Source organism: Littorina saxatilis, linkage group LG16, assembly GCF_037325665.1.
Source record: "Littorina saxatilis isolate snail1 linkage group LG16, US_GU_Lsax_2.0, whole genome shotgun sequence".
In the NCBI taxonomy this organism is placed as follows: domain Eukaryota; kingdom Metazoa; phylum Mollusca; class Gastropoda; order Littorinimorpha; family Littorinidae; genus Littorina; species Littorina saxatilis.
Genome location: NC_090260.1, coordinates 23409936 through 23482024, shown reverse-complemented (window position 1 = coordinate 23482024; position 72089 = coordinate 23409936). Strand labels below are relative to the sequence as shown.

Sequence of the window (72089 nt, the reverse complement as noted above, 5' to 3'; positions counted from 1 at the left end):
AGTATGTAAAGTACTTTCCAAGAGGCTTTACTTGTTGTCCAGAATAAAACACTTCTTGAACAGGCATGCCAGGCAACTTTTCTTTAACGCTCACATTCAATCAATCATTGATTATGCGTCAACACTTTGGGATTGTGCGAGTGCAAAAACTCTGAAACCTTTATTTAGTATACATAAAAGAGCAATCAAAGTTATTTTATTACAAGTCTCGGTTTCCAACGAAGACTATAAACTTCTAAACATCCTTCCTCCTAAATCAAGACTCATGTACAATAAAGGCGTTTTGATGCATAAACTCATAATTGGAAGAGCGCCTGCACCTCTTTCTTCTCAATTCACTTCCCACAATTTAAGAGACCCTTCAAAAATGTATGCTCCTCGGCCTCGTATAGATCTTTTTAAGTCCAGCCTACTCTTTTCGGGGACTAATCTTTGGAATTCACTTCCAAGCGGTATCAGACATTCCGTCAATGCCAAGACTTTTAAAGACAGATATTTCTCATTCCTTATACATGGCACATTTGTTCTCACTTAGCCTGAACATGTTTATATTGTTGATGCCTTATTTTTACCTTTTACACGTTTCAGTAGATACATGTACTTAATTAATTTCATAACATGACTTATGTAACAATGCTACATTGTTATTATTTGCAACGTAGTTGTTCCATTGATTCCTCAGTTCACAGAATTTTTCTTTCCTCGAAGTTGCACACGTTTTTGCTTGATTGATACAGTTTTCATTATGCCGTTGACAATAATATGTCATGTTCGCTTGTATGTATATTTTTATTTGGGTTTTTAGTCTGTTAATCGTTTGCTTGTTCATTGTTTGTTTTTATTACTTCTTTAATTGATATTCCAACATTTTTTAAACGTATTATCATTAGATTAAACCCTCCCATGGGCGAGGGCTGGATGTAAAAAAGCACCTGTTTGCTTATGCCACTACCCTCGTAAATAAAGAATTTGTTGTCATTGTCATTGTCTCTCTCTCTCTCTCCCTCTCTCTCTCTGCTCTGGCTGTCTTTCTGTCTCGGTCTGCCTTTCTGTGTGTCTGTATCCCTATCTCACTGTCGCTCTTTTTATCTGCCTGCTTGTCTGCTAGCGTGGCTGGCTGGGTGTCTTTCTGTCTCTGTCTGTCTGTCTGTCTGCCTCTGTCTGCCTTTCTGCCTCTCTCTCTATCTCTATATCACTGTCGCTCTTTTTATCTGCCTGCTTGTCTGCTAGCTTGGCTGGCTGGGTGGATTTCTGTCTGTCTGTGTCTGTCTGTCACTGTCACTCTGAAAAAGAAAACAGGCTTTCATCTATATATATGTACGACTTGTGTCTGTGTGTGTGTCTGTGTATCTGTGTATCTGTGTATTCGCCATGCACGGCCAAAGTTCTCGATGGATCTGCTTCAAATTTGGTGGGCTTATTCAGAGAGACCCCGGACACAACCTCATCGATGAGATATTTCAACACGTGCTCTCAGCGCGCAGTGCTGAACCGATTTTGGTTCCACCTCAGCTACCCGGGCCCCCATACCGACACACCAAAGCCGCTACACCACATCACAACGCCAAAGTTCTCGCTGGATCTTTTTCAAATTTGGACACCGTATTCAGCTACACCCCGGACACAACCTCATCGATGAGATATTTCAACACGTGCTCTCAGCGCGCAGCGCTGAACTGATTTTGGTTTTTGTGTTCATTTCACCATTATAAGTAACTCTTCCTTATCTTCTCCAGTGTTTGGCGTTTATCTCCCTTCCTTCGTGTGGCTTTCCCGTTTGTAAGTTACTATTACTATTATTAGAATGTCACTGCGCTGTCCACTGCGCTGTCCACAACGCTTCCCTTGCACCCGTAAGTTGTTCTTACTGTCAAAGTGAAAAGGTCGAATCAATTTATAGCCACGCGAAAAATACACTCTCACCTATCTCTATATATTTATAGATACAGATATGCATATATATATATCCGGCTTCTCTGTGTGTGTGTGTGTTTGTGTGTGTGTGTTTGGGCAAAAACCTGTGTATTGTAGAGTTCTGTTTGTGATGTGGTCTAGCGGCTTTTGTCTGTCTGTATGTTCTGGCATTTGAGAAGCCACAACAGATAATATAGGGCTAAGAAAAAAGCTCTAAAATTCTCAATCCCGTTGACAGGACTTCGCCTTCAAAGGTGATTGTGGTGAACCGCCACGCTGTCTGTCTCTGTCTCGCGATTCACCCCGGCAAAGCCGGGTATTCCTCTAGTACGCAATACATCTTTTACCAATGCATGGATCGAGTGCCCTACCACACATTTTGTATTTGTGTTTTCAGGTATGACGTTCTCCAGTGTGGTCCTGTAGAAAAGCTCATTAGGAAGAGGAGTTGTGCTGAACAAACCCGAGCATGTGTGCACGTTGCCAAAAATGGCGCCATTACATGTGTGCCAAGTTTCATGATCGTTTTAAAAGAGGGTAAAATACTGTCCCTGGTGTCTTTTCGCGCAACTTTTTTTAAGCACACTTTCTATAGTTGTGTTTCCCGTTCTCCGATAGGATGCGCATAGCCTTCACGGATGATGCGAACAACTTGCTCAGTAGCAGTTGCAGAAAAGAACTGTTTACGTGTTTTGAACACAGCTGTGCTGCATAAGAAAGAAGTAAAGAAGACAAAGAATCAAAAATGTAGAAGAATGCAAAAAATAAGACGTCAGATGGAGGCAACACTGGGATATTTTTTTTCATCGTCGTCTTGATAACGGCGAGTCACAATCTGGCATTTGCTGTGACGAGTCAGACAGATGGAATGCTACAAAATGGAGCTATGGAGATGGACATCGCCAGATTTATAAGAGTCTGTAAGAGCATTGTCTCGAGGTCATAACGGCCTGCTACACAGAGAACCGTTATTTGTGACCCTCCACCACGAAATGAGTCGCATGTCACCTCGCGCGGTTCTGCGCTAGGCTTAATATAAGTCCGGGGAGTGTCTGGTAACAGTGTGAGGGTCACCTTAGTCACAGGCTTATAACTCACACAGTTTTCGCTCTTTTCTAAAACGGTCTTCACCACTGGGTAGAGCATAAAAAAACTCTTTAGGAAAATGCGAAAATATGAAAATCATGCAAAGGTGACATACGACTCCTTCCGTTGTGGAGGGTCACATTTGTCCGATATGACACAGAGAGAACGCCTGTTTGGTTGCCCCTTAATTCGTACATCGTGAACATCAAGCTACGGGAACAGTCAAACGAGCTCAAAAAGTATAATTATTTGGAGGTCTTCTGATTTGTTTTTAATCATCCACACATGTATACAAACACACACGTAGTCACAGACAGACAGAAGCATAAACTCACGCGCTCGCACACCATAACACCGTGCCAAAGGCACATTTAAAAAACAACACACCTAATAGCAGATCTTAACTAAGAAAAACTTTCAATTGCTGAGCTTTGTGCAATTAACCTAAATAGTGGAAATTGTGTGTCCCGACCACTCAGCCACCTTGATATGAGTTTTGCAGAGGTCATCGACTAAACATAGAACAGCGCAGTAGAGTGAGATTTTACTTTTTATTTCTTCAAAGTCATGAGGCTATAACCTTTGAGCCCGTGAAAGAATGTTTCTGAAACTTGGCACACATGTAATGGCACCATTTCGTGCAAAGTATACAAAGTTGCGTACATGTCACATTTGTTTCTGGGACGTTACGGACGTTTACAAATGTTATCGGAAAACCGTTACAACGTCCATTCTGGGGCTCTGTTTGCTCTAAATACTAGCGCGAATACAGATGAGGGTCTTTGTCATCGTTTTGTGAAATTTGGAGAGGCTCCTATTTGTAGTTATAGATTTATTGCATATCAACTGCAGCTACCCAGCAAAAACACCACAAAAACCCTGGATTTTTTGATTTTTTATGATTGTGGTTGCTCTCTTTAACACGTTAGATCAGCCTGACTGCGCGACTGATTTGAACGAAACGTATATGGACTTTTAGGTAAGACACCAAACAAACTTTCGGATGTAAAAAATGTAACAGATCATTCAGTTTAAGTGACCGTTTCGACGGTTGAAAGTGAATCATGCTGCCAAAACACGCCATTTGAGAGGGTAGGCGTGGTCACGGACCTGTGACGTCATACAAAATATTGCTCAGATCCAAGAAACACATTTTTTAGCAAAAGAAAGACTGATCTTCATATACACGCATATTTCTGACCCAAAAGGTGTTGTTTAACATCTGGGCTATACCGCTGAAAAAAATATCCTTAACTTTTTGTGCTCAGTGTATCATTAAAAAAAAAAAAAAAAAAAACTGCTGCAGAATCTTTTGCAGCCAAATTGTGAGATGCCATGGGTTACCAGAAGCAGAGAAAATGCCAATTTTAGCTGCCAACTTTCAGTTCAAAATCATGACAGGACCACAACAATTCCCAAAATTACCAAAAAAAGTATATTTATGCGAACTATCTTGGCCCTTATTGCAAGGATTTGTCATTCATTTATGTTTTGCTGTCCCAACTCATACCCAGAGCTGATATAGGTTAGTTATATGACGATAATCATAATGCTATGCACAAATGAATAAGGATAAAGCACACGCACACTCACACGCACACACCACCACACACGCACGCGCGCGCAAACACACACACACACACACACACACACACACACACACACACACACACACTCAGATACCAACAGAAACTAACACAAACACCCACACAAACGCACACATGTACGCACACACACACACACACACACACACACACACACGCACACACACACACACACACACTCACACAGACACACACTCTCTCTCTCTCTCTCTCTCTCTCTCTCTCTCTCTCTCTCTCTCTCCACCAGCTGAAACACGCCTAGCCCAAAGACACGTTTCTCAAGACAGAAGGGTTTCACTAGCTGAAACGAGCCTTGCCCATAGACCCGGTTCTCCACACAGTAGGGTTCCACCAGCTGAAACACGCCTAGCCCATAGACCCGGTTCTCCATACAGTAGGGTTCCACCAGCTGAAACACGCCTAGCCCATAGACCCGGTTCTCCATACAGTAGGGTTCCACTAGCTGAAACACGCCTAGCCCATAGACCCGGTTCTCCATACAGTAGGGTTCCACCAGCTGAAACACGCCTAGCCCATAGACCCGGTTCTCCATACAGTAGGGTTCCACTAGCTGAAACACGCCTTGCCCATAGACCCGGTTCTCCATACAGTAGGGTTCCACTAGCTGAAACGCGCCTTGCCCAAAGACCCGGTTCTCCAGACAGTAGGGTTCCACTAGTTAAAATACGCCTAGCCCAAAGACCCGGTTCTCCAGACAGTAGGGTTGCACTAGCTGAAACACGCCTAGCCCAAAGACCCGGTTCTCCAGACAGTAGGGTTCCACTAGTTGAACAAGAGGCGAAGCCTTCAAGGCTCACGTAAGAAATAGACAAACAGTAACACAAACTCAATCACTCCGTCACACATATACACACCCACACACACAGTAAGCTTAGGTGACACTGTGCAAGAAAGAGAGACACTAGATCTAGATCTGTCTGTGTCTGCATGTAGCCTACTTACAGGGACACGACTGCCAAATAGTCTCGGCCCGCTCAAAATAACAATGACCGAGACCACACACACCACGCGAGAGAGAAAGACTACAGGGAGGCATGCCGTCATGATGCATTAATTGACGTCAAACACTTTTGACCGTGACGTAATCTTATGCGAGCTTTATCCATAGTCTTGGATAACCACTCACACATAGACTCGGAAATGTTAAAGTTTCTACCACAGACATACACACACACGCACACACGCACAGACAGACAAAGTTACGATCGCATAGGCTACACTTACGTGAGCCAAAAACGCCTTGCCCGAAGACCCGGTTCTCCAGACAGTAGGGTTCCACTAGCTGAAACACGCCTAGCCCATAGACCCGGTTCTCAAGACAGTTGGGTTCCACCAGGAAAACGTTCTGCCCAAAGACCCGGTTCTCAAGACGACAGGGTTACCATCGTGAGAAAAACTATGAACCGCCTCGGGTCTGCATCGAAAACAACTCGTTACGCACGTAACAACAACCCTGTTGACTTTGATGATCCTGACCCATGCTTTGTCGATAACGAAAATGTATTCGATCACTATCGTTTCAATTTTTTTAGGTACTGTTTTTCGTTATTTATGCAATTGTAGACCCAGAAAGTCTTCTTTTCTCTCTCATTCTGGCTTTATCTCGCCAAACGTGTTTCACTTTTCACGTTTTTGTTGTTGCTTGACTTAGGTCATCTACCACATTATTTTAGACCTGCATTATGTTTTAACCTTTACTGCTTGCTGAAACTGGTAATACAATATTTGCAGGATATTTGCTATGGGCAAGGTATTCTGTTGATTGCCTGTTCCAACACAGATAACTACACACATTCGAACACACCCACACACTTGCAACATTCACCCATGCAAGTATTCATTCAAGCACTAACACACTATTGCACATACACACACACACAGTCATACATTCAGACACACACACACACACACATACACACACACACATACAGACACAGACACAGACACACGCTCAGCACAGACACACGCACACAAGGAAAAACACCATTTTTACAGCCAAAAGCCAGCGAAAGGTATTTCGAAAACCGTTATTGTTGTTAATCGCCCCCGATCTACGTTTTATTTTGCGGGACATTTACGCAATTCTACGTGTAATTTATCTCTCAAATAGCAGGTCGGCTCATCGACGGAAACCTCACTTTCAAAATATAATTACACCGGGTTTTTTCTTCTGCTAGCCGCATGAGATACGCTGCGTAGTTACATGGAATAATTCTTTGGTAAACCAATTTGATGTTTAAGTCTCTTTTATACAGAAACCAGCATGCATATATTTTTTTAGCTTGCATATCATTTTCTTCATTATAATTGCCATGGTTGGATCTCTTTAAACTTTGTTTCTAAGGCGGCAGATTAGATGCGTAGAGATTAATTGAGGCTTCTTTGTCGGGTAGGGGGAGTGAAATGTGTGTGTGTGTTAGTGTATATGTCACGGTAGAACCAGCGATCTGGTAGGATCGGCTATCGTACCGGTACAATTGCCGATCGGACTTTGTCCCGGTACAACTGCCGATCCGAGTTTCTACCAGCTTATTTTGGTAGAACACCCGATTTTCATTGTAAAAACATTGATCGACAGTTGTACCGGGACAAAGTCCGATCGGCAATTGTACCGGTATGATAGCCGATCCTACCAGTACAACTGCCGATCGGACTTTGTCCCGGTACAACTGTCGATCAATGTTTCAACAAATGTTCAGCCGTTCAGCGTATGAGAATAGTTCACGACGAGCTAAAATGTCTTGTCACTGTCAACAAATGTTCAGCCGTTCAGCGTATGAGAATAGTTCACGACGAGCTAAAATGTCTTGTCACTGTCAAAAGGAAGCGCATACTTGACTTTTCACTTCTGCAAATGACAACGATGGAAGAGGAACAGAAGAGGAAGTTTTACGAACTGTATGACGAATATGTTGCGCGGTTATCTGAAAAGAACCGCCTTACATTTAGTATTGACCAAGCAAAGTACCAGAAAATTCTCTCAGCTCTTAGTTTGGAGAAGGGTGAGCGCTGTGAACTTGGTGGCCATTTCAAAGCATGGTGCCATAAGACTTTTAAACTCCATAAAATCGGCAGCCAGAGCGTGTTGTACTGCTTGAGGAATTCTCGTCCAGTGGTCTGCAAAGAAGACCTCTACGACACCATTAAACGGTTAGTCTCTCTGTGTGTGTGTGTGTGTGTGTGTGTGTGTGTGTGTGTGTGTGTGTGTGTGTGTGTGTGTGATAATGGGAATGTTTTTATATTGGGATAATAAAGGATTTAGATTTTGTTGCAAATGGTGAAATTTGACTGAATGCCCCTCTAAGTACCACTTGGTCAAAATAACTCATCTTTCTAATTTTGTATCCTTACTCAAGATTCATATCCATAATACCATCATAATAGTTCCACTTCACATATGTCACTGCCTCTCGTCAAATGATTCAAAACAACGCTGGGACTGGTGTACTTTTATTTGTCAATAGCACCGTAAAACTGCAAGAGAATAAAAAGGTCATCAATACAAGACCCATGTTCACCAAAGATAAAAGTTAGAGGAACAAGAAGCATGGTCACAAATCTTCCGACAAGACAATCATTTATAATGCTAAAACCATAAGAAAATAAAAGAAACATCGAAGCGCTATTACATAATTACTCATACCTCGTTGTCCAAGGAATCTAGAGGCAGAGAGAGTTCCATGAGTTCAGTGGCTTTCAGTGGGAGCGACCCAGTGTCGCTTTCATGAGGTTCTCTTGAGCGAAAGAACCCAAGATGGCTTACATTTACCGCTCAGCCGGAAAACCGCGCATGAATACAGAAAACTGTTACTTGAAACAATCCACCGAAAAACCATCGAAAAATCCCGAACCACAGCTACTCATCCATCAAAGGGCAGGTACACACATCAGTAAAAAATGTCCATAAAAGGTGGCAAATTAAGAGAAAGAACCCGGAAAGATGGAACTATATCGCGTTATAACTTAGGAGTAAAAAAAGGGTTTCCCGAAAGTGGTCAAGGGGAAAGAATCCATGCAAAGTTATAAAAAGTTAGTTACATTTAAGGGGTCGCTTCCCTTTAACTGCATGGCAGTTACACTCCCACCTGAATCATCTACTTTAACTTTAAGATGATTTAAAAGTCCAGGAATATCAAACAGGTAATAAAAGTTCGAGTTAGAACTATCGCTAGAGAACTTAAAAAAGGCTATTCACGTTCACTGGGTTAACTACCGAATGTTCAAGCAAAAAAGCTGTCCGTAAAAAGCTTAAGAAGGATATACAAGTCCAGCGGTTTGGCTAATCATTGTTCGAAATGTTCTTTGGGAGAAGAACAATAAGTTTGTGAACTGGTCTTTCCAGGTAGGACCTCTGGCGCAGAGGTTTTCCATGTTTATCAAGTTCAGAGGTTGCCATGAGTAGTTTCACCCTTCTGACACGTCCGTCATCGCCGGGAAAGGTTTTCACAACCCTGGCTGTTTTCCAGTCTGTCCTGCAGATCCCATCTTCTTGGAGTAGGACAATGTCACCTTCCCGGATGTTGTCCTGCGTTTGTTGCCAGATGCTTCTGGTTTGCAGAGTTTGCAGGTATTCCTTCTTCCATCTGGTCCAGAAAGTGTCTGCAAGGTACTGCACTCGCCGCCATCGCTTCTTCAGGTACAGGTCTTCCTTCTCGAAGACTCCAGGAGGAGGAGGCATGACAATGCCAGGCTTCATGGTTAGGACATGGTTAGGCGTCAAGGGCAGTGGGCCGTCTGCTCTTTCAAGGTTTTCCACAGTCAATGGTCTGCTATTGACGATAGCCATCGCCTCGTACATCAGTGTTCTTAGGCAGGATGTGTCGAGTCTAGCAGCACAGTTGTCCAGAATGCCTGTAAGGACGTTGCGTATCTGTCTTTCCCAAATTCCACCCATGTGGCTGGATGATGGGGGGTTGAACTTGAATTCGCAGTCCAGCTCAAGCAATCGAAGTGCGACTGTTTTGTGGTCCAGCTTCTTCAGTTCTTCTTTTAGCTCATGTTTCGCCCCAATGAAGTTTGAGCCTTGGTCACAGCGTATCATTCGGACCTTGCCTCTGAGAGCAATGAAACATCTGAGGCCATTCAGAAATGCATCGGTTGTCATGTCATCGAGTACCTCAATGTGTACTGCTCTCATGGCCAAACATGTGATCAAAAGTCCGTATCGCTTGACTTCCTTACGGCCTTCCTTCACAGTGAAGGGTCCAAAACAGTCTATTCCACAGTAGGTGAATGGCGGAGATGGCTCTACTCTTTCCTTTGGGAGGTCAGCCATCTTTTGGCCTTTCGCCTTTCCACGATGTCTGATGCAGGCTGTGCACTTGTTGATAAGTGACGAGACAACTCTTCTGCATCCCAGGATCCAATATCCGGCAGAGCGGATTGCGTTTATTGTCAGGCTCCGACCTTGGTGGGCTGTCTTTTCATGTTGATGTGCAGTGATGAGGTGAGACACGTGGCTGTTTTTCGGCAGGATCAAGGGGTGTTTTACGCCATAGAGTTCTGAAGTCTTCTTGATTCTGCCTCCAACTCGCAGCAGGCCGTCTTCGTCAAGAAATGGGTCAAGCTGGCTGAGCGGGCTCGACTTCGACTTCAGATCACTGACGTCAAAGCTCTCTCTTTGGATACATTTGACAATGTTCTGTTCAGCTCTCTTCTTGGCTTCGACATCCGAGATCTCCTTTCCCCGTTTGCGTGCACAGCACATGACGATTCTGGCAACAGCTGTGACTGCGCGTCTGAGGCTGGAGAATCTCCTGATTCTCTCTTCAAAGGTAGTGAACTTTGCCCCTTGTGTAGTGTGGACTGTTGCGCTCTTGATTTCTTTGTCCTGAGGGTCCACTTCAATGTCCGCGTCATTTATTGTGATTTCCCTTTGCCAGAGAAAATCTGGTCCTTTTAGCCAGTTTGATGTGGACAACTCATCCACTGACAATCCACGAGAGGCATGGTCTGCTGGATTCTCTGATGTTGCAATGTAGTGCCACTGGTCAGGATTGGACCTTTGGCAAATCTGTTCCACTCTGTTCGCGACATACATGTGGAATCTTGTTGTCTTGTTTTTGATGTATCCCAAAACCACCTTTGAATCAGTCCAGAAGAAGTTAGTGATGTTTGGGTAGTCAAGTTCAGCATCCAGAAAGGCTGCCGTCTTCGCTGATAGTACAGCTGCCTGAAGTTCCAATCTTGGAACTGTTGTTGCCTTCAGTGGAGCTACTCGGGCCTTTGCCATGACAAGAGTGCAGTGTGCTTGGCCGTCGTCACTTCTCAGGCGCAAGTATGAGCACTGCCCGTAACCTTGCAGCGAGGCATCGGAGAAGTGGTGAAGTTCAACTCCGACTGGCGAGCTGATGTTCCCCAGGTAACATCTTGGGACTTTGAAGTCTGTGAGCTTTTGCAGGTCACTCATCCATTTCTCCCATTGTGGGCGGAGGTCTTCAGGGATAGGGTGGTCCCAACCAGCTCCGCCTCCACACATTTCTTGGAGAATCATCCTTCCCACTAGGACTACAGGTGCAATGAGGCCCAAGGGGTCGTAGATTGATGCTACAGTGGCCAAAATTCCACGTCGTGTCAGTGGGTTGTCTTTTGGGTTCAGCTTGAAGCAGAAGCTGTCTGATTCCATACACCACTGCAGCCCCAGGACGCTCTCAAGTGCGGTGGTACCAAGGTCCGTGTTTTTGTTGGCTTGAGCAGCACCCCCGCGCTCAGACTCTGGAACGCTGTTCACGACCTCATTGCTGTTTGAAACAATCTTGTGTAGCCTCAGACCGCCTTTTGAACAGATGAGCCTGGCCTTTTTGAGCAGATCAATGGCTGCTTCAGCTGTGGACTCTCCCTTCAGGCCATCGTCCACGTAGAAATCGTTCATGAGAAAATTTGCAGCCCTTTCTCCCAGGTGTTCGTGGTCTTTGGCAAGTCGCTTCAGTGCGAAATTGGCGCATCCAGGTGAGGACGATGCACCAAACAAGTGGACTTTCATGCGATAATCGACTGGAGCCTTGGAGAGGTCTCCATCCTCCCACCACAGAAACCGTAGATAGTCTTGGTGTCGTCTTTCCACCCGGAACTGGTGGTACATTTTCTCCACATCGCATGTGAAGGCGATGGGGCCTTGTCTGAATCTGCAAAGGACTCCCACCAGTGAGTTGACGAGGTCAGGGCCCTGAAGCAGATGATCGTTGATACAAGTCCCTTGGTATCGAGCGCTGCAGTCGAAGACTACTCTGACCTTTTCTGGCTTTTTGGGGTGGTATACTCCATGATGGGGGATATACCACTGAGTGTCGTTCATTTCATCACTTGGGACCTTCTCCGCATCCCCTCTGTCAATGATTTCCTTCATAAAGGCTGTGTAGTGTTGTAGGTACTGAGGTTTTCTTTCAAACTGCCGTTTTAGAGCCATGACTCTATGATAGGCTGCTTGTCGATTGTTGGGCAGCTTTGGCTCGCCATTTCTGAAGGGAAGTGGCATTTCATAATGTCCATCCTCTGTTTGATGAATGCCTTCTTCAAGTGTCTTCAGAAATTGTTTGTCTTCTTGGGACATCGTTTGGTCAGGTGGGCTCAGTTCCTGGAAGTCTTGCTCCATAATTTTCACGAGATCTGCCGTCGTGACCTCTTTAATGTGAGTCTTCTGCACATAGGTCACTGATCTCTCTGGGTGGTAAGCTGAGTGAGCAACTTCCCCTGTGATCACTCTATGTGAGGTTCCGATAGCATCGAAGCTTTCTGTGATGCCGCCGACGATGCTCCAACCAAGCTCTGTCTCAACTGCATATGGCTGATCATCGTCTCCAGTGACACAGTTCAATGGTGCCAGTGCTCTCGGGCAGTTATATCCAATCAACAGCCCAACGGCGCAGTCTTGTTTGGGAACCAAGACGTTCTCCAATCTGCTCAAATGTGGCCATCTGCCTGCCGTTTCTGGTGATGGAATGTGCTCATCGTCAAGCGGGATGTGATCTCTTGAGTAGGTGACAGGCAGGTGTATCGTCTTCTCCGAGTTGAAGCCTCTGACCCTCAAGTTTGAGTACTTCTGACATGCCACTGTGACGCTAGTGTCTGTCATCGTTGTCAGCTTCAAAGCAGCTGGTGTGGAGGAAGCCTGCAAGTCCCTTGCCACGGACTCCAGAACAAATGTAGAATCAGACATCGTATCTAGGAGTGCGTAGACCAGTATCTCCTGGTGTGGGTTTTCGTCTGTCGACAGAAACACTGGGACGGCCATTGACGTCAAGCTGCTCTCTGTATTTGAGAGAACCTTCCTGCATGATCCATTCTTTAGATCAGTTTGTTGAGTATCCTTCTGATCATCCCTTTTCATTTCCTTTGGAGGACGCTGGTGATTTGACGACCAGTTGTCGTCATGAAGGCTCGTAGGATGTTTCTTGCTGCACTTCTTGCAGTCACACCGTTTCGTGCAGTCCTTTGACGTGTGCCCGGGTCTTAGGCACCCAAAGCACAGGCCTTCCTTTCTGACGAAATCCTTTCTTTCTGACATCTGCTTTCTCATAAAGTCTCTGCACTCATTCATTGAGTGATGTTGCCTTTTACAAAACAGGCAACTTGTCGAGGATGCAGACGTCTGGGTGTTCTCATTGTGGTTGTTGGAAACCATGTTGCCGTTCGTATTCAAGACTGTCTTCGGAGGCCGAGGTTGTTCATGATGCCTTTGGCTTTGTGGCCTTGGACCCGCTGGTAGAGGCTCAGCGGAGAGGACTGGGTCATTCACAATCTCAGATTCTTCGACAACAAATTGCGTGAATTCCTGGAACGTCGGGTATCTGGCCTTGTCTCGCTTGGTTGTTGCCGTTGTCCGATTCCATCTGTGGGCTATCCAATCTGGAAGCTTGGCTGTGATCTTTCTGATCTCACGCACGTCGTCGAGAATTTTCAGGTCAGGTACTTCGGCAGCTGCAGCTTGACACTGGAGAAGGAAGTCAGACAAGTTGCGAAGGCCCGCTTTATCCTTGTTAGCCACCTTAGGCCAGGCGTCCAGTTTGGTGCGGAAAGCTTCAGAAACGGCAAAGGGGTTGCCAAACCTCTTTTCCAGAATATCCCGTGCTTGCCTGTATGCATCGTCACTTCTGAGCATGAAAAAGCCACTGACGGCCTCCCTGGCCGGCCCACCTAGGTAGCGTTTCAAGTAGTGGATTTTGTCTGACGGTGCGATACCTCTATTCTCAATCAGTGAGGTGAATGAGAAAATCCAGTCAGGATAGTGAAGTGGATCGCCAGTGAAGATGGGTGGCTCTGGAATAGGCAATCGACTTGTGGTTATTGCCCTTGCTAGCGCATCTGCAAATTGTTCGGTAGTTTGGCTCCAAGGAGTAAACACTGGAGCATCGTAGTTCAGGTTTGTTCTTTGTGCGTGAGTATCAGACTGATGCGAGGCCTGAGCTTCATGACGCAGGTTCGTTCCTTGTGAGCGATCACCAATCTGACGCAAAGCCTGAGCGTCGTGGCGCAGGTTTGTCTTTTGCGATCGGCCATCAAACTGATGCAAATCCTGAGTGTCATGGCGCAGGTTTGTCTTTTGAGCACAATCATAAGTCTGATGAGAGGCCTGTCTATGCGGCATGATGTTGTTCCAATCATCAATTTGATGCAAGGCCCGTCTGTGTGGCATAATGTCTTGTCTCTGTGGTGCAGTGTGGCTCCCTTGGCTTGATTGTGAACCACTGTTAGGCTCGTCAAGCACTTTCAGTCTTGCTTCCTCCATTTTCAACTGAGCCACAATTTTTTCTTCTTCTATTTCTCTTTTCATCTTTGCCATCGTTCTTTCTGTTTCCATTCTGCGTAGATTTTCTTCAAATTCAAGCTGTTCCAATTTTTCTTGTCTTTCTTTCTCAAGACGCTGTGACTGTAGCTTGGCTTGTAGAGCGGCAGCTTCAGCTGCGGCCAGAAGTCTCTGTGATGAAGTAGAAGAGGCCTTAGATCGCTTTGACGCATGAGAAACTACTGAGCGTACAGGATCATTCATGTGCTTTGTTGCAGTAACAATCTTGTTCATGGTTGAGACTGCCATATTTGCCACGTCGTTGAGCAAACCATCAGTGCTTTCTTCACCATCATCCAATTCATTTATCTTCTCAGCAGTTTCTCTCAGTAGGCTGATTCGGGATGTAATCGCTTGGCGCCTTGAAATCATATCTTCACAGTCCACAGTGCTCTGTTGTAGCAGACTGTCAGTGTCAGTAAGAAAGTCCAGCAACCCACAATGTTCAGAGTGAAAGGCTTGTAAAAGTAGTTCTTTCTTGTAGCTTCTGCCCTTTTCTGTCAGTTTTTGTTCCCTTGCAGAACGTCTGACGCTTTCTGAGTTCTCTTGTCCTTCGTTCATTTCAAGAGGGTTCAGATTTTCCTTTTCCATAATTTTGCCAGTCGATGTCTTCCAAGTTCTGGCCGGTTGTTGACCTATGTCGAAGGTCAATGGTTGAAAGGTCGCCTTTCTCTTCAGGCGCGTTTTCCTTTACTCTGGTAGCGAGTTCGTTTTACTCTGGGAACGAGTTTTACTGTCACTGCCTCTCGTCAAATGATTCAAAACAACGCTGGGACTGGTGTACTTTTATTTGTCAATAGCACCGTAAAACTGCAAGAGAATAAAAAGGTCATCAATACAAGACCCATGTTACCAATGATAAAAGTTAGAGGAACAAGAAGCATGGTCACAAATCTTCCGACAAGACAATCATTTATAATGCTAAAACCATGAGAAAATAAAAGAAACATCGAAGCGCTATTACATAATTACTCATACCTCGTTGTCCAAGGAATCTAGAGGCAGAGAGAGTTCCATGAGTTCAGTGGCTTTCAGTGGGAGCGACCCAGTGTCGCTTTCATGAGGTTCTCTTGAGCGAAAGAACCCAAGATGGCTTACATTTACCGCTCAGCCGGAAAACCGCGCATGAATACAGAAAACTGTTACTTGAAACAATCCACCGAAAAACCATCGAAAAATCCCGAACCACAGCTACTCATCCATCAAAGGGCAGGTACACACATCAGTAAAAAATGTCCATAAAAGGTGGCAAATTAAGAGAAAGAACCCGGAAAGATGGAACTATATCGCGTTATAACTTAGGAGTAAAAAAAGGGTTTCCCGAAAGTGGTCAAGGGGAAAGAATCCATGCAAAGTTATAAAAAGTTAGTTACATTTAAGGGGTCGCTTCCCTTTAACTGCATGGCAGTTACAACATATGTGACGGTACAACCAGCGATCTGGTAGGATCGACTATCGTACCGGTACAAATGAAACATTAATCGACAGTTGTACCGGGACAAAGTCCGATCGGCAGTTGTACTGTTAGGATCGGCTATCGTACCGGTACAATTGCCGATCGGACTTTGTCCCGGTACAACTGCCGATCCGAGTTTCTACCAGCCTATTTTGGTAGAACACCCGATTTTCATTGTAAAAACATTGATCGGCAGTTGTACCGGGACAAAGTCCGATCGGCAATTGTACCGGTACGATAGCCGATCCTACCAGATCGCTGGTTCTACCGTGATATATATGTGTGTGGGTGTGTATATGTGTGTGAACGTGTGTGTGTGTACGTATGTGTGTGTGTTAGTGTATATGTGTGTGTGTGTGTGTGAATGTGTGTATGTATGTGTGTGGGTGTGTGTGGGTGTGTGCATGTGTGTGAGTGTGTATGTGTCACAGTGAATGCATTTATGCGCGCGTACGTGTGTCTAGTCTGTGTGTATGTATATGTGTATTTTGTGTGTGTGTGTATGCATGTATGTGTATATATGTGTGTGTGTAACAATGAATGCATTTATGTGCGCGCGCGTGTGTGTGCGTGCGTGCGCGCGTATTTGTGTTTGTATGTGTGTTTTAGAGAGAAAGAGAGAGGGACTTCTGGTTATTGGCTCACGTAAGTGTAGCCTATGCGATCGTAACTTTGTCTGTCTGTGCGTGCGTGTGTATGTCTGTGGTAGAAACTCTAACATTTGAAGACGTCACATTACATTGACGTCACATTATGACGTAAGAGGGTTAGACGTCACGCGAAGGAAGTACTGAAAGTCTCGGTCATTATTATTTTGAGCGGGCCGAGACTAGTTGGCAGTCGTGTCCCTGTAAGTAGGCTACATGCAGACAGACAGATCTAGATCTAGTGTCTCGCTTTCTTGCACAGTTTCACCTATGCTCTTTCTCTGTGTGTGTGTGTGTGTGTGTGTGTGTGTGTGTGTGTGTGTGTGTGTGTGTGTGTGTGTGTGTGTGTGTGTGTGTGTGTGTGTGTGTATGTGTGACGGAGTGATTGAGTTTGTGTTACTGTTTGTCGATTTCTTACGTGAGCCTTGATGGCTTCGCCTCTTGTTCAAATAAGCTTAACCTTAAATATTTAACGTAAACCTTGATTATTTAGATGTATGTTCTGAACAGCCAATCAGCTGCCTCGGTTTGCCAGTTCGACCAACCAAAGCAGACACCTAATTCGAAAAAGACACACCCACATGCATTCGCTTGTGACTTCCCGGCAAGCGGCCGAACATTCCGTCAAGCTAAGTTCTTGTTACTAATTGTTTGTCTGTGTACTTAAAAGACCGTTGGGTCGATATATTTGTGACTGTAACGTATTGTTTTGTCAATAACAAACGTTCCAACAGCTTACCTTTCTTGGTTTTTTTATTCTATTTGGAACGTTGGCAGTCTCTTTGTTTGTTGGATATGCACCTAAATAATTATGGTTAAGCTTAATTTATTTTGTGCATGATCCGTTGGGCGTGTCGTAGACCACTGCAACATGGTGAGTAACCCCTTCTCACTCCGCACTCACACTCTCCGCCCTCCCCAACACAAGAACAGGGTGGCAAGGTTTACTTCTTTTATTGTCCATCTTTTACATCACATCACATACGCGTCCATAGTACTAGTTAATCGGAGTTGCTCCCAAAAGTATAATTTGATGTCAAATGTAACGGGATTTATGGCGAGAGAGACAAATACTCAAAGTATGAATATGTCACAGTGGAATTGAGAATCCAGTGAGATTCCGAATCGCACTAGTGGAGATTGGAATTCCTCTCTCTCTCTCTCTCTCTCTCTCTCTCTCTCTCTCTCTCTCTCTCTCTCTCTCCTCTCCCCCATACTCTGTCGGTCTCTCTCTCCCCCTCTCTCCCACAGTCTGCCAATCTATATCTCTCTCTCTCTCTCTCTCTCTCTCTCTCTCTCTCTCTCTCTCACTGTCTCCTCTCGTTCTATCTTCTCTCTCTCCACCTATTTTTTTATTTTTATACTTTTTGTCCTATATTTTCTTCCGTCATCATTTCTCCTTTTGTTACCTAACGTTTCTTTATTTCAATTTCACAGATAGCAACATATATGCGAGTCACAAGTCAATTAATTTTCTTAAACTTAACTCTTTTTCAAAAATACATCCGATCTCTAAAGGGGTACCGTATCTATAAATACCTATGCACATTTTTGCAATCAAGATCAGCAAATTGACATAGTTTGCTTCAGCGGATGAAATAGAATTCCTTTTAACTAGGCCAAATAGGGCATCCCGCACATCAACATGCATTCTTTTTGAACAAGCGGTGAAGAAGGCTTCTTCAACAAGATTCCACAGTTTGCTTATTTTTATATTTAGTCAAGTTTTGACTAAATATTTTAACATCGAGGGGGAATCGAAACGAGGGTATGGTGTATGTGCGTGCGTGTGTGTGTGTGTGTGTGTGTAGAGCGATTCAGACTAAACTACTGGACCGATCTTTATGAAATTTGACATGAGAGTTCCTGGATATGAAATCCCCGAACGTTTTTTTTCATTTTTTTGATAAATGTCTTTGATGACGTCATATCCGGCTTTTCGTGAAAGTTGAGGCGGCACTGTCACGCCCTCATTTTTCAACCAAATTGGTTGAAATTTTGGTCAAGTAATCTTCGACAAAGCCCGGGGTTCGGTATTGCATTTCAGCTTGGTGGCTTAAAAATTAATTAATGACTTTGGTCATTAAAAATCGGAAAATTGTAAAAAAAAATAAAAATTTATAAAACGATTCAAATTTACGTTTATCTTATTCTCCATCATTTGCTGATTCCAAAAACATATAAATATGTTATATTTGGATTAAAAACAAGCTCTGAAAATTAAATATATAAAAATTATTATCAAAATTAAATTGTCCAAATCAATTTAAAAACACTTTCATCTTATTCCTTGTCGGTTCCTGATTCCAAAAACATATAGATATGATATGTTTGGATTAAAAACACGCTCAGAAAGTTAAAACAAAGAGAGGTACAGAAAAGCGTGCTATCCTTCTTAGCGCAACTACTACCCCGCTCTTCTTGTCAATTTCACTGCCTTTGCCATGAGCGGTGGACTGACGATGCTACGAGTATACGGTCTTGCTGAAAAATGGCAGCTACTTGACTAAATATTGTATTTTCGCCTTACGCGACTTGTTCTACAATAATAAAAGAAATGTTCGATATAATCTGTCTCTTCTGTACAATGTATACAACTAATATTCTCAGCAATGCCCATTTCTTCTTCTTCTTCGTCGTTCGCTCAGACAGCAACTCCGGAGGCCCTGATGAAGGCTGCTGTACGCCGGAGGCTCAATGCCCATTTTATACAATATAATGTTCGTTGGATAAATGTTATGAGTTATTTTCCAGTGTAGCAGTCTCAATCTTACTTCTTTTGATGCGTTGCTTGCTATCTGCCAAATGTCCTTGTTTATTTCAATTCCCATCTTTCTTTTCCAGAAACTGACTGCAATAGTCTCAGTTTGATAAGCGTCTACCATTAATTTACGAAACTGCCTGGGTTTAAATGTACTTATTTTTTGATAATCCATTACCTTCATAGCTTATATTCCATTATCATTCATCTTCAAAAAAAGGGATGCTATTGCTGTGCGAATTGCCCCATATTCAAATAGTCTTGTTGGTTTGTGCCCAACTCTTTCACAAATCCTGTGAAATGGTAAAAACATATTATTCTCGTATAAATCCTTCACATAGCATATATCAGATGTAACCCAATCACGTAGAAACATTGTCTTGCCACGATAAGCAATTAGAGAGTTATTCCATAGGCATAAATTCTCCAGCTGGGTCATTTTTTGCACGCATGGTAATATCTTTTCATGGTTGTCAAGCCAACATTCTAAAACGCTTTTCCAGAACTTGTTTGTAATCAACCCCAACCCTTTAAATAAGGCTGGTTTGACGTTTGCTTGAAAGCAGCATAGATTTTTTCCGAGTTTGGAGAACATACTGAGTGGAATACTTTTCCAAGCTTCTTCGTTTGGTTGCAGTAATTTCGAAAACCATCCAAGTACAAAGGATATTTGAAAGTCACCCAAATCAATCATATTTAGGCCACCTTTACTTGTTTCCTGGCACATAACTTTTCGTTTGACCTTTTCATAGGCTTTTGTGTTTGAAAATCTTTTTTTCCAAATGAATCTGAAAAACATTGAGTTCAGTTTACATATGATCTTTTCGGGTATAATCAAAGCTTGCAAAGCATGTGTTGATTGAGGAATCAAAAGTGATTTTACAAGGCAAATCTTTCCCATTATACTGCAGTTTCTCTTAGACCACTTAATCATTGTGCTCTGAATATGATTGATTTTTTCTGTCCAGTTTTCTTCGATTTCCGAGGCTTCTAAATTATTACAAAAATATATACCAAGAATTTTGACTTTAGATTTCCATCTGAAGCCACATCCTCAGAGTACTTCTGTGAACCCAACCACATGGCCTCCAATTTCAGTCTGTTCACAGCCAGTCCTGAGAACTTGGAGAAATATGACACCAATGTCAGAGCATTTTGCACATCATCAGTGCCTTTCAGAAAAAGCGTAATATCATCAGCGTACAAGATCATTTTCAATAGTATTTCTTGATTAGTACTATTGGCTGATGGCAAGAATACCCCTTTAACTGACTGATCTGCCCTCATCTTGCCCTCAAACTAGAATTCTCATCTCCACTGGATATTTGTTAGTGAAGATTGGAATTCCAGTTTGCCCTAGTGGAAACGGGAATCCAGTTTCAGTGGAGGTGGGAATTCCAGTTTTCACTAGGGGAAATAGGAATTGGGGGAAATAATGTGTTCAAAGGTTTATAATTGTTGTTTAAACCATTTCATCTTGAGTCATTCGTGACTTTAAGGCTTACTCATTTCAGGTATTGAAATGCAGAAATAAAAATAAATATTATTGAATTGATATAATCGAACAACACAGAGTAATTGCGCACAATATTTTTTTTTTATCAATATCATTAAATCATATCACAAAGTTAAAAGTTTATATAAGATGAAGCATGAGAGAGAGAGAGAGAGAGAGAGAGAGAGAGAGAGAGAGAGAGAGAGAGAGAGAGAGAGAGAGAGAGAGAGAGAGAAAGAGAGATAGATAGAGAGAGAGAGAGAGAGGGAGAGAGAGAGGAGAGAGAGAGACAGACAGACAGAGAGAGAGAGAGAGAGAGAGAGAGAGAGAGAGAGAGAGAGAGAGAGAGAGAGAGAGAGAGAGAGAGAGAGAGAGAGAGAGAGAGAGAAACAAACTGAAACTGAACTTTATTACCAAAGGATAGAGGTTTTAGGCAAAGCCTAATTTTACAACCTGTTCCTTATACAAACACTTAATACAGACGCACATAATATAGATTGTAAAATTGACAAGGTTATTGTTACTTACAGACGTACATAATGTAAATAGTAATAAGAAAAGGGTTATGGTTTTGTATACACATTCAAAAATGGGAAAAACAATATAGTGTGGAAATTGCAGCATAGTTGCAATAATGCATTGCATATAAACATCCAAAACAACTAATAACAAAAGGGAGAAAACAAATGTGGGGAGGAAAGAGAGAGAGAGAGAGAGGGCCTCGGCCATCAGAGCCGACAGTATTATTGTATTGTATTGTATTGTAAAACCACGACTACTGAACTGAACAAATCGCGTAAGGCGAAATTACTACATTTAGTCAAGCTGTCGAATTCACGGAATGAAACTGAACGCACTGTAATATTTCACCAAGACCAGCTTCGTCAATCCCCGCGAGAAGGAAATCGCTCACCTCCCACTTGCAAAACGCAGTAAAATTAACACGTCAGAATAGCGCGGTAACGTATTGTGCTAAGCAGGAAAGCGCGCTTTTCTGTATTCTTGTTAACTTTCTGAGCTTGTTTTGAATACAACCTATCATATCTATATATTTTTGGAATCAGGAAATGATAAAGAATAAGATGAAATCATTTTTGGATCGATTTCTTAAATTTTAATCGTAAGACTAATTAATCTATTTTCGTTAATTGTGATCACATTTTAAGAGTAAACATGACATATGTATATATTTTTAGATTCAGAATGTGATGAAGAATACGATGCAATCAATTTTGAATCTGTTTGCAAACATTTGATTTGAATGACAATTTTAATGAGCAAACTCATTAACTAATTTTTAATCCTCCAAGCTAAAATGCAATGCCAAAGTCCGGGCTTCGTCGAAGATTCCTTGACCAAAATTTCAAACAATTTGGTTGAAAAATGAGAGCGTGACAGTGCTGCCTTAACTTTCACGAAAAGCCGGATATGACGTCATCAAAGACATTTATCAAAAATATGTCTGGAGATACCATTATCAGGATCTCTCATGTCAAGTTTCATGAAGATCGGTCCAGTAGTTTTCTCTGAATCGCTCTACACACACACACACACACCACGACCCTCGTCTCGATTCCCCCCTCTATGTTAAAACATTTAGTCAAAACTTGACTAAATGTAAAAAGCAAAAAATGCATGTTTGTGTGAGTGCGTGAGTGCATGCATGTGTGGGAGTGTGTGATAAGGCATATAGCATAGATAGGCCTACCTTTCATACTTTATCTTTAATAAACTTTTAACTTTGTGATATTATTTAATGATACTGATAATAAAACCTTATTGTGCGCAATTACTCTGTGCTGTTCGATTATATCAATTCAATAATATTTTTTATTTTTTATTTCTGTATTTCAATACCTGATATGAGTAAGCCCTAAAGTCATGAGTGACTCAAGATGAAATGGTTTTAACAACAATTATAAACCTTTGAACACATTATTTCCCCCAATTCCTATTTCCCCTAGTGAAAACTGGAATTCTCACCTCCACTGAAGCTGGATTCCCGTTTGCACTAGGGCAAACTGGAATTCCGATCTTCACTAACAAATATCCAGTGGAGATGAGAATTCTAGTTTGCCCTAGTGCAAACTGGAATTCCAATCTCCACTAGTGCGATTCGGAATCTCACTGGATTCTCATTTCCACTGTGACAAATACATTATCACTGTAAATACCAATATACTTACGGGCCTATGGACGTACAGGTTTATTTCAACAGCAGCATAAGCAGGCTTTGTATTAATGTACATATGAATCCATGACATGTTTTATGTTCTCTCCGCGTAGCAAATTGTAACTCATGTCAGCTCAACTATCAACAAGAACAAATTTGTTTACATTATAAAATATGTAAATATTCTTAAACGGGTTAATTCTTTTAAAGTCTTTAAAAGTAAAAGGGAAAAGCTCAATGGAGATTTTGGATGGAGGAGGATGGGTGGGGTGAGTGGGGGTACAAAAGATGTGATTAGCTAAAACTTCTTGTTTTTTCTTTGTTTAAAAAACCCGCAAACAAAAGAGCTTGCACACAGACAAACACAGATAACAATTAATTTAAAAGGGATAGGGAGAGGGAGGAGAGAACAAGGTGGTTTGGGGGAGGGGGGAGTGGGACGCCTGTCTCTCCTCCAACACGCTGACGAAGACGCCTCATCCTCAAAACGTGACCTCTCCTAGAGCTTCCCGAGACATGCCTAGCATAAAAAAGTCTATTTAGTATTCAATGGCTTGCTTTCAGTATTTTGAACTTGTAGATAGTATTGCCAAAACGTTGCGAGGTGTCATATCGCCGGAGCTTAGCGCAAAGTGAACTTTGTTTTTTTATGATTTGTTCTTGTATGGAAGAGGGGTGGGGGGTGAGGATGGGGGGGTGGGGGTGCAAATGGCAACAATGTGTTTTGAAAGCCAATGGTGCGATCTAAGTTTGTTAACAGCAAGCTGAAATTTAGAAACACGCATTTAAATGAAAGGGCATAAAACTTACCATGCCAATCATGCTAATGTCAACTTAGGTCTATAATTTGTAAACATACAAGACAGGAACCCCCCCCTCCCCCCTCAGCCTGTTTCAAACACAACAATATATTGCGAGGCTGGCGAGTCTTGTTACTCGTTGCCGACGTCCGGTGACTCCAGGCCAAGTTGTTGGTCAGGCGGTTGTTGTGGAGCGGTGAAGTCGGGCAATACCTCGCCCACATTCTGTCCGCCATCGCTGGGCACGGTCCCTTCCTCGCCCAGATTCATCTCGACATTGCTGGGCACGGCCCCTTCCTCGCCCAGATTCATCTCGACATTGCTGGGCACGGCCCCTTCCTCGCCCAGATTCAATGCGACATTGCTGGTCTCGTTCCCTCCCTCCTTCAGAATCGACTCGGTAGCGATGGGCTTCTTTGACGTCCCCGCCACGCTCGTTTCCACAGTGAGTGCTAGTGCCTTCAGCTCCTTAAAGTTGACGAGTCTGTGGATAAGAAACCTTTTCTGTGAATATGGTACCTTGTTTGTAATATGACCCAAATATCACATTTTACCTAATGTGTCTGTGGATATGACACCTTGTTTGTAATCCTACCTAGATATCACATTTCATACAGTGTGTCTGTGGATAGGGTACCTTGTTTGTAATCTGACCCAAATATCACAGTGTGTCTGAGGATATGGTATCTTAATTAGTTGTTTGAAATCCGACCCAAATATTATATTTCACACAATGTGTCTATGGATATAGTACTTTGTTCTTTGTCTGACCCAAATATCACATTTCACACAGTGTGTCTGTGGATATGGTACCTTGTTTGTAATCCGACCCAAATATCACATTTCACATAGTGTGTCTGTGGATATGGTACCTTGTTCGTTTGCAATCTGCCCCAAATATCACATTTAATACAGTGTGTCTGTAAATATGGTTCCTTGTTTGTTATCCGACCCAACTATAACTTTTGACACAGTGTTGTTAGTTGATATAATACCTGCTATTCAGACTTGGTCGTGTGACTGACGTTTTCTTCCGCACGAGATTACGTTGATTGTCTAACGAAGCCGTCACATAAGTTAATCGTGTGTGGAAGAAAACTCTGTCACACAACCAAGTCTGAATAGCATTCATGTCTCACAGCTTCAACAGAGAACAAACACGTTTTGCGTATTCATGCTTTGACAAGGCTAACCACATCAGCCATGACTGTGGACAGATCTACTTCTTTGGCGGAAGTGACCGAACAACTCTGAATGACGTCTCGGTATGTGTGAATGACGTCACAGTCTCTATCTTTTGAAGCATCACATTCTTTCTGTGTCTGCGTGCGCAGTTAGTTTTTCCCCCGTTTTGTCTGTCTTGTCTGTACACAACTCTGTCCTTTTATTTCAGACTCACAAGCCTCATGAGTGAGCCACTTACCAATGGCAGCTAAATTCGCGTATTAAAACTGTACTGTCGTCATGATTGTATTGATTGTATTTATTGTTCAAAATGCCCCCATGGGTTATGGACCAATAAAAACTTGAACTTGAACTTGTCTGGGATGCCGTTTGCAGTATTCTCAGGGTTTACATATTTGTGAAGAGAACAAACAATAACAGCGGGAGAAATAAAAGCCATGAGTGCGATTTTGTGCTTTTGGAGGGACGATTGCAAGTGAACGGTCTTGTCATACTCGGAAACGTGTAACATACAATCTTGCACACGTTTGCTTTAGTAGCGGCAAAGAAGGAACACGTGATCAGATTATGTGAAGACATTCAAACCCACGTACCTTTCATCCAATAACAAATCTTGTTCTGCAGAAAGGGAGAAAGAAAACAAGTCGCGTAAGGCGAAATTACTACATTTAGTCAAGCTGTGTCACAGAATGAAACTGAACGCACTGCATTTTTTCACAATGACCGTAGTCCGCCACTTGTGCAAAACGGAGTGAAACTGACGAGCCTGTTTAGCAAGGTAGTGGTTTCGCTGTGCTGCATAGCACGCTTTTCTGTGCCTCTCTTCGTTTTAATTTTCTGAGCGTGTTTTTAATCCAAACATATCATATCTATATGTTTTTGGGATCAGGAACCAACAAGAAATAAGATGAAATTGTTTTTAAATCGATTTTGGAAATTTAATTTTGATCATAATTTTTATATTTTTAATTTTCAGAGATTGTTTTTAATCCAAATATAACATATTTATATGTTTTTGGAATCAGGAAATGATGTAGAATAAGATGAACGTAAATGTGGATCGTTTTATATAAAAACAAAATAATTACAATTTTCAGATTTTTAATGACAAATTAATTTTTAAGCCACCAAGCGGAAATGCAATACCGAAGTCCGGCCTTTGTCGAAGATTGCTTTACAAAAATTTCAATCAATTTGATTGAAAATTGAGGGTGTGACAGTGCCGCCTCAACTTTTACAAAAAGCCGGATATGACGTCATCAAAGACATCTATCAAAACAAAAAAAACAACGTCTGGGGATATCATACCCAGGAACTCTCATGTAAAATGTCATAAAGATCGGTCCAGTAGTTTACTCTGAATCGCTCTACACACACACACGCACGCACAAACACACACACACACATACACCACGACCCTCGTCTCGATTCCCCCTCCATGTTAAAACATTTAGTCAAAACTTGACTGTCAGACATGACATTTATGGGTTTTATGTATGAACATGTATGTAATATGAGTACTTAATTAATGATGAAATGATGAAATGATACTGTTATTAGTATGCATTAATTGACAGAAGACTCGTATCGTGAAAACATTATTATTGATTCGCATGCCTGTTGGACCATGATTATGGGGCCTGTACCGTTACCTGTAGAGCCGAGTCCCACGCACTCACGTGCAACAGGTGAAACCCTGAATGTCCATTTTTTGTAAGGTGAGCTGTAAGACTTGTGTCGCCAGTCACCTAAGCTGTTAGCATCACTTGCCAATTGAACATGTAAGCGGCAAGTGGGGAAGATTCTTTGCTCGCATGCTCAGGTAAACTAATTTTCATGATATGTTTTCGCTAAGGAACATTAGTATGATTATGAATAAGCATTCTTAATATTCGCTGTTGTGTTAAGTATTCATTGTACTAGTTCCTAATCTGGATATTCTGAATAGTTGTTGTTTAATGTGTGGATAAATAACTCGGACAGGGATGGGAATTGATATTAGTATTGACAGTAGTTATTTAAGAATTCGTGTGTGTGTGGTTGAATGTAGAGTGTAATTACAGCCCAGGGTGAATGATGAGTGAATAGTCTCCTGTCCGCCCAGCGACCTTCCCCTTGACCCTGCTTGTGACCTCGATGTTTTTTTGCCCCCGCAAGTGGTAAGGTACTCTCTAAGCACCCAAAACCTCAAAGAGAGATAACTGGCGGAAACCTTCCTATTGTAGTCTCCTGTATGACGGTTTACTAGTGCCAACACCTCATAATTGTAATTATCAAGCCTCGATAATTATCATTTTCACGTGTTAATGACTAATTTTCCCGGAAAAATTACTAACTTTCACCTGTTAATAACTAATTTTTAGTTTTGGCTCACTTCCTGACGGATTGCTAGTGCCGAAACAAAAAATTAGTAATTTTCCGGTGAAAATTAGTAACTAACAGTAACAGATGAAAACAGTAACTGACAGCGTTAATTAGTAATTATCACGTGATAATGGGTAACACCAGGTTTTGGCACTAGTAAGCCGTCATACTTCTGTCCGCCCAGCCGACCTTCCCCTTGACCCTGCTTGTGACCTCGATGTTTTTTGCCCCCGCAAGGGGCACGCACCCAAAACCTCAGAGAGATAAATGGCGGAAACCTTCCTATTGCTGTGTGTGTTCTGCCTATGGAAATACTGACTCAATAATTACTTCCGCAGGAGTCTTCCCAGACAGAAGATGGAATTCGCGAGAGCTTGTCTGAACATTCAAGCAGACGCATGAAGAAATGAAGATGCACGAAGCAGAGCGTCGTGATCTTATAACCGGACTATACGGACCACGCCAGGAGTCGCCGCGTCGGCTGGGTGATTGGAGAAACACAGATGAACTATACTACGCTGTTCTGGTGATGGGGTAACACATAATTTACTCATCTAGAGCCCTGGGCGTATTGTGTATATGGGTGCGTCTCAGAAACTGAACCTGGCCTCTGTTCAGTAACACCATGCCCCCACCTGTTACCCCCTCTACACCCCCCTCCACCCCGGCCAGACGCGCAAGGAACTCACTTAAACAATCATTTCTTTCACAAGTCAGATCACGCTCATGTCCCCCAAACAAGCGTCAGCACCCCTCACCAGAGACAGACATGGAATCGTCCAAGTCCGCCCGCGTTGAGACAGGAGGGGAATCCCCTCCTCTGAGTGGGGCGACACGGATCGCACGTGAGACCGAGAACGAGACGACCGACACGGACAACCAAGCAGTGAGCGTGACTGAGGAGACCGAGACCTGATTTTGTCTCATCCATGGTTACTTGCGGTTAACGGACTGGCCTGCCCCACGGACTTACGAGTACGAGTACTCACACCGATTTTACCACATATGTAACTTTTGATCGATTAATATGAATTAATATGGATACTATCAAAATATGTTCTGTTAACATACACGGATTGAGAAATGCGATAAAAAGAAAAACGTTTTTCAATAACAAAAAGAAAGAAAAAACAGATATAATATGCGTACAAGAGTCTTATATTACTGACGACGTTAAGGAACTATGGGAAAAAGAATGGGGAGGGAAGATGTTTTATTCCACTGTCTCCAACCACAGTATGGGTCAGCTAGTTTTAGTGAATAAGAACTTTCAACATGATGTAAAATGTGTGTTTAAAACAGACCGAATGTTAGGTGTAGAAATTCAGATACATGACAAGAAACTGTATGTAATCAATGTGTATTCCCCAACAATAGTGAATGAGAAAGAACCTTTTCTTAAAAAATTAAGTACCCACATTGAAACGATTGAAACAGATGACGTTATTGTATGTGGAGATTTCAATTGTGTTCTGTCAAATTCACTTGATGTAATTTGTGGTGATGATCATGCACAGAAAGCTATAGACAATTTTAAACGTTTTTTGAGTGACTGTCAGCTGGATGATATGTGGAGACTCTTTAACCCAGATTGCAAAGAATTTACGTGGAGTCGCAAGAACCCTTTTATAGCAAGAAGACTTGATTACATTTTAGCCTCTAGTGGAGTGGTCGACCACGCCAGCGATTGTATTATACAGTCAGTGGCTCATTCAGATCACCGACAGGTCATCTTGACCTACAAAGTAACGCACGTGTTGCGTGGTCCATCATACTGGAAGTTTAATGATAGCCTATTGCACGATAAAGCATTAGTTGACAACATCAATATATTTCTTAAAAAATATGAAGAAGAATCAAGTAATGAAGATGCACAAATAAGATGGGATATATGTAAAATAAAAATAAGAGAGATGTGTATATCGTATTCTAGAGAAAAGAAAACTCTCAGTATAAACAAACACACCCTTTTACAACAGCAGTTAAATGAAACGGACAGACTTTTGGCTCTGGACCCCAGTAACGCCAGACTGGTGACTAAGCGAGAGCACATCAAGCAGGAGCTAGAACTATTTACAATACAAGAAGCTAAAGGGGCACAAATTAGATCTAGGATAAAATTCATTGAGGAGGGTGAGAAAAACACGCGTTATTTCCTAAACTTAGAGAAAGCTCACGCAAAAAATAAGATACTAGATAGAATAGAAATAACAGAGAATGAATTTATTACAAGTCAGTCTGAAATATTAAAGGAACAAACCCGCTTCTTTACTAACAGATACACTAAAAACACCAATTTTAATAACTTTCTTGGGGACGAATTTTTAAAAAACACTGACATCCCAAAATTATCAGAGGAGCAAAAGGGCAGTATTGATCAAGAAATTACAGAAAAAGAACTCCTTATTGCACTTAAGGGAATGCGAAGTAATTCATCTGCTCCAGGATTGGATGGAATAACAACCACTTTCATAAAGTTCTTTTGGAGTAATATAAACAAAATGTTATTATCCTCTTTTTGGTCAGCCTTTGAAAAAGGGGAACTATCTGTATCCCAGAAGCGAGCAGCAATCACACTGATACACAAAGGAAAGGGGTTGAAACGAGAGCACCTAAATAACTGGCGTCCTATATCTGTAACGAACACCGACTATAAACTATTAGCGAAATGCCTTGCAAACAGATTAAATCAAGTCGTCAATTACTTAATAAGTGAAGATCAAGTTGGGTTTTTTTAAAAAAGAAATCCCAGCACTGTTATTAGAATGACTGATGACGTCATTGAATATATGAATAACAGTAATCAACCAGGTATTTTAATGGCGCTAGACTACAGAGCTGCTTTTGACACGATATCTAAAGAATATATGCTCTGGGCGTTCCAAAAGTTCGGATTTGGTGAACATTTTATTAGGTGGGTCGATACTTTAACAAAAAATACAGAGAGTAGTATTAATTACATGGGATGGATCTCGAGTCCATTCCCATGTGATGCTGGAATAAGACAAGGATGTCCATTTTCACCATTAGCCTTTGTTCTGGCCCTCGAAGTGTTAGCAATCAAAATCCGTGAAGATCAAGATGTTAAAGGGATTAAACTGCCAAGGAATTCTGATAGACATGGTGAAATTCTTAAACTACTTATGTATGCTGACGACATTAGTTTCTTCCTACAAGATGAGAAAGACCTAAGAAACGTATTACATCTAATAACTCAGTTTTCAAAATTGTCAGGGTTAGCAATGAATGATCAAAAGACAGAAGCAATGTGGCTTGGTATAAATAAATTTTCTGCTGACCGACCATGTAATATTATTTGGAAAAAACAAATCAAAATCTTAGGAATTCATTTCAACAACTCTGTCCCAGCCTCCAACATAGAAGAAAACTGGGAACCTAAACTACATAAAGTAAATTCATTAATAGCAACATGGTCGAAAAGAAACCTAAGTATAATGGGGAAAATTTGTATAGTCAAAACATTAATGTTGTCACAGTTTACTTACGCACTGCAATCTCTATGTGCCACAGAAAACTTCCTCAATAAGCTAAATTCATCTCTATTCCGATTTATCTGGAAGAAAAAATATTCAAACAAAAGAGCTTATGAAAAAGTTAATAGAAAAGTAATGTGCCAAGAGACAAATCTTGGAGGTCTGAAAATGATTAATGTCAAAGATGTACAAACATCATTTCTAATTTCATGGATTATGAGGCTGCTGGACGGAAGTAACGCAAAGTGGCAACAGATTCCATTAGCATCCTTTTTAAATCTGGGCGAACGCTTATGCTGTCTGCGCTCAAATGTGAGTGCACAAAATTTTAAAGGACTAGGTGCCATAAAGCAATATTTCTGGAAACAAGCTTTTATCACCTGGCTAAACAATAAACACAAGATCAAAGAAATAAGCAGTAATGAACAGCAGATAAGTGTACGCAATCAAACCTTATGGAATAATACAAATATAAGGTACAGGAAGCAAACGCTATACATGAATGACTGGATAAAGGCTAAAATATACGTTGTTAAAGATGTTTTTAACGATAACGACATGTGCTCTTTTGAGGAAATATGTGAACGAACTGGATATAAACAGTCTCGCCTATTTGAATATAATGCAATACAGACTGCCATTAAAGCTCTATTATTGCGTGATACGGGTCAGGCCCGTTCTGATCATATGCCATTTATACAATTATCTCCACGCCAAATTCGCCTAAAGATGTTAAATTATGAGATAAAGGAGCCAAGCTCAGCTGGATTTTGGTCGAACAAATTAAATATTACATTAGAAGATAAACACTGGAAATTAGCTAACGAATGCTCGACAGAAACCCGTCTTCGTCTATTGCATTGGAAAATTTTACACAATATATCCCACCAATATTTTGCTACATAAGATGGGAATTCGTCCAACAAATCTTTGTCAGTATTGTAACGAAACCGACTTCATCGAGCACTTTTTTTGGCAGTGTAGAGCAGTGCAACCCATATGGCAGGAATGTCAAGGGTACATATTTAAATGTACAGGCAAAAATATAAAGTTAAGCTGCGAAGAGGCTCTTTTTGGGTATTTCACACGTGATATCCCCAGAGAGAAAACCTTCATAATTAATCACCTTATATTGATATCGAAAATGTGCATAAGCCAGTTTAAGTACGGAAATCCAAAAACTAACATGAAGATCTTATTTCAGAACCAAGCTCGAGTTCGAAATTTCTAGTAAAATTGAACTGTGTATAAGAATATAGATAACTAGTAGTATTGTGCTGTTAATGTAAAGTTATTTATATATGCGCTGTATGATGCTGTGCTGAAAACTAGTACTGTAATTGGTAATTTGTAAATTCTCGCCTTTGTCTATCGAGCGTTGGATTAATTAACCTGTTATGTATTGTCCCGCTGAAAATGTATTATATAACAGAATTATGGGAACAACAACAACAACAACACACACACACACACACATACGGACGAGGAGCACCTTAGGTACCGGTCATACGCAGACGGATCTGTGTGACTTCTGTACGTACGAAATCCACATTAGGTACCGTTTGGCTATACACAGTGTGTAACCCGTACGGACGAAGGCGTTAAGTACCTGTTTCCTATACACACTGATGGTTGTGTATAGTGTCAGTAAAGTGTGAATAGGTGAGGATGGAACTTTAACCGTCGATCACTTTACATGTATAACCTCAATTAATATGTTGCATGTTTTGCTTTTGATTTGTATGTTCCTTACTTTGTCATTTTGTTGTTTATGTTTATTTGCTTGTTTGCTTACTTGTCGATTGTTTGCTGGTTCGTTCGTTTACTTTGTTTATTTGTCATGTTGCTTTACTTGTTTATCATTTATTAGACATTTGTATTAGAAGTAAGGACCGGTTGTAAGAAAAGGCGTCACCTTAAACCTCTATCCTTGAAAAATAAAGTTCCATCATCATCATTATCATCTCTCTCTCTCTCTCTCTCTCTCTCTCTCTCTCTCTCTCTCTCTCTCTCTCTCTCTCTCTCTCTCTCTCTCTCTCTCTCTCTCTTTACATTTAGTCAAGTTTTGTCTGTGCCGGTGTGCGTGCGCGTGTGTAGAGCGATTCAGAGTAAACTACTGGACCGATCTTTATGAAATTTGACATGAGAGTTCCTGGGTATGATATCCCCGGTTTTTTTTTTTTTTCGATAAATGTCTTTGATGACGTCATATCCGGCTTTTTGTAAAAGTTGAGGCGGCACTGTCACACCCTCATTTTTGAATCAAATTGATTGAAATTTTGGCCAAGCAATCTTCGACAAAGGTCGGACTTCGGTTTTGTATTTAAGCTTGGTGGCTTAAAAATGTATTAATGACTTTGGTCATTACAAATCTGAAAATTGTAAATAATTGTTTTTTTATAAAAACGATCCAAATTTACGTTCATCTTATTCTTCATTATTTTCTGATTCCAAAAACATATAAATATGTTATATTCGGATTAAAAACAAGCTCTCAAAATTAAAAATATAAAAAATTCTGATCAAAATCAAATTTCCGAAATCGATTAAAAACAATTTCATCTTATTCCTTGTCGGTTCCTGATTCCAAAAACATATAGATATGATATGTTTGGATTAAAAACACGCTCAGAAAGTTAAAACGAAGAGAGGTACAGAAAATTAAAAGCGTGCTATGCAGCACAGCGAAACCATCACCGCGCTAAACAGTCTCGTCAGTTTCACTGGGTTTTGCGCGAGCGGCGGACTACGGTCACTGTGAAAAAATGCAGTGCGTTCAGTTTCATTCTGTGAGTTCCACAGCTTGACTAAAATGTAGTAATTTCGCCTTACGCGACTTGTTTTTTTGTTGTTTTTTTAAATTGGAGAAAACCGGTTTCTTTTTTTGTTGGTTTTTTTTGTGTGGTTTGCATGGTTGTTTATACAAAAAGCAATTGAGGAGCCATAGATGGTTACTTTTTTTTTCTCCTTTTTTTTCTTTTTTTGTTTTTCTTATTCTCGTCCATCCGCTCCCTCCCACCCCCCTCATAATATTCACAAACGTCATATATCACTTCACCTCATCTCGACTTATACATTACTCACAATCTTCCAATGTACATTTTATTTTCCAATAATGATACTATTCAAATCGTATCTATCACCATACTAATATTTACTAATACACATTTTTGCAATCAAAATAATGTGATTAAGTACCTTATTATTTTGGCATATATTACTAGGTTGATAACCAAACAAGACATCGTGTTCTGAGAGGTGCACATTTGATCCTGTATTTCTAAAAATATAATGGACAACATTTTCCCAAAAGCTCGTCAACTTCTCACATTGACAAAAAAAGTGTTCAACATAATCAATGTGTTTACAAAATGTACAAAATTTTGTTTCTCTAATTTTCATTTTATTTAATAATATATTCGTGGGATAAATATTATGTAATATTTTTCATTGTAACAATCGCAATCTTTCTTCTTTTGTACATTTGCTTGCTAACAGCCAATGACTGTGATCTAGTTTAACCTGATATTTATGTAACCAAAATGTAGCAGCGCAAGGCTCGCTCGCTTTAGACTGGACTATCAGCATGCGAATCTTTCTCGCGGAGGGGTTAATGATCACAGGGTTCCGTGTGTCAAGGTCATTATTGTGTTCGCCTGCTCGCGGGCTGGCTGTGTTTTTGCGAAGTGCAAGCGCTCGCACAGCAGTCTTCACTGCGCGGTACTCAAAAAATCTAGAGGGACTGTATCCTTTCTTTGTGCACAGCTGGTTAAAAGGAATCATATCTCCGTTAACCCAAATATCTTTCACCATATCTAAATGCGCTTCTATCCATTTTTTAAATATAAGCTTTTATTTTTATAAACCACTTTTATATTGTTCCACAAACATTGATCGCCAAAGCGATCTTCTCTCTCATAAATCAATGCTTTATTATGGATTCATTTTAAGAGAACTTCTGTCTAAAAGTTTGATCGAATGCATTCAATACCTTGGTTTTAGTAGTGTTGTGGCTTTAAAACAAAGTAAATTTCTTCCCAATACCTGATAAAGACTTAACGGAATCGTTGTCCACGGTTCATGTTTTTGTTGTTGAAGTTTTGCTGCCCATGTCAGTAAAAAAGAAGTCTGCATATCGTGGACGTTTATCATGTTAATACCACCTTCTTCCACCACATTACACAATACATTTTGTTTAACTTTTTCAAAGGCTTTTGTATTTGAATACTTCCTTTTCCAGAGAAACCTGAACAAAATAGTATTCAACTTATCGAGAACTTTAACAGGGACAAGAAGCGCCTGCATAACGTAAACAAATTGTGAAACTAAGAAGGACTTAATAATACATAATTTGCCGCTTATACTTAAATTTCTTCTTGACCATCTGCAAATGATTTGTTCAACTTTTTCAAGTCTTTTTGGACCAATTTTCCATAATTTCAGAGGCCGGGATGTCATTTTTAAAACTGACTAATTCCCATGATTTTAACCTGGGTATTCCATTTAATATCGCAATATTTCTCTTGACAGTTTTTACGCGATCCCTACCACATTGCTTCCGTTTCACTTTTATTTAATTTTAAGCGAGATATATTGGAAAAATCATCAATAATTTTCAAAACCGTTTCCATGTCGTTTTTATCTTGAAGTAAAACAGTTATGTCATCGGCGTACATAGCCAGTTTCAAGATACGCGATGTTTGTTCTGCAAAACCTACATCTGGTAAGGCAAATCCTTTAATATTGGGGTGACTTCGGATTTGTATTGCTAATAATTCTACACTTATTTCTTCCGAAATCCAACCCATATAATTTATGCAGCTCGTGGTGTTTGTCATTAAACCAATATGTAATGCTATTTGAGACCGTGGAAGAGCCAGGTTGGTTATTGCCCTTTTAACTTCTCTTAAAACTTTAATCCATTTAAAATTTTTTTCGCCAAAACCAAATTTTTTAAAGGACCAGACCACATAGTCTTTTGAGATGGAATCGTAGGCTCGGGCGTAGTCAAGGGCAAGTAATATACCTGCTTGATTTCTTTCATTAGCGTAATTAATGACATCATCAATTAATCTAATCAAGTTACTTGCCTTTCTTCCCTTAATACATCCTGTCTGATCTTCTGACACGAGGTCAGAAATAACACCAGATACGCGCTGCGATAAACATGTTGCCAGCATGTTATAATCTGTATTGGTTACAGATATAGGGTTTCCAATTCTTAAGGCTATCTCTCGGCAAATCTTTATCCTTATGGATCAACGTGATAACTGCTCTTTTCTGAGTATCTGACAATTCACCGACTCTAAATGCACTTTGAAGGGAATTAACCACCATCATTTTTACTTTAGGCCAACATTTTTTCATGAAACTTGTAGTCAATCCGTCTAAACCTGGTGACGGACCATTTTTTAATAAAGACAGCGCCCTGCCGATTTCTAACACGGTAAAATCAGTTTCCAAACCATATTTTCGTTCGTCATTTAACTGAGGAATATTTAAATTAAGAACTTTACTTTCAGCATCCTCCTCAACAAAATTCCCATTTTTATCAAACACGTTATTGTTAAATCTCACTTGCTCCTGTAAAATTCCTTTTTGCGTCGTTATTGAGAGCCATTTTCATCTATTAATCTGTCCATACATTTTCAATCAGCTTTCACTTTTTCCATATTTAAAAAATATAATATCACTTCACATGCACAATTCTATATAACATATTACAACCAAACACAATAGCAAATAAGCAAAAAAACTCAGAACATGGTTTGAAAGGGTAGCTTTATTGGTCTTTTTTTCGAACGAATGTAAGGATCACTATATCCCGCCAAACCGCAACACGGTGGCCTAGTGGTAAGGCGTCCGCCCAGTGAGCGAGAGGTCGTGGGTTCGAACCCCGGCCGGGTCATACCTAAGACTTTAAAATTGGCAATCTAGTGGCTGCTCCGCCTGGCGTCTGGCATTATGGGGTTAGTGCTAGGACTGGTTGGTCCGGTGTCAGAATAATGTGACTGGGTGAGACATGAAGCCTGTGCTGCGACTTCTGTCTTGTGTGTGGCGCACGTTAAATGTCAAAGCAGCACCGCCCTGATATGGCCCTTCGTGGTCGGCTGGGCGTTAAGCAAACAAACAAACAAACAAACAAAATATATCTCGCCAACTAGAGTTATTACGGCTTGTTGATTTTGCCAATACAAAAGTCATTTTTTCTCACTTCATTGGTGCAAACAGTGTAATATTGTGTTGTAAATTCTATTGTTATGCGATTGTTGTTATATTTGTAAGCATAAGAGAGAGAGAGAGAGAGAGAGAGAGAGAGAGAGAGAGAGAGAGAGAGAGAGAGAGAGAGAGAGAGATTTTTCACTCCATCAAAGTATCTCCTTTTGAATGCTAAATATAAGTCAGGGAATACGTCTAAAAATGGCCTCCAAATTCCAGGAAATATGTATATTACCTGGATATTTTAGGGAATATATATATATTCATTGAGTGAAACAGGGAATACGTATAAATCAAATCTCTTATATTATTAAAAGCTGCATCAAAAGGTGTGCAACATTGATATCGGGACTACACAACATAGAATGTTTATATAATGGGTGGTGGTGGATAATGCTGTCTGGATTAAAATATAAAAAGAGGTAAACAGGTGGCGAACTGTTAAGTTTCACTGACGGTCTAGTCTTCAGTGACAATGCAAATAACAAATCAGAGGTGATTCTTGCTAAACATCAAGCTTTTATTTATTCGTATGAATTTAGCAATGAAAAACGGATTGACAATTAAGGGTAAAGAGAGAGGGGGGGGGGAGAAAGAAGGAGGGGGAGAGAGAGGGAGGGGGGAGAGAGGGAGGGGGGGAGAGAGGAACGGGGGAAGAGAGGCAGGGCGAGAGAGAGGGATGCGTGGGGCTGGCGGTGGGGGTTGGGGGGGGGGGCGTGGAGAGGAGCAGCTAGTCGTAGAGCGGTTCGACTCGCGCAGTGGCTATACATTACACGGTTCGCGTGCCATCAATTAGCACGTCGTCAAGCAGGTAACCCGCTGAGAAACCTACTGGAGAGCTAGAGAGACAGCTGGACGCATTCCTTGTTTATGGTCAGCAGATTAATGTACTGCCACACTGAGATTGAAGTCGCAGAGGGTTACATCGGACTGGGTGGCCGAGTGGTAACGCAGTTGCGCTCGGAAGCGAGAGGTTGCGAGTTCGACCCTGGGTCAGGGCGTTAGCAATTTTCTCCACCCTTTCCTAACCTAGGTGGTGGGTTCAAGTGCTAGTCTTTCGGATGAGACGAAAAACCGAGGTCCCTTCGTGTACACTACATTGGGGTGTGCACGTTAAAGATCCCACGATTGACAAAAGGGTCTTTCCTGGCAAAATTGTATAGGCATAGATAAAAATGTCCACCAAAATACCCGTGTGACTTGGAATAATAGGCCGTGAAAAGTAGGATATGCGCCGAAATGGCTGCGATCTGCTGGCCGATGTGAATGCGTGATGTATTGTGTAATAAAAATTCCATCTCACACGGCATAAATAAATCCCTGCGCCTTGAATATGTGCGCGATATAAATTGCATAAAATAAAAATAAAATAAATAAATCCCTGCGCTTAGAACTGTACCCACGGAATACGCGCGATATAAGCCTCATATTGATTGATTGATTGACATCCTCATATAGTCACAGTATACTGACACCAGTCCTAGCATGATAGAGCGGCTGTCACTATAGGTGTCTCTCTTTGTGTGTCTGTATCATATTACTTGTGATTAAAACAAAAAATGCCTGATAGGAAACAAATAGAAAAAAATGTTATGACAGAGATTCCCCTAATATTTCCGAATGTCATTTCTACAATGACGCTTTGAATAACGTCTTGATAAAAGTTGGTTGACGTGAAATGTGGCTTGAAAAAAAAGAGCATTAAAACCTTTAACGTAATGCAACAAGCAGAGAATGCAGAGAATATGGAATATTAGCTGTCATAGGGGTACGATACCAGTTAATCACGTTTAACCGAATGTTTGGAGATTCGAGAGTGGAGGGTGTCATTATTGAAGAGAGAGAGAGATAGAGAGAAAGGAGAGTTGGGAAAAGAGAGAGTGTGTGTAAGAAGGTGAGAGACAGAGGGCGATGGGGAGAGGTTGAGTGATCATATGAGGGGTGTTGTCAATATTAGAAAGATAGAGGGGGAGAGAAGGAGAGAGAGATGGGAGGGTGAAGAAAGAGAGAGAGTGTGTAAGATGCCTCCATAAAAGATGTAGCCTAGAATAAAAGCAATGTCCCTCGATGCATGTATTATTTCTCTTAACGAGTATAAAATAAGTTATGTAAGTCATTTTTCGTAGGCCTAATATGAAAACAATAATTTTGAAGTCTGAATCCAGTATCATTATTTTGAACTGTTTCGGTCTATACATGTAGTCTGCTTAAAGCAGAACGCTTCCGTGTAGCATAAATATATATCTTGCATGTTCTCTTGGGACGGGCAGGGAATGTGTTACAAACTAACGCTTGCTTATTAGCAAGCCCAGTCAGTTCTGTACGCGAGTAGTGAAACATGATAGCGGTCAGTGGATCAGTTACCAACATTCCTACTGACATCTGGTAGTGATTTAGTCTTGATGGTGATCGGTGCTTTCCTTCGTTAGCCACTGGACTTGTCAGTTACATTTTGACGATTATCTGAGCGACCCCTTTTACAGAAAATTCAAATAGCAACCGAACCCATTCATGGAAGATCATATAGGATGTACATTAGGTCCATAATCACGAAGACGGTCACCTAGAAACTCGCTCAAATATGTGATTTTTCTTGATACATTGTTAACTAATCTAAAAGATTGGAGTTTTCCTAACAATACACACACACACAACGTATTCGTTTTGATAAAAAAAAATAATGATATGGCATGTATCAATAGCCGGCATGTGATAAAGGGGTAACAAAATAATAATTAACAAGTGACCATAAGGATCCTAATACTTTCCGTTTATCATCTCGTGCTGTGGTTGTTGTTTTATTATTTAAAGTCTTCTTCATCGAAATGATAAGACATCTCGGGCTGATTGGTCCTGATATGGCTCAAAAGAGTCGGCTGGACCGAAAGCAAATATCAAGTAAAGTATCTGGGGCTGATAGAACATATAGACCCTAACGGGTGTAAAGTGAGCATATATTAAAACCCTTCCTGGCCGGATAATATGGTACCTAGGGTCACCAAAGTTCAGAGCTTCTCGGCATCGACTCCGATGAGCATGCTTCCGAATAGTGGTGTCACCAGTTTTATCAGTTTTGGAGAAAAGTGGGTGCAAACGAAAACATTTAAACCATGCCTGACGGGATAATGTTGGCACTAGGATCATCAAACTACAGAGCAAATCAATATCAATCACCACAAACTGGGGCCTTAATTTCGGAGAAAATAACTGTGTCCTTACTGGAGACAATTGAGTTTGTTTGTTTGTTTGCTTAACGCCCAGCCGACCACGAAGGGCCATATCAGGGCGGTGCTGCTTTGACATAGAACGTGCGCCACACACAAGACAGAAGTCGCAGCACAGGCTTCATGTCTCACCCAGTCACATTATTTTGACACCGGACCAACCAATCCTAGCACTAACCCCATAATGCCAGACGCCAGGCGGAGCAGCCACTAGATTGCCAATTTTAAAGTCTTAGGTATGACCCGGCCGGGGTTTGAACCCACGACCTCCCGATCACGGGGCGGACGCCTTACCACTAGGCCAACCGTGCCGGTTAGACAATTGAGTACATGTATACGAAATAGCATTTCCTGACGGGATAATTTTGAGTGACACCAGGGTCATCGATCCGCAGGACATAATTATGAGCGTTTATTCCCATGGACCTCGAGCTCATAGCCAAAATGAGTTTCAATAGCTTTACCTATTTGGGAGAAATGAGTACATATATATGTTAGTCATATTGAGAACAGACACAAGTCAAACGGGATAATTGCACTATGATCAACAAACTACTTTGTTTGAATGCAAATGTGTTGTTTGTCCCCCAGAGTAGAGGGTGGACGTTTGCGTTTGTTCCGGTCAGTCTATATGTCACACAAGTCACTAAAATATCACTCACGCGAACTGTCAAGACGCAAAATAGATAAGTTGGTAAATTGCTCTCCTAACGTGACAAAACGAAAGTGTCTGAGGCAGGAGATCGAATCCCATTGGCGTCGTTAATTTAAAAAAAAAGCTCACTGGGTGACGCAGGGGTTTGTCGGACCTGTTCTTCTTAGGGGTTGGGGAGGGGGGAGGTGTTGCGTTGTTGTTGTTGTTTTTTGGGGGAGAAGAACATTGCAGTTATGATAAAAAAAAATTCTGTCAATATTTGTCCCGCGCTAATCTGTGTGAAATCGCTTACCGTTGCCAATCATAATTCATATATTAATACAGGTACTGGTAGCCTCAGTCACACGAAATTGCTAATTTCTGTGGTACTGGGCAACTTTCACGTTATTCCTTTTGCATGGGCATAGTGGAGGCCACCTCAATCAGGACTGGCTGGGACTAATGTGTTTATTTTTTTTAATTAAGTGGGTTTATTTGAACATTAAATATTTTTACCTACCGCCGGATGCCCTTAGGCACCCCTGAAGCTCGACATGCAGCCGTCCGGGATAAAACTGCCCGAGAATCCAATAAACACTTTAGACAACACAGTATCATGTCAAATCAAGTTCACTCTCAAACCTATCAAGTTATTATTGTTGTTACTTATTGGAATGGCAAACGGAACATCCATTGCCTATGGTTTTTGTAATGTCATAGCTGTATTTCTCCCTGAAACTTTTGCAAATTATTAGTAGGCCAGTTGGTTAGGACACTCTTGCTTCATCACGTTCTAATCACGCACGTTCGAATCCACGCGGTGTCACTTTTTTTTCTCCCTTTCCCCTACGCTACATTACTTTTCAGGGAATGTGTGCTGTTCATTGTTATTTTATTTTACTGATACGTTTTTTATAATTTAATTCGTCATCCAGCGGGGACGTTTGCGATTGTCCCATTCCGTAAGTATGTATGTATGTCACAATATAGGAACTGCGATAAATCCTGAACGGCTAAGTATTTTTCAACCAAACTTTGTAGGTAGATGTAGACACACGATAGCCTATTGCGTGCAACATTTATATTGGATAGGTCAAAGGTCAAGGTCATTACGGGGCCCGATGGTCAAAATACATAATCAGCCATGTCTCCCAAAGTTCTGGGAATATTTCAATGAAACTTTTTTTCATTACATACTCTGAGGACGGGTCTACAAAATAGCAGTTAAAAATTACATAATCACAGCAAAAATGTTTTTCTCAGAAAATCGAGTTGAATTTTTTCTTCTTTTTTTCCCCCTTAAGTTGAAGGGACTAATGTGCTGCGTCTTCATGTTTAATTTCATTTAAAAAAAATGGTTGGCTGGTTCCAAAGTTATAAGGGTTTTAACCATCATATTTGTGGTAATCATATGACTGATAGTTATAAGGCTTCGCTGATCAGGGGAGCTAATCTACTCCAATCACCATCGCTTTGAAGCTATGAATACAATAATAAATCAGTCATGATTCAGACAAGATAAGTCGACCATTGCAACAATAATAGCAATTGATAATGGTATGGATTCGCATAGACACTTTAATATCCACACCATCAGTGATTAATGGAAATCATAAAACATTTGTTACATCCCGTGAGGAGCACGAGTATTGCTAGTGATAATAATAATAAACATTTAGAATCCGAATACTTCCTAATGCAAGGAGCCCTAGTCGTTTACATAAACCGAAGATGGGGAGGTAGAACTTTTCTCTCCCTTCTTCAATGCTAGCGTTCTTGGCCAGGGCACGGTAACTTGATACCAACACGAAAAGGAACGCTGAAACCATGGTCCTGTGGCGCCGCTAACCCGTAACCGGTGGTCAGCATCTGAGTTACAGTGCTAGCTCGGCGAAGCCACGGCGAAAGGGCTACGGCTGTAACCCGATAACGGCACCGGCTGATAACAAGTTCACGCTGATATCAATGGCCTTGCTGCATCGCCAACTATCCTTCTGAGGCTCGGGCACCCCGCTGCACCAGCCTCTCCTTTCACCTCTACTTCTGGTGGCCCAATCGGAGGTTCCTCTGCTAGCCACCGATGCTCTGGTTGCTTCAACTTTACGTGATATTTGACATCCTTGACCTCTGATAACATCTAGCCTTGTGTAGAGCACTTGATCACAAAATCAGGACTATTATAATTAAGACAAGTACTATACACTTATAACTTTTTTCATATTTTTTTCTTGCTGTTTATTTTTAGTATTATCATAAAACCATTAATATTACAATTAAGTTCTCATGACCCACAATCTTGACAATAACTGAAATAATGACATCAGTGACTATGCCTTGAAGCTCTTGGACAACATTCAAGTGTGTGATATTTATACTGATATTACTGACTTGAAAAATAACTGTGAAGTAAAATGCTTATACTGTCTTAATATATTGTTTAAAACGTTCGCCAGAGACGTTTCTGTTTAATTTTGGTAGCAATTATTTGAGCCTCGTGCTTTTGTGTTTCTTCATCTTGCCCTTTCTATTGTAATTCGGACTGTTGGATAAATATGTATTTAAACCAAAAGAAGGCGTACTTCTCTTTTTAACTGTCAATAGTTCGATGAAACAACGCATCAGTTCAGGCGCAGTCAAGTCCAGACAAGCCCCTGTCAGTCACTCCAGTACACGCGTTCGGAATGCACGACAAGCTTGATACGGTTAGTTAAACACTTCCCCTCCGCCTTTGGTAACTTGACACTGATAGCGCGGCGGGGAGGTAGCTCAGTTGGTAGCGCGCTGGCTTTGTAGCCAGTCGGTCGCTATCAGCGTGGGTTCGATCCCCACGTTCGGCGAGAGATTTATTTCTCGGAGTCAACTTTGTGCAGACTCTCTTCGGTGTCTGAACACCCCCGTGTGAACACATGCGCACGAAAAAGATCCCACGTTCACAGCGAAAGTCTCAGGGCTTGGAAAACACGAAGACACGCATGCATCATCTCTCGTCTCCGATTATAATGATCGTATTTCGATACTTTGACGAGACAAACCCAATGCTGGTGTGTCGAAGAAGACAGCCACAGCGGGCTTGTTCGAATCAAAGTATCACACCATAACTTCAACGTATTACCAATACCTGTCCCAATATAGACCAGTTGGTCTAAGAGGACGTTAAACCCAAAAAGTCAGTCACACTGATAGCCGAAGGCGCAGCTCCTTTGCCCAGTCCATAAAACAAGAGGCACATACAATACACGCACAGGGGTAGAGGAGACGAAATAGGTGAATAAGAATAATCAGATATGTAATAGTTTTACTGCATTATAACAAACATTTAGGTGTTAATGTTGCTATTTTAAATTAAAGCCATGCTTTTTTTTGTTTAAACTGTGGCGTCATTTTCTGGTTTTGTTTTTGTATCCGGGGTTGTAAGAATTTACATGACAAATACAGGCATGTGATCATGCAGCCGAGTTGCAATGAGAAAGGCAACACAGATTCAGGCAGTTCGAGTTCATCATTAAAATTGTCTACTGTTGGTCTTTGGCATGGTGCGTGTCAAGACCTCACAGTCATGCTGGGAAGAAACCCTAGGTAGTGGAAGGTTACCGCTGTTCTCCCCTCACACTCTCTGTATCTCTCACGGTCCCTCTTTCTCCCCCCTCCCTCTCTCTTGTATCTTATAATAAATTTAGAGTACAAATATATATATATATCTCTTTCCCCCTATCTCGATTTCTCTCCCTTTCCCTCCTCTCTCTGTTTCCCTCTTTCCTCTATCAATAAATTTAGAATACACATTTTTTTCTCTCTCTCTCTCCCTCTCTCTCCCTCTCTCTCCCTCTCTCTCTCTCTCTCTCTCTCTCTCTCTCTCTCTCTCTCTCTCTCTCTCTCTCTCTCTCTCTCTCTCTCTCTCTCTCTCTCTCTCTCTCTCTCTCCCTCTCTCTCCATTTTAGAATGCAGTGAACGTTTCGACATTTATAATTGTTACAAAACATGTTTGGAAAAAGAGAAATACATTGAATTAATCGAAGATATTAAGTACAGAGTTGCTCTTACTCGTTTCCGCGCAGGAGTATCCGAAATCAACGCTCACAAGTTTCGGAACACACCAAACCAAACGACAAGAAACTGTCCTCTCAGTACAGCTGATAAAGAAGATGAACATCATGTTGTATTTTTATGTCCTTTTTATCAAGACCTTCGAGCAAAGTATTTAACAATCTCGATCTCTAAGACGCTGCAACAACAACTTGTGTATTTCTGTGGCAGTAATGAGGATAATTTGATGAACAGCTTCAGCAGATTTGTGTTCTTCATGTTACAGAAGAGACGAACCCTTAGAAATCAGGTTCAGTGACATGTCATCAGGGTCTTAATGTATTTGTTGAATTTTATGCGTGACTATAATTTATAACTGTGCAGATACTAATGCTGTTATTTTAACCACTATTGTAAGGGGCTGTGGCCTTAGACAATTAAAGATTTGTTCTTGTTCTTGTTCTTGTTCTTGTTCTCTCTCTCTCTCTATCTCTCTCTCTCTCTCTCTCTCTCTATCTCTCTCTCTCTCTCTCCCATAATTTATTGATAGTGATACTAATAGTATTCCTTCTCCCCTCACGCTCTCTGTATCTCTCATGGTCCCTCTTTCTCTCCCCCCCCCCCCTCCTACCTCTCTCTCTTATCTTATAATACATTTCTCTCCTCTATCAATAAATTTAGAATACGATATTATCTCTCTGTGCCTCTCTCTCTTACTGTCGTTGCGCGCGCACGCTTATTATGAGATAAGGGAGGTAGAGGTAGGGGGGGGGGGGGGGGGGGGGAGAGGGAACGTGAGCTAGAGACGGAAAAAGTGAGGAGAGAATACTATAAATATATATTATGTAATAGAGAGAGAGAGCGAGAGAGATATAAAAGAAAGAGAGAGAGATGAGAGAGAGAGAGCGAAAGAGAGAGAGAGAGCGAAAGAGAGAGAGAGAGAGAGAGAGAGAGAGAGAGAGAGAGAGAGAGAGAGAGAGAGAGAGAGAGAATTGAATTGAACTTTATTTAACAAGGATTAAGATTTAAGGCTACGCCTTTTCTTACAATCTGTCCTTGGGACGCATAGACACACAATAATATAATTTAAAAAAAAATATATATATAAAGTTAAAAAGTCAAGGAGGTTGGAAAACTGCAGCACCTGATAATAAAGATGACGATGATGATGATGATGACGATGATGATGACGATGATGATAATGATGAAGATGAGGCATGAAGAGCATACATATGTGGTTATTCATAAAATCAAATGCATACTATGCAGGTAATAATAAATACAAGCTGGTAGCAATCGAACATGTAGCAATTATGAGAGAGAGAGAGAGAGAGAGAGAGAGAGAGAGAGAGAGAGAGAGAGAGAGAGAGAGAGTATGTAAAGCGCTTAGAGAACGTCAAGCGCTATATAAATCTCCCATATAAATAAATAAAGGAGTGAGAGAATACTATAAATATATTATGGAAAAGACAGAGAGAGAGAGAGAGAGAGAGAGAGAGAGAGAGAGAGAGAGAGAGGGGGGGGAGAGAAAGAGAGAGAGAGAGAGAGAGAGAGAGAGAGAGAGACTGACACTGACACAGTTTAATTGAATATGGGCCTACAGCCCCTTTCAATGGGGGGGGGGGGGGGGGGGGTACACATAAATCACAGGAAAAAAAATAGAAAACATGATATTTAAACGTATGCAAAATACACAGTGGTTTGTTCCAAGCATTGCTGCTTTCCTCTATCAATAATCTTGCACATCAATGCTGCCTAATATACACATACAACCGAGAGAGAGAGAGAGAGAGAGAGAGAGAGAGAGAGAGAGAGAGAGAGAGAGAGAGAGAGAGAGAGAGAGAGAGAGAGAGAGAGATGCCTAATAAAGTTTGTTTTCAGGCCTATTCACTTCACTATTGGTCATTCTTTGTAAAAGATTGTTTCTACTCAGTTATTTACTGTCAATGATGCTTGAGACACAAGAGAACGATTGCTGTTATTTTTAAATCTGCAGTGATAACTTTTAGGTTGTGTGTAAAAAGTTGGTTCTGTACGTATATTTCATACGTTAAGTACCTTTGAAATTCAAACCGCTACTACTTGACAAAATGATGAGCCTTATTTACAAAAATAAAGGATCGTAGTTCAAACTGTCTGTCTATGAATGTCTGAATTGAATGTGCTGTCCCGATATACAGGTCGAAATAATATGGCCACCAACATCTCTATTTCTGTGTAATAAAACCTTGGAACCGCAGGCGACGTTAAGTACCGCTATGTCCGTACGGAAAGCACTAAGTACCGCTATGTCCGTACAGAAAGCACTAAGTACCGTTGGTCAAAACACCCGACTACTCCCAATTAGGGCTATGTTTCTACTCAGTTATTTGCTGTCAATGATGATTGAGATACAAGAGAACGATTGCTGTTATTTTTAAATCTGCAGTGATAACTTTTAGGTTGTGTGTAAAAAGTTGGTTCTGTACGTATATTTCATACGTTAAGTACCTTTGAAATTCAAACCGCTACTACTTGACAAAATGATGAGCCTTATTTACGAAAATAAAGGATCGTAGTTCAAACTAACATGCCTACATATAAACATCATAAACAACACACAAAAGTATTATGTACATGGGTTTTAACATCGCAGGTACTTAGCGCGGTACCTAGTGCAGCCAAGGTCTATGCACGGTACCTAAGGCCCTCTCATACGGACATGCCGGTACTTAGCGTCAGCCTCGCACACACACACACACACACACACACACACACACACACACACACACACACACACACACACACACACACACATACACGCAGACATTAGTTAAATTGTTGTTGAATTAAAAAGTAATCTAATGGAAATGTAACCTGTAATGTAAAAGAAAACAAAATTAAAATTTCATTAAAAAAAAAGACCAATGAAGAAGGATATGCTCACCGCCCAAAAAGAAAAAAAAAGAAAATACAAAAAAAGACGAAAGAGGCAAAAAAGATGGGTTGAAGCAGCCTTGCATGCAACTGAGGTAAAAAAAAAAAGAAACTGAACCTGTTGTGTGTGCCATAATCAAATTAGCCCACAATTGAAACATACTGAATTTTAAATCATGATATTGGTATTTTTGAGAAGTAAAATGAATAAAGAAATAGTACAAACAAAACTGAGTATTTTGCATGATTATTATGAAGATTGTTTTGCGAAAGAAATGATTGGATGCGTGAAAAATGGAGGTCTGATCTGTGACATGAACCATCAACTAGTTTTGCATCTCACTACAAGAATCGTTTAGAATGTCCAAGGACTGCTATTCTTGTTATGTGTGTTTGGTTTAAGTGTACTTGACAGTTGAAATGTTATTTTGTCCACAGAATTGTTTTTTTAAACGAAATTAATCGCTTGAAAGTTTGCCATCACTGTCGTAACAGAGGTTTCCACACGCGTGCAACAGCAACAAGTCCTAAATTTGAACTTTAGAATTTTCATATTCATCTTCAACACGATCTTGACATGAAAGGGCATAGAAACTCGCAAAGTTAAATGTTATTTAAGTATTATTTTCTCAAAATTGCATCTGCAAACTAAGTTGAAAGTTGCGCAATATGACATGCTTCTTCAAAATTCCGTTACGATGGTGAACGGTTTTGCAAATAATGTTCAGAGTTTTGAAGAAAGATTAGAACTATTTTGCGCGTAGTGACTTAGAGGTGCGGGTGACTACGCATGCGCAGTTACAGAGAGAAATAGTTCAGCTTCCAGCAGCGAAGAAAGATTTCGAGAATGTTTCCGAAGTCTGTGATTTTGTTACGACAGTGATCAACACCCAAGGTTCTTGAGAAAAGGTGAGTTTTTGCTGCTATGATATTTTATGAAGTGAAAAATTAGGCTAAACATTTGTTAATAATAGTTTTTCTTTCGATTTCACCTAGTCAAAACTTGACTAAATGTTTTAACATAGAGGGGGAATCGAAACGAGGGTCGTGGTGTATGTGTGTGTGTGTGTGTCTGTCTGTGCGTGTGTGTGTGTAGAGCGATTCAGACTTAAACTACTTGACCGATCTTTATGAAATTTGACATGAGAGTTCCTGGGTATGATATCCCCGGACGTTTTTTTCTTTTTTTCGACAAATACTTTTGATGACGTCATATCCGGCTTTTTGTAAAAGTTGAGGCGGCACTGTCACACCCTCATTTTTCAATTAAATTGATTGACATTTTTGTAAAGCAATCTTCGACGAAGGCCGGACTTCGGTATTGCATTTCAGCTTGGTGGCTTAAAAATTAATTAATGACTTTGGCCATTACAAATCTGAAAATTGTAATAATTTTTTTTTTATATATAAAACGATCCAAATTTACGTTCACCTTATTCTCCATCATTGTCTGATTCCAAAAACATATAAATATGTTATATTTGGATTAAAAACAAGCTCTGAAAATTAAAAATATAAAAATTATGATCAAAATTAAATTTCCGAAATCGATTTAAAGGAACGGTAAGTGTCAATGTTTTCTTTAATTGTAAAAGTTCTATGTTCAATGGAATGGTAAGTCTGAACAAAATAATTACTTTATTTTGTTTTTAGCCAGTGAATGTGGATGCATCAAAATCTTGATAGACATCAAACAAATTCATGTTAGTGAAACTAGTACACATATTGCATCAATCTTTGGTTGAAATCGCAAGTACTTGCATGTTTCAGGTGCAAGAGATTCGACCTGATGAACTGGTGGTAAAGTTCCTTCGAAGGAAACCGGAGGGGAACTACTATTGCTTTCCAGGGATCGATGATAGTTCCTTAGTCCCTACATCTGATGCAACCATGATTCGTGACCCCACCTTCAATGCCAGGGGGCATTATTTCTTTTGAAATAAATTAATTAACTACAAGTGGCAACTGTTCTATATGTAACCAATGCCTTTGGTTTATTGTCTTAACAATTGAATGAACCACTTTTGAACATTTGCATTCTTCATGTCAAACCTTATGTCTGGTTGTTCGTTTCCGAGTTACGTCGGTGATGAACTTTTCATTAATGTTTCTCTTTTTTGGGGCAAAGTTTGCTTGATTTTGTCCAGCTTTTTTTCTTTCTGTTCCTGTTTTAGTGTTTGGCATTTTACCTAAGAAGAATCTGGTTGCAAAATTAGCTTCATTTAGTGAAGTTTGTTGGAAAAAGCATAACCGTTTCTTTGTTACAAAAGTGATGTTTCCATGTTACATCGGTGACCATTTTGCATTCTTTTGGGATAACTTTCTAACATTTTGTCTTAGAGCAACAAATCTTTGTATATATGCTATTGTGAAGGTTAAATGTCAATAAGACTGAATGAATGCCATGTATCAACATGTTCTGATCAGGATATCATTAATTAATTTTAATTTTTGTATTGAAATTTTGACGAATGCATGGAACTTTGAAAAAAAAACATTATTTTGTTGTTTGCATGTAGTCATTTCATATTGAACTCTATAATGGCTTGTGATTCAACAATAATAACTGAATAAAAGTCGTTTTCAGCCTTATAAATGCAGTTTTGTTGTCTTTTATTGTTTCCATGTTACACGGGTGATTTTGCACACATGGTCCAAATGATGCTCAATATATGGCAAACTAAAGGCAATGTTATATTTTTTCTTGTTTAAACTGAAAAGGTAAACCCTGAGAAGTGTGTAAATAGTATTATCAAAGTTTTCTGGGAAGATTTTACTTTTGGTGATAATGTCACAAACAGAGGACGAGATTCTGAGACGCACCCATATGTGTGTGAATGCTGAACGTTTGATATATATACATGCTTTACCAGTGAGCTATATAAACATTTTGAGCTCCACGTATTTTCTTTTATTGTTGGAATGAATCGGAGGAGAATAACGAATGCGTATAAATGTAATAGTATCCTTCTGACTGACAGTCGGTATTTTAGATAATTCATTCCCGACATTGACTAAATGTAAAAAGGTGTTTTAACACAATAACGTAGGTTGAACCTAAAGCACGATTCCAGTAGAAAACAAAGCAACAGCTGATTAATTTTGGTTGCATCACTCACAACCAGAACCCAAATCTTCCTCTTCTGCTCCCCTCCCCTCCCCCCTGACAAACCGTATGACCTTCACTTTGGGCCTGTTAATTAAGCTAGGTACTGAATGTGTTCGCAGGCACTTGAGTGACTTCATTCCTGACGTCATCACCAATATTCCAACCAAGGCAAAATATCCCAGACACTAAATGACTAATTGTGGCCTCGAATCAAACAATGACATCATAGCTGGATGAGGTCACAGCCTAATTTTTACAGATATTTTCACACACACACACATCTACAACCCCAATACCACACCGGTGACACTGTGACGGTTCCCCTACGCTTTGTGTTCGGTGCCCTGACCCTTTGTGTTCGGTTCCCACTCGGTTCCCACACGCCAAAATTCGCGGACAAAACATCCATTTATGGTAGTATTACGCAATGTTGCTCTCTGAGAATGGTCTTGTTAGATCTGTGAGTGTTTACACTACATGCCTAGGTGCTGTTGGATTGAAGGTTTTTGATATTTTAGCCGTTATTAGGTAGAATGCCTTCCACTTTACTGCAAAACTGCATAATTCGTAGCATCGGCAAGAAATATCCTACCAAAAAATGCCTGCTTGGAACTGTCGTTGGTCCAGCAAAAAGTTCAACATGTCTGTAGCAGACAGCCCAAGTTTCAAGATTGTAGGGCCATCCAAACAGCCGTAATAATATTAGCCGTAATAATAAAAACAACAAAAGTAGTCAGTGAAATTGGCTGTGTTCGGTCCCCCCACACTTTTGTGACGTAGGCGTGACGGTTCCCATAATTCATTGTGTCGGTCCCCACTTTCTGTGTCGGACCCCACTTTCGACCTAATTTCTCTGTGACGGACCCCACAACCAGCCTATTTTGTGTCGGTCCCCACACCTTCTTGGATTTATGACTTGCCGGTTACTTGTATCATTGTATTCATTGAATCTAATTGTCTCGGAGTTATTTTTCAGCAAAAACCGGCAAGGCAGCACCTTTTGTGATACCAAGTAAGTCAGATGACAACAATCTTGCACACGTTTGCTTTAGTAGCGGCAAAAAAGGAACACGTGATCAGATTCTGTGAAGACATTCAAACCCACGTACCTTTCATCCATCACCAAATCTTGTTCTGCAGAAAGGGAGAAAGAACAAAAGGTGTTTTAACACAATAACGTACGTTGAACCTAAAGCACGATTCCAGTAGAGAACAAAGCAACAGCTGATTAAGTTTGGTTGCATCACTCACAACCAGAACCCAAATCTTCCTCTTCTGCCCCCCCTCCCCCCCCCCCCCCCCCTTCCCCCGACAAACCGTATGACCTTCACTTTGGGCCTGTTAATTAAGCTAGGTACTGAATGTGTTCGCAGGCACTTGAGTGACTTCATTGCTGACGTCATCACCAATATTCCAACCAAGGCAAAATATCCCAGACACTAAGTTGTGGCCTCGAATCAAACAATGACATCATAGCTGGATGAGGTCACAGCCTAATTTTTACAGATATTTTCACACACACACACACACACACACACACATATACAACCCCAATACACACTATAATATCCATACGATATCATGTGTGAACAAATCAGTTTACTTTTAATGTGATAAAGTTAAAATACGTTACATGTAATATATAAAACCGCCATTATCAAAATAAGGCCAAGCGTTTTGTGCAAGATGACGACACTGGTGAATTGATATCTGAACACAGACATATTTTGCAAAACGTGAAACAGCTTTACGAAGATTTGTATAATTTGCCACCAACAGAAGACGTTAATGTACAGAAATGATGTATGGAAAAAACACATCCCGTTTTGACAAATGAAGACATAAATAACATTGAGGGGAATCTTACCTATACTGAAATGTGCTCAGCATTACGGAACATGAAAAACGGAACAAGCCCAGGACCTGACGGGTTTACAACAGAATTTTATAAATATTTGTTCCAGGATATTGAAATATTTCTGTAACGTTCCGAAAATGCTTGATTTCAATGTAGAGAATTGTCAGTTACACAAAAACAAGGCATTATTACATGCATTCCGATAAAAGATAAGCCAAAACAAGTCATTAAGAACTGGCGGCCAATAACCCTGCTTAACATATCCTATACAATTTGTTCATCTTGTATTGTGAATGGATTGAAAATAATGTTACCCAAGATTATTAGTGAACACCAAACAGGTTTTATGAAAGGAAGATGTATCGGGGATAATATACGTTTGCTGTATGATGTAGATGTGTACTGAAAGAGAAAATATACCAGGTTTGCTGCTTGCAATTGATTTTGAGAAGGCGTTCGACAGTGTGTCCTGGCCCTTTTTACAAAAGGCATTGGATTTGTTCAATGTTGGAAATGATGTAAAACAGTGGGTAAGAGGTTTTTGTACCAAGATATACATGCAGACATGTGTTGCAGTAACTAAATGGACAATATTCTGGGAAGTTCATGCAGCCTTGTGTTACAGTAACTAAATGGACAATATTCTGGGAAGTTCATGCAGCCTTGTGTTACAGTAACTAAATGGCCAATATTCTGGGAAGTTCATGCAGCCTTGTGTTACAGTAACTAAATGGACAATATTCTGGGAAGTTCATGCAGCCTTGTGTTACAGTAACTAAATGGACAATATTCTGGGAAGTTCATGCAGCCTTGTGTTACAGTAACTAAATGGACAATATTCTGGGAAGTTCATGCAGCCTTGTGTTACAGTAACTAAATGGCCAATATTCTGGGAAGTTCATGCAGCCTTGTGTTACAGTAACTAAATGGCCAATATTCTGGGAAGTTCATGCAGCCTTGTGTTACAGTAACTAAATGGACAATATTCTGGGAAGTTCATGCAGCCTTGTGTTACAGTAACTAAATGGACAATATTCTGGGAAGTTCATGCAGCCTTGTGTTACAGTAACTAAATGGACAATATTCTGGGAAGTTCATGCAGCCTTGTGTTACAGTAACTAAATGGACAATATTCTGGGAAGTTCATGCAGCCTTGTGTTACAGTAACTAAATGGACAATATTCTGGGAAGTTCATGCAGCCTTGTGTTACAGAAACTAAATGGACAATATTCTGGGAAGTTCATGCAGCCTTGTGTTACAGTAACTAAATGGACAATATTCTGGGAAGTTCATGCAGCCTTGTGTTACAGTAACTAAATGGACAATATTCTGGGAAGTTCATGCAGCCTTTTATTCCTTGCTGTGGAATAGTATGCACAGATCCGGCGAAATGTCGTTTGCAGACCTTATTGCAATGGTGGTTTGAATATGATTGACATTTATACTGTTGTGGCATCAGTAAAGATACATTGGATTAGCAGGTTCAAGATGTTGGAATTGATGTAAAAAAGAATGTTTTTGATATGATACCTGGAATGAATGACATATTTAAAGTGGGTGCCGAGTATGTAAATGTGTTAATGAAACGATGTGGTAACCTTTTTGGAAGGATGTTTTGAAACATTATAAGAAATACTGTTCCTTATGTGAGGTAATTAATGTGAATGATTTTGTTTCCGAATGTATACATTACAATTTAAACATTATACGAGATCACGGGACATAAGGTACCGGCACGGTGGCCTAGTGGTAAGGCGTCCGCCCTGTGATCGGGAGGTCGTGGGTTCGAACCCCGGCCGGGTCATACCTAAGACTTTAAAATTGGCAATCTAGTGGCTGCTCCGCCTGGCGTCTGGCATTATGGGGTTAGTGCTAGGACTGGTTGGTCCGGTGTCAGAATAATGTGACTGGGTGAGACATGAAGCCTGTGCTGCGACTTCTGTCTTGTGTGTGGCGCACGTTATATGTCAAAGCAGCACCGCCCTGATATGGCCCTTCGTGGTCGGCTGGGCGTTAAGCAAACAAACAAACAAACGGGATATAAGGTAATGGATTAAAAATGATGTATTGTTTGTCCATCAGTTGTTACATTTTAATGGAAGATTTTTGACTTTTGAAGAATTTAAGTTACATTTTCCTTTTGTTCAAACTATTTTTTTTATTTTACAAAGGTGTGATTAAGTCCTTAAGAAAATACCAGAAAAAAGTAAAAATGGATTCGTTAAATGGGTTTTCAGATTAGGAAGAATGAACCATGGCAGATTATTTGTAGAGGCAAACAGGCAATTAAAGACGTTTTTTTGAAATCAAAATTTGATGATACCTCTGCAGGCATGAACAGATGTAATATGTATATTTGCAACCTGAACTGGAAACAGGTTGTTGATAAGTGTTTCAAAACAACTAAGGACACAAAGGTAAGATGGTTCCAGACCAGATTGCTTCATCGCATTCCTGGATGATGCTAGCCGGTTATTTGTTCAAAAGATTCTTGACAGCCCCCTTTGTGCCTTTTGTAAAAATAACAAGTCGCGTAAGGCGAAAATACAACATTTAGTCAAGTAGCTGTCGAACTCACAGAATGAAACTGAACGCAATGCAACGCAGCAAGACCGTATACTCGTAGCATCGTCAGTCCACCGCTCATGGCAAAGGCAGTGAAATTGACAAGAAGAGCGGGGTAGTAGTTGCGCTGAGAAGGATAGCACGCTTTTCTGTACCTCTCTTCGTTTTAACTTTCTGAGCGTGTTTTCAATCCAAACATATCATATCTATATGTTTTTGTAATCAGGAACCGACAAGGAATAAGATGAAAGTGTTTTTAAATTGATTTGGAAAATTTAATTTTGATCATAATTTTTATATTTTAATTTTCAGAGCTTGATTTTAATCCAAATATAACATATTTATATGTTTTTGGAATGAGAAAATGATGGAGAATAAGATGAACGTAAATTTGGATCGTTTTATAAAAAAATAATTTGTTTACACTTTTCAGATTTTTAATGACCAAAGTCATTAATTAATTTTTAAGCCACCAAGCTGAAATGCAATACCGAAGTCCGGGCTTTGTCGGAGATTACTTGACCAAAATTTCAACCAATTCAACAAATGAGAGCGTGACAGTGCCGCCTCAACTTTCACGAAAAGCTGGATATGACGTCATCAAAGACATTTATCAAAAAAATGAAAAGCACGTCTGAGGATATCATACCCAGGAACTCTCATGTCAAATTTCATAAAGATCGGTCCAGTAGTTTAGTCTGAATCGCTCTACACACACACACAGACAGACAGACACACATACACCACGACCCTCGTCTCGATTCCCCCCTCTATGTTAAAACATTTAGTCAAAACTTGACTAAATGTAAAAATGAAACAATTTCCCATATATTTTGGTACTGCCCGCGTAGTCGGAAATTATAGACTGATTTGGAAGATTTGTTAAACAGAAGTTGTATTTACCGCGCAAATGTTCATTTTACAGAAGAATTTATTTTCTTTGGTTGTTTGAACAATGTTAATGTATATGTGGTTTTTGGATTTTATTATTATGTTTGCAAAGTTTTATATTTAAAATAAAGATTTGAAATAGAAAAATGTTCCAGTTTCAATGCTAGTAACATTAACACATGTTTAGAATTATGGTCCTCATATGAAGAGTTGGTTAGGTAATAAGCTAGGTTGTGCAGAGATGTGATGATTTGTTTATAAATTATACATATTGTAACGAAAGCGGATTGCTCTCTTTGATTGTTGTGATGTGTGAAATAAATGTTAGTGATGATGATGAATAAAAGAAGACACAAATTGTTGCACGTTTCAAGATTCAGATTTAATTATCTGATGATCTCATGGCAATAATCATTCAAACACTCAGTTAGAATGACAAATTTATATATATCTGGTAATGTACCAGTAATCCATTAACATCAAAACATCACTGGAACATCCATACGATTAGAAGACTCTTCCAACCATCCTTTACATTAGACTGCTCTCAAAATCTTCTTGTTCCCATTAGACAAGTTCGATTATTCCTCTTCTTCAATAACTTGTTCCAAATCCCCTTTTCCCCGTTAGACCGCTTCAGTTACTCCTCCTCGGTAACTTGCTCCAAATTCCCTCTGGCCGTAGACTTCGCACGCACAAAGCTAGGACACTCAGGCTGCAAAACAGCTTCATCCCCAAATCCATCACCCTTGGCAACATGTAAACACATCCACATACGCGACTCAGCCCCTCTTCTGCCAGTGCAATCAGTAGTAATGTACATGTATGTATTGGTTTTATGTACGTCCGTATATTTTCTGTGATATATTGTATGCTATGATTTTTTTTTGCAATGATGTTTAGCCATAGTCCGTTATACGCGTAGGTGTGCGAGAATATGTAAGCGCAGTGCTTTAAAGATGTCCATGTGGGAATGTGTAAGTGGGCGTAGTCGAATGTTCATGTGGGAATGTGTAAGTGGAGCATAATTATAAGAATGCCCATGTGTGAATGTGTATGTGGAGCGTATAAGAATGTGTAAGTGGAGCGTGGTCGAATGTCCATACATGTGTGAATGGGTAAGTTGAGCGTATAAGAATGTCCATGTGTGCGATGTGTAAGCACAATGCAAGGAATGGCCAGAGAGGTATGTGGGAGGTGTGTTTATAACCTGCCCTGTTATATAGTGCTATATGTCTTATGTAAAAACAATGTCCTGTTTGCATTATTGTTATGTACCACGCCTGAATTTCTCTATGAGATGATAAAGTATTCTTCTTCTTATTCTTATTCTTTTCCCGTTAGTCTGCTCCGTACCCAGAAGAAGATGAAGTCAAAGACCATCAGCATAAAACATAACCCCCGCATAGCATAGCCGCATCTCATAACATAGTAGAGCATAGTCCAGTCCAGCATAGTCTAGTCCAGCATCGTCTCGCCGCATCTCATAACTTCATCTCCCTTGTTAAGTGGTTCTTGTATAGAATATAGTCAATGTTTGTTTAGTCAAGCAGTATGTAAGAAATGTTTAGTCCTTTGTACTGGAAACTTGCATTCTCCCAGTAAGGTCATATATTGTACTACGTTGCAAGCCCCTGGAGCAATTTTTTGATTGGTGCTTTTGTGAACAAGAAACACATAACAAGTGGCTCTATCCCATCTTCCCCCTTTCCCCTATCCCATCTCCCCTCTTTCCCTCGTCGCGATATAACCTTCGTGGTTGAAAACGACGTTAAACACCAAATAAAGAAAGAAAGACTTCATCTCCAAGCCCAACATACACTACTCAAAAGAATTCAAGGGCCACTCAGTTGGTCATTCCCCATTTAAAGCAATTAAGACAAACAACAGAAAACATATATCAGAAGTTTAATTTATTCACTTGTTGTTCGATCAGTTACAATTTCATTAACCAACACGAATTATTCATCGAGAAAATTTCATTTGAATGGACATACCCCCATTTTCAAAATTCAGAACAGAGAGCAATTGGAATCACAAGAGTCAATAACGAGTGTGACCTCCATTGGCATTGATGCAGTCGAGGCAACGCTGACGCATGGACCTGACCAATGTCTGAAGAGTGTTCTGAGGGATCGCCTGCCACTCCTGCTGCAGAGTGTGGAACAGGACGTTGAGGTTTGGTGGAGGAGAATGATTCGCTCGAATCAGTCGCCCCAGGACATCCCAAAGGTGCTCGATTGAGTTCAGATCGGGCGAACGGGAGGGCCAGTCCATCCTGATAACTTGCTGCTGCTGCAGAAAGTTATTGACGACCCGAGCTCCATGTGCAGGCGCGTTGTCGTCTTGCAGTGTGGCACCTGGTCCGATGGCATGAAGGACTGGTGTGGCTATGGGACGCAGAATGTCATCCCTGTACGCGATGCCAGTCGGGTTGCCTTGGACACGGTGTAGGGGTGTCCTGTGGTGAAGACTGAATCCACCCCACACCATCAGGGAGCCGCCACCATGTCTGTTGTGCTCCAGAACGGTAGCGTTGCTGAAGCGCTCTCTAGGACGTCTCCAGACGCGAATTCGGCCGTCGTTGAAGGACAGCGTGTAGCAAGACTCGTCGGAGAAGAGCTCGCTGGACCACTGCTGCCTTGTCCAGGCCAGATGACGCCGGGTCCAGGCCAGACGAGCTGCACGATGAGCCCTAGTGAGTGGAGGTCGTACCGCTCGCCGCCTTGATCGCATGTTCACCTCGTGCAGACGGTTGCGAACAGTTTGGTCACTGACCAGGATGTTGGTGGCTGTTCGCACTTGCCCCCTGAGCGTGTTTGCAGTGGCGGTTCTGTTACGCAGGGCTGACACGATGACGTAGCGGTCTTCTCTCCATGTCGTCATTCGTGTGCGCGCAGCCTCCCTTGGTTCTTGCACACTTCCGGTGTTGTTGAAGCGATCTCTCAGCCTCTGTATGACAGAATGTGTCACTTGCAGTCGCCTGCCAACTTCCCGCACTGCTACGCCTTCCTGGAGCCAGGCCACGGCCATCCCTCTGGCAGCATCACTCAGTCGGCGTCTTGGGGGCATGGTTAGAAATGCTCAAGAAACGTGGCCTTAAATACCCGTTGGTCTGAAAAACTGGTTGACGTCTGCTCACAAAAGCTACGGCTTTCACGTGCATTGCAGTTTTCAGTCTGCGCAGGTGTGCTGCGTCAGCTAGACGCGTTTGAAAAGTTGGCATTTTCACGTAAATTTTGCGTTTCTTTTGTGGCCCCGTGTAGCACTTTGAATAAACCCTCATCTGAACCCTTTTCAGAAACACGTTGTCTTGAACATTGCGTAACACTGTTTGTTGCTTATTTGGCAAAAAAACACATTTTGTTCAGTCTGCACTTTATTTTTCAAACCATGTCAAAAATGACACTGGCCCTTGAATTCTTTTGAGTAGTGTAGTCTAGCATAGTCTCGTCCAGCATAGTCTCATCTCCAAGCCTAACATAGTCCCGATTTCTCCTTACAACATACCTTTCTTTTCTTTGCTCGTCTGGTTTGTCTGGTACCTTTAGCAACGAACCGACACTCTCGATCGTCTTAGAGTCAAGGCGATCGAACGTGTTTGTTTACGTTTCTCTAGGTAACCTCTAACAACGTACAAACAATTTATCTTACCTAACTAAATCTCTATTTCCTTTCACTCAATCATTATCTTATCAATAATGAATCAATTCTAAAATGCATACAGTAATAATTACATGCACATTGTATAAAACAACAATCATTCATCGTTCTTTCCCGATGAGATCTCGTGTAACACGTCATCTAAAATGGCGTCGTCGAAGAGAAGATTATGTTCTATTGTGTTCGTATCGATCGCGTTCTCATGATACAAACGCGATTCCGAATAAAAACCAAATGAACTGGTCAACGAAAGTATCCTGCTACGAACTGTGCAGTAGTTTTCTGGTAAGTACATTTTAACACAGTTAATATCATGACATTTGTCCACAAGTCTTCCAGTCATTGTCGACCTTGAAATTAGAGTTCCTTCACGTACGTCGACGAAGAACACTTTTAGATCTGTATCACATGTTTCTCATTACGAAAGTTAGATCTGCAAATGTTCAGGTTAAAGTCTCATCTGTTACAATATATACAATTTATTTTTATTATATATAATTATATAGGTGTTTTAGATGTGAGCGTACAAAAATTGGTCATCTGTGAAAAAACACTTGATTGAGTCCACCGTGCACATTAAATTCATGTAAAACAGGTACAACTTTCACTCTTAGAGAACACTTCTCCTGTGACACCAAAATCATCATCTATCTCATTTCGTGTAAAAAAAAATGCCACAGTGCCCAGTACGTGGGGCAGACTCAAAACAGTCTCAGAGAAAGATTCTATCTCCACATCTAACACATTGGGAAGAACACAGGTACTCTTCTCACAGTGCACTTCAACCAGCCCGACCATTCTCTCGGTGATATGGTATGCATAGAGATCGGAAGAATCTTTTGTTCGACACGGGATGAGAGGTGGAAAAGAGTCTTTCTGGATTGCAAAATTAAAAACTTTGGTGCTGAGTGGACTCAATTGTGATCCGTAAACATTCTATTTCAGCTTTCGTTCAGACCATGCAGTGTGTGTGTGTGTGTGTGTGTGTGTGTGTGTGTGTGTGTGTGTGTGTGTGTGTGTGTGTGTGTGTGTTAGTTAGAGAGAGAGAGAGAGAGAGAATTTGTCATCGAAGATGGTTGTCGGAATGTAACTTTATCAAAAGTCCATGAGTATGAAGATGTCTAAATCTGAGTGTATCTTCTCTATCGGTCTTCGAAAACATATAGTTGCGATACATATTGTTTATGTATTCTGTCCGAAGGGTTAAGTGGTGTATCTTTATGGAAACCTTTGGCATAACAAAATGCGTTAAAGTACTTACGCATGAGTGAAGAGACATTGGAATTATAATTTTGCCTGTTCACGGCGCGAAAAAGTATCCATTTTGTTCGAACTTTGAAATTACGTCACCAGCGACGAATACGTCACTACAAGATAGTATACCTTTGACGTAATAACTCTGGAATTCGTACGTGCACATTTGTTTTGATTTCAATCAAAACGAAAGTAGATCTAAGCTTGAATGCAAATTTTATTTTTGAAATATTTGCTTTGTGATTCGTAACTCAAATAACCATGGTATTGTGTTGTTTAGTAATTGATGCATGGCGTCTCGCAGAATTACACGCCCCTGAGAAAGGCCTGTCAACAGGTCGAACATTTGGGCTGCCACTTGAAATTCTTTGTTTAGATTTTAGTCTCCCATGCCAACAGAAGCTACCATTCAGAGAATGGTTTGCTTCTTAGTTGGATACCATGGGTTGACAACTCTCGCCATCAGTACCACCTGACCACTGATGAGACACAATAGTGTCGAAACACGTGTCTGGTCTAGGTACAAATACAATGGTCCTCCTCAGGACTAGATTACCTTGCGATACGTCCCCCACAAAGGGACTTTGCTCTGTAAATCTCGGTCCCCCTTGAGGAGGGTCTGATGCTCCCAATAGGCTGTCTGTGAAGGGATACTTATTTCTCTCTCTTTCTCTGCTAAGAGATTTTAACAAATCTCGGAAGAAAGTCTCTGCTGACTTTCAATTGTTTCTTTCACAATTTCTGATGTTTTATAATGTGGTCACCGTGAAAGTTGCATCGCCTTTAAAGCGATCCAATTGAATAAAGCAGAAAACTTCTTCTTTACCAAGTCCTGTGTTGAACAGCAGTGAAAAGTTGACCGCTTTTCCTGTTTAACCTTTTCAAAATTAGATCTAACTTGTTCGCGTATCCATTTCTGGATCTGCAGGCTGGTACAGAGTTACCTCCCTTTAGGCTTTTTCAAATTTCCCTTGTTTTAACCTAATTTCTTGGTTAAAACTTGTCTAAATTTCTAAATTCTTTCTTAATAAATATCAATTCTACACTTTGGCCTTAAATCAAAGTGTTTCCCTTCACAGATATCCTCTTGGGGTTGTCAGATGAGGGTAGTCTCCCATGCCAACAGAAGCTACCATTCAGAGAATGGTTTGCTTCTTAGTTGGATACCATGGGTTGACAACTCTCGCCATCAGTACCACCTGACCACTGATGAGACACAATAGTGTCGAAACACGTGTCTGGTCTAGGTACAAATACAATGGTCCTCCTCAGGACTAGATTACCTTGCGATACGTCCCCCACAAAGGGACTTTGCTCTGTAAATCTCGGTCCCCCTTGAGGAGGGTCTGATGCTCCCAATAGGCTGTCTGTGAAGGGATACTTATTTCTCTCTCTTTCTCTGCTAAGAGATTTTAACAAATCTCGGAAGAAAGTCTCTGCTGACTTTCAATTGTTTCTTTCACAATTTCTGATGTTTTATAATGTGGTCACCGTGAAAGTTGCATCGCCTTTAAAGCGATCCAATTGAATAAAGCAGAAAACTTCTTCTTTACCAAGTCCTGTGTTGAACAGCAGTGAAAAGTTGACCGCTTTTCCTGTTTAACCTTTTCAAAATTAGATCTAACTTGTTCGCGTATCCATTTCTGGATCTGCAGGCTGGTACAGAGTTACCTCCCTTTAGGCTTTTTCAAATTTCCCTTGTTTTAACCTAATTTCTTGGTTAAAACTTGTCTAAATTTCTAAATTCTTTCTTAATAAATATCAATTCTACACTTTGGCCTTAAATCAAAGTGTTTCCCTTCACAGATATCCTCTTGGGGTTGTCAGATGAGGGTAGTCTCCCATGCCAACAGAAGCTACCATTCAGAGAATGGTTTGCTTCTTAGTTGGATACCATGGGTTGACAACTCTCGCCATCAGTACCACCTGACCACTGATGAGACACAATAGTGTCGAAACACGTGTCTGGTCTAGGTACAAATACAATGGTCCTCCTCAGGACTAGATTACCTTGCGATACGTCCCCCACAAAGGGACTTTGCTCTGTAAATCTCGGTCCCCCTTGAGGAGGGTCTGATGCTCCCAATAGGCTGTCTGTGAAGGGATACTTATTTCTCTCTCTTTCTCTGCTAAGAGATTTTAACAAATCTCGGAAGAAAGTCTCTGCTGACTTTCAATTGTTTCTTTCACAATTTCTGATGTTTTATAATGTGGTCACCGTGAAAGTTGCATCGCCTTTAAAGCGATCCAATTGAATAAAGCAGAAAACTTCTTCTTTACCAAGTCCTGTGTTGAACAGCAGTGAAAAGTTGACCGCTTTTCCTGTTTAACCTTTTCAAAATTAGATCTAACTTGTTCGCGTATCCATTTCTGGATCTGCAGGCTGGTACAGAGTTACCTCCCTTTAGGCTTTTTCAAATTTCCCTTGTTTTAACCTAATTTCTTGGTTAAAACTTGTCTAAATTTCTAAATTCTTTCTTAATAAATATCAATTCTACACTTTGGCCTTAAATCAAAGTGTTTCCCTTCACAGATATCCTCTTGGGGTTGTCAGATGAGGGTAGTCTCCCATGCCAACAGAAGCTACCATTCAGAGAATGGTTTGCTTCTTAGTTGGATACCATGGGTTGACAACTCTCGCCATCAGTACCACCTGACCACTGATGAGACACAATAGTGTCGAAACACGTGTCTGGTCTAGGTACAAATACAATGGTCCTCCTCAGGACTAGATTACCTTGCGATACGTCCCCCACAAAGGGACTTTGCTCTGTAAATCTCGGTCCCCCTTGAGGAGGGTCTGATACTCCCAATAGGCTGTCTGTGAAGGGATACTTATTTCTCTCTCTTTCTCTGCTAAGAGATTTTAACAAATCTCGGAAGAAAGTCTCTGCTGACTTTCAATTGTTTCTTTCACAATTTCTGATGTTTTATAATGTGGTCACCGTGAAAGTTGCATCGCCTTTAAAGCGATCCAATTGAATAAAGCAGAAAACTTCTTCTTTACCAAGTCCTGTGTTGAACAGCAGTGAAAAGTTGACCGCTTTTCCTGTTTAACCTTTTCAAAATTAGATCTAACTTGTTCGCGTATCCATTTCTGGATCTGCAGGCTGGTACAGAGTTACCTTCCTTTAGGCTTTTTCAAATTTCCCTTGTTTTAACCTAATTTCTTGGTTAAAACTTGTCTAAATTTCTAAATTCTTTCTTAATAAATATCAATTCTACACTTTGGCCTTAAATCAAAGTGTTTCCCTTCACAGATATCCTCTTGGGGTTGTCAGATGAGGGTAGTCTCCCATGCCAACAGAAGCTACCATTCAGAGAATGGTTTGCTTCTTAGTTGGATACCATGGGTTGACAACTCTCGCCATCAGTACCACCTGACCACTGATGAGACACAATAGTGTCGAAACACGTGTCTGGTCTAGGTACAAATACAATGGTCCTCCTCAGGACTAGATTACCTTGCGATACGTCCCCCACAAAGGGACTTTGCTCTGTAAATCTCGGTCCCCCTTGAGGAGGGTCTGATGCTCCCAATAGGCTGTCTGTGAAGGGATACTTATTTCTCTCTCTTTCTCTGCTAAGAGATTTTAACAAATCTCGGAAGAAAGTCTCTGCTGACTTTCAATTGTTTCTTTCACAATTTCTGATGTTTTATAATGTGGTCACCGTGAAAGTTGCAATCGCCTTTAAAGCGATCCAATTGAATAAAGCAGAAAACTTCTTCTTTACCAAGTCCTGTGTTGAACAGCAGTGAAAAGTTGACCGCTTTTCCTGTTTAACCTTTTCAAAATTAGATCTAACTTGTTCGCGTATCCATTTCTGGATCTGCAGGCTGGTACAGAGTTACCTCCCTTTAGGCTTTTTCAAATTTCCCTTGTTTTAACCTAATTTCTTGGTTAAAACTTGTCTAAATTTCTAAATTCTTTCTTAATAAATATCAATTCTACACTTTGGCCTTAAATCAAAGTGTTTCCCTTCACAGATATCCTCTTGGGGTTGTCAGATGAGGGTAGTCTCCCATGCCAACAGAAGCTACCATTCAGAGAATGGTTTGCTTCTTAGTTGGATACCATGGGTTGACAACTCTCGCCATCAGTACCACCTGACCACTGATGAGACACAATAGTGTCGAAACACGTGTCTGGTCTAGGTACAAATACAATGGTCCTCCTCAGGACTAGATTACCTTGCGATACGTCCCCCACAAAGGGACTTTGCTCTGTAAATCTCGGTCCCCCTTGAGGAGGGTCTGATGCTCCCAATAGGCTGTCTGTGAAGGGATACTTATTTCTCTCTCTTTCTCTGCTAAGAGATTTTAACAAATCTCGGAAGAAAGTCTCTGCTGACTTTCAATTGTTTCTTTCACAATTTCTGATGTTTTATATATATACATATATATATATATATATATATATATATATATATATATATATATATATATATATATATATATATATATATATATATATAAATTTATAATGAGAGCGCTGCTAAAAATGCCAAAATGTGCACTCGATCGCTTATACTTTTAAAGAAAAGTTAAATATAGAATGACGTCAAGAGCGAGAATGCATAGAAATTACGTCATGAGCAAGGAAGATCATCCTTTACTCTGTGTGTGTCTCCACCGCCTACATTCCAACAAGGAATTTTGAAAGCAGGGAGCACACTAGAGGTAATGGAAGAGGTGGGGGGAGGGGGTAAGAATTATATCTAGAAAGAACTCTTCACAGACAGCCTGCTGGAGAATCAAACCCTTTCGGAGCCGATTGCAACACTGAACAAGAATAACCCGAGGAGAGTTCTACAACCTCAAAGGATTGAGAAGTCACCGAAGTGCATTTAAGGGCATTCTCATAGAGTGCTGAACCTGAAAAGGTCCGTGTTTGTTTAGCCAAGACTGCTACCGGTTTGATTCTCCAGTAGGCTGAATAAACTAGACTAGACTTAAATAAGTCTATCCTAGGAAGAGGAGTGTTAAATTTCATAAGGTGGTGTGAATTCTTCAAAGAGAAATTTGAACAAATGGTTTGGGGTAGAGTTTCGGATATAATTTTATGCATAAAGATTTCTTTGTTAAAAAGCAGTCTTGACTTTAGAGGTAAGATCCCTAAATGTATGTAGTCTAACTCTGTGAGGGTAGTGTGCTTTAGTAATACTACTTTTAGCGCTCTTTTATGTAATCTGCTAAGTGGTTTTAAAGAATTTTCACTTGCTGAGTCCCATAGAGTGGATGCGTAATCAATAACAGATTGAATATGAGCAATGAAGAATAACTTTCTGGTGTGGCAGTTCAGGAAGTGTTTATTTCTAGATAAGAGATACACTTTCTTTGACACCACTTTACTAAGTTGCTCTATGTGGGTTGACCAAGACAAGTTGTTATCGATATTAACACCCAGCAGTTTGTGATGGTCGACTTTTTCCACCATTTCACCATCTATCATTAATTAAAGCAGGACCAGCTGAACAAATATTCTGGCGTTTTTGTCTTGTTGTTATGACCATATATTTGGTTTTCTTTGGGTTAAGAGACATATGGTTTAGTTCAGTCCACTCTGTCAACTGGTTTAAACTCCTTTGAAGTGATTCTGATAAGCGAGTTAAATTTGTGTTGCTGGAGTGAATTGTGGTGTCATCTGCAAAAAGTTCACATACATTTTGAATATGTAGGGGGAGGTCATTAATGTATATAGAGAAGAGGAGTGGTCCTAAAACCGATCCTTGTGGTACACCGTATTTTACTTCTTGCATGCTCGACGCCGAGGCGTTTGTTAGTACAGTTTGTTGTCTGCCAGTGAGAAATGAACTAATAAGTTTGACAGTTTCGATTCCGACGCCATACAATGCGAATTTTCTCAGTAATAACGTGTGATCAATAACGTCAAAGGCTTTAGCAAAATCAACAAAAATGGCACCACAGAATTCATTGTCGTTTATTTTCTCCAGCCATTGATCAACAAGAGAAACTAAGGCAGCATGGCAGGAATGGTTAGCTCTAAAACCCAATTGTTTAGGGTGAAGTAAATTGTTTTGGTTAAGATGCGTTAGAATATGTTTGTTAATGTGTTTTTCAAGTGGTTTCGATAAAACAGACAATATTGAAATTGGTCTATAGTTTGATGGGTCTTATTTGTCACCTGATTTAAACAGAGGAATGACTTTAGCCTGTTTCAGGGCGACTGGGAAATAATTTTTGTCTAGAGAGAGAGAGAGAGAGAGAGAGAGAGAGAGAGAGAGAGAGAGAGAGAGAGAGAGAGAGAGAGAGAGAGAGAGAGAGAGAGAGAGAGAGAGAGAGAGAGAGAGAGAGAAACTGAAACTGAAACTGAACTTTATTACCAAAGGATAGAGGTTTTAGGCAAAGCCTAATCTTACAACCTGTCCCTTATACAAACACTTAATACAGACGCACATAATATAGATAGTAAAATTGACAAGGTTATTGTTACTTACAGACGTACATTATGTAAATAGTAATAAGAAAAGGGTTATGGTTTTGTATACACATTCAAAAATGGGAAAAACAATATAATGTGGAAATTGTAGCATAGTTGCAATAATGCATTGCATATAAACATCCAAAACAACTAATAACAAAAGGGAGAAAACAAATGTGGGGAGGAATTGTCCCAATCATTCGCATGTATATCATTATCAATACACATAAAGAACAAATCAAAATACAAACACAACTTGACTAAATGTAAAAAGCACTAAAATATCAGACATGAAAAGTGTTCTATTTACCCATTAAGCGGGAATGGAACTGGCGCCTAAACGTTTTCACAGAAGAGGCATTTCGGAGGAGTAGGGGTATGGAATTCCATAGAGACGAGAGAGAGAGAGAGAGAGAGAGAGAGAGAGAGAGAGAGAGAGAGAGAGAGAGAGAGAGAGAGAGAGAGACTGAGAGAGAGAGAGAGAGAGAATTTTTTTATTTAACGAGGGAGTAGATTAAGCAGTGGTCTGCTTTTTTACATCCAGCCCTCGCCCTAAAGAGGGACTAACTACAAAAATGAAATGAGAGAGAGACAGAGAGACAGAGACAGACAGACAGACATATACAAACAGGCGGAGAGAGACTCGTGTTCAAACTCAATAACTTTACCACTCAAAGGTGGTAGCATTGAAAATGAGAAACCTTCAAGGTACCATCCTTCCCACACACAATCATATTCAACACCACACATATACCCACCCCTTCACTTGGAGACATACCAAAACTCATTATCGAGAAAAATGGGAGTCTTTGCGGACATACTTTAGCAGACTAGCTGGTATTGGTGTTATAAAATTGAATCCAAAAAAAATTATTAGGAATTACTCATCTTTCTTGCTATTTTTGTAAATCTGTTATGCATTGAATTCGTCAAAACATTTTCATTCTCCGCAGGCTGTTGATTTTGTTGTATGTGTTTCAGTTGAAGGAGGTTCTTATCCCAAGCCATTGCTTCAACAGATCTGTGTTGGGGAACATGATCGCGTGCGCGTAAGAAGGAATATACATACGTTTTGAAGTGGAACATATAGTCAATACAATAAATATTAAAAAAAAAAAAGGATAAGTGCACACGACAAGACAATTTAAACTGGTAGATACAGCAATACACCTAGGGAAAATAGATGATGTAAAACATGTGGAGTAATAGAAGATGAAATACATGTTCGAGATGATTGCATAAAAAACAACCAATTTCGAAAATCTTTCATGAGTGAATTTAATCAACCTATACATTGTTATGATGTACTAGGTCAACTTTTGCAAGTAGACACCGTACACACTAAATTGAGAGAATAAGTATATAATTGCTTCCAAAAAAAGAAACAATTAAATCATTTTGTTCTTTACCTTCCCGTGTTTTATAAACACAACGTTTCATGACAATAAAGTTTATTTGTATTCGTGTTCACACCCACACACACACAACCACGACCCCAACACACACACCACCCCAGCACACACACACACACACACACACACACACACACAGACACGGACACACACACAGACCAGTTACCTGGACACATAATACTGTTTATACACTCACCCGCTTCCCCCTTTCGTCGTCCGAACAAGCCGACGCCGAGACACACAATAGAGAGGAATCCCAAAGTTCCTAAGACGACCCCGAGAATCAAGCCAAGGTTCTCTGAAAACAAAGTGCGTATGTCACACAGTCTTTGCTAATGGTGACACCATGGGGCCATGCAGTTTAGGTCGTGTAACAACAGCATCCTATCCTACCATCTACGTACAGTAGATGCATACCATTCAATTTGAAGCAAGCATAGACATCGGCAGAATCAGGATAAACCGTGTGCACAGCCGATTTGTTTGCGAAAACGGGAAATAATTTTCGGAAATACGACTAAAAATGGTGGCCGAAATTTGGAGTACGCAGGCTGGTGGAGCATCATAAGATTGATTTATTTACTGATATGATAACTGCTAATAACTATGTATTGTCTTTGTTGTACTTATGAAATCGAGCGTTAACGGATTGTGCGATGAAAGTCCGTGAATCTTGTGCATACCCAAGGCCCAGTGACCTCCCGGTGTGGTGTACAGATTTATAGATTTAAACAAATCTCAGCCAGTCAACTGGGTCAAAGCTGTCGCTGGCTCAGCCGGTCATCAGCTCTTCGTAAAGCAGACAGCGCGACTGGTTACTGTAGCCGTGCTCTCTCAAGAAAAACACTTGTGCCTGACTGTTTGTTCTTGTTGTTGTCAGTCTGTGTTGTGTTATTTAAAAAACACACTTTTAGTCAATTTTAGATTACATGTGTTAACATAGACGGGGAATGGAGACGAGGGTCGTTGTGTGTGTGTGTATGTCAGTGTGTGTGTGTGTGTGTGTGTGTGTGTGTGTGTGTGTGTGTGTGTGTGTGTGTGTGTGTGTGCGTGTGTGGAGGCAACACCTGTGGATTGTAGAGTTCTGTTTGTGATGGGGTCTGGCGGCTTTTGTCTGTCTGTATGTTCTGGCATTTGAGAAGCCATAACAGATAATATAGGGCTTAGAAATAAGCTCTAAAATTCTCAATCCCGTTTGAGCGGACTTCGCCTTTAAAGGTGATTGTGGTGAACCGCCACGCTGTCTGTCTCTGTCTCGCGATTCACCCCGGCAAAGCCGGGTATTCCTCTAGTTCATCAATGAAGATCAAGACCGTTGGATTATGGAAGTCAAATGTACAGTCTAGCTTACGCATGCAAATTCCGTGCAATACAGCGCTAAAACGCTTCGCACAACAAAAACAGACACAATGTTGGTTGGAGAATATCAAGGTCTACAACGACTACCAAACACAGCATTCGGATTTTAAAAATAGAACGCTCAAGCACTAGTTCTAAGACCTTCATCGATCGTGTGTATTTTCATCTATTTAACTCCAACAATGAATTCTGTAGCTCTCGGCTCAATTTCAGATCTGTATCTCTAGGAATAGTGCATGAAATACTCAGAGTCGAAAGGTGGGACGACAATAATTTATGCCCACTCAAAACACAGCCTTTTTTCAATTTGAGTAAATCTGCGCTCAAACGTTTATTTTAAGGTAATCCTGGTGTGTGGTCATATAATTACAACCCCCCAACCTGAACTGTGTATAGCTCTTGGGGCGATCTGAGACCGTTTTTTTGTTAGATATAATTTCTGTAACGTTACTATTGTTGTCCACGGACGGTCGGCAAGCCCGCCATCCATACAGACACGGAAGACTCACTCACTATTACTCAGGTGAATTAAAAACGATATTATTAGTTTTTTCTAATATGCTGACAGTCAGCAAATGATAACAGATATGTCGAAGAAAGGACATATCCAAATGATCCGGCAGGCGAATTTGAATACAATTTACGACACATGTCTGTTAACATTTGTCATTACCAATTCAGTGCCCCATATGGCTTTTTGACCAATCAGGACGGATTCTAGGTGACCCTCTAAATGTTATAACGTTCAGGCAAGGACCCTTTTTGTTTATCAAGATAAAAATGAACAAGACAAAGTAAAAATTTAAATCAGCAATATCAGTGTGATTTATTCTAAAGAATGACACTTCAAATGCTGTCAGATAATACTCTCTTTATCAAAAAAATACCGAAAAGCGCGTTTTGTCGGTGGGTGCTTTACGGAACAGCGAGGCACCGCCCATCCTCTGAGTGTGCAATGCCGACTCGCTCACTTGAAATCTAAATTATTAAAGTTCGGAAAATCAAGTTACATTGGGTCTCTCGCTTTACGTCAAATGTATCTTTACGTCATTTCCCATCCGTCTGGAGTCGGTTCTGAATCTGTTGCTCTCTGTTCAAAATGAAAAAGCGAATCAACCGAAACGCATGTTCAACATGGTTTGTTGTGTGTCAAACGCATTTGACCTGTGAACATTTATCACGTAAGGTGTGTTACTCTGATTGGCTGACCCAGGTCACGAGAATTCTTTGACTGACAGGCATAATCAGGTAGGAGCGCTCCAGTTCCCATTGAGGCTGTTCTGTCTAATTCGCGGGGTCGCTTCGAAATTTCTTTTGGTCGAATTAAACGGAAATAAAACCGTTATTTCTAAAATGCTGACTGTTAGCAAATGATAACAGACATGTCTCACAAACGATATCAGCATTCGCCTAAAAGGCTCATGCTTGATATATTTTTTCTCGACAACATGTCTGTTATTATTTGCTAACAGTCAGCATATTAGAAATAACTCATATTATTATCATTCTAGTGCCCTTTATGGCTATGTGACCAATCAGGACTGATTCTAGGTGACCTGTTAAATGTTATAACGTTCAAGGCGGGACCCTTTTTGTATAACGCATTAAAAATCACCACGACAAAATAAAAATTAATATAAAAAACATCAGGGTGAATTGTTCTACTGAATGTCACTTTTTGACATTTTTCTCGTGCAATTTACTGTGTAAAATGTGCTAAAAAGCAAATTCTGTCGG

At 40.6% G+C, this 72089-nt stretch overlaps 2 protein-coding genes and 1 long non-coding RNA gene across 3 annotated transcripts in view; all 3 read right to left on the bottom strand.

Annotated features, from left to right (window-relative positions):
• Nucleotides 1-8904: 8904 nt before the first annotated feature.
• Nucleotides 8905-15792, bottom strand: LOC138949934 (uncharacterized). Its single transcript, XM_070321718.1, has 2 exons — nucleotides 15385-15792; nucleotides 8905-15216 (listed from the first exon to the last, which is right to left on the bottom strand). Exon 2 carries the CDS (start codon nucleotides 14995-14997, stop codon nucleotides 8905-8907), a length of 6093 nt encoding a protein of 2030 aa, XP_070177819.1. The 5' UTR covers nucleotides 14998-15216; nucleotides 15385-15792.
• An 8021-nt stretch (nucleotides 15793-23813) lies between these two features.
• LOC138949798 (uncharacterized) lies at nucleotides 23814-52137 on the bottom strand. Its single transcript, XM_070321586.1, has 2 exons — nucleotides 52016-52137; nucleotides 23814-24222 (listed from the first exon to the last, which is right to left on the bottom strand). The coding sequence occupies exons 1-2, from the start codon at nucleotides 52024-52026 to the stop codon at nucleotides 23871-23873; spliced, it is 363 nt and encodes a 120-aa protein (XP_070177687.1). The 5' UTR covers nucleotides 52027-52137; the 3' UTR covers nucleotides 23814-23870.
• A 17058-nt stretch (nucleotides 52138-69195) lies between these two features.
• The window catches only part of LOC138950884 (uncharacterized), a 12995-nt gene continuing 10101 nt past the window's right edge, over nucleotides 69196-72089 (bottom strand). The window contains exon 5 of the long non-coding RNA XR_011450848.1: nucleotides 69196-69291. This is a non-coding gene — a long non-coding RNA (uncharacterized lncRNA). The remainder of the gene's footprint in view (nucleotides 69292-72089) is intronic.

Bases quoted from the DNA above. Each gene is read 5' to 3' on its own strand.
- LOC138949934 (XM_070321718.1), bottom strand. From the start codon at position 14,997: ATGGAAAAGGAAAATCTGAACCCTCTTGAAATGAACGAAGGACAAGAG.